Raw genomic sequence first — 61,264 nt, forward strand, 5'->3', positions numbered from 1 at the left:
GCGCTGCTTTAGGACTTGTTTCCTAGGCTAAGCCACGAATTGTGCCATTGCCTTCGTGCGTCCTTCATTTCGCCTACATTCCAGACCCCTGAAAGTAACGGGGGCTTGTCAACGTTCAAGCTCCCTCCTGGGGACAACGCATACTCGTGGAGCGAGGAAGCCTCAGGCAGGCTGCTGGCAGCGAGTTCGCTTTCCTTTGGCGTCTGAACCGAAGGCTTCCGGAAGGTCTCCTGAGAACCACCACCCCCCCCCAATATTTGGCAGGGCGTCTACAAGTTTGCCAGGCACAGCGATTCATGGTGTTAGGTCCGATGCACTGAGCGGGCCGTCCTTGAAAACTGCTGTCGTTCTTTTGCAGCTCAATAGGTTCCTTTTCTTTTTGGAGAGATGCCCTTTCTCTTTCCTCCTCTTACACACAGGGAAACGGTTTCCTGGCCATTCGGCCGCTACCCACTCGAGAGAGGGCAGCTTCTCATTAACTTTGGAGAGTGCCCTCCTGCAGCGCTCTCGAGCATGACTGTTCCTTGAACACACTAACCTGCACTCTCCATTCGAGGAGGGAGCGCACTGCCTGGGAACCGTTTGTTCTCTGAGCGGAGTAGGTGGCACTACTGGGCCTGTGTACTTTGTGGTTCACTGTCTTCTGAAACGCTTTCGCCTCGCCATTGTGGGGCATACATTGTGCGGCTCGGCTCCCTTAGGAGTTACAAGTGGTAGAATTACCTTCCGGGGGAACACATCGGTGCCCGGATCACCCTCAAGGTATCACTTTCTTGGCGTGGAGGTACCTTCCTCGAAAGCTGTGCATTGGTAGCCTGTTTGAAGGGGCTCCTCTCTTGACGTGAACGCTCTAGGTCACGCTGATCGACACGGCCGCCGGCTTCTCTGCTCTTTGAGAAGCTGCCTTGAGGATACACTCAGCGTAGCCTGTGCAAAGTTCAGCCTTCTGTTTCTCTCAACTCACGGCTTTACCTGCCCTCGTCCCCGGGGCAAAGCGCCTCACCACGATTGCGCGCTCTGAGCCCGACGTCCACACGTCAATATTCCAAAGCCTTCACAGGCGTACTGCTTCCACTTCCCCTCTGGACGCAGCCTGCCACCTGGCTGGGGCTGCGTCTCTGCAAACGGTTTGTGGACAGAGCTCCTACCACTCTCCTAAGCGAGAGAGTCCAACGCAGCGTTTCCTGTCACGTTTGCAGGGAGCACTTTCCGGTGCTCCCCTCTTTTTCTCGTCCCTCACCCTTGTCTGTGCTTTCTAAGCTGGGGGAACAGTCTGCTGCTGCGGTGGGCGGGGTCTGCTTCCTGCTTGTCATACGCCACAGAGAAATGCGTGCAGCTGTAGAGGACTAGTCAAAAGAGCTCAACGACGTCTCAGTCCAACATGTGGCTAGCTGCAGAGGTCATAGTATCTTCCAGCGCAGGAAAGAATTCGCCGCGAAGGAGATGTTTCCGAGGATAAGAAATGATTTCTGGCCTTGCAGTTGTCAAGCTCGTGCTGACCGTTGCCATCTCAAAGCCTTTCCCCAACAGTCTCCTTGGTTCTGTTTTGTGGAGGCCAGCTCACCTTAACATTACCCTGGCTCACCCAAGGAGCTCATGAAGGGATTATATTCGGTATGCCCGTCACGTCTGGCGTGCAAACTGGGGCCAAAACATGGCCTTGGTTGCCAGATACAACAGTCTTGACTGCACAGGGAGCCTCCAGAGCCTAGGGCCTGTTGGAGGAGGCGTTAGTGACAGGCCAAGTCACTACCGTGATCTCCAGAGAGTCTCACCGCCACCAGGGAGAATTTTAGTCTGAGAGGGCAGTCTGTTGAAAACGCCTCTGCGGTTCCTTCATTTCTCTTACACCCCAGACCCCTAAAAGTAACGGGGGCCATTCATTCAACGTTCAAAGTCCCTTCCTGCGGACCACACACCCTTGTGGAGCGAGGCAGCCTAAGCCGGGCTGCTTGCGTCAAGTTCATGTTCCTTTGGCTTCTGAAACGAAGGCATCCGGTAGCTCTCCTGGAAACCGCACAAATCTTCGGCAGGACCTCTACAGGTACGCCAGGTGCAGCGAGTCACGGTGTTAAGTCCCATACTGTGAAAGGGCCGTACTTGCAAAATACTGTCGTTGTTTTGGAGCACCGTAGGTCCCTTTTCTTTTCGAAAAGATGGCCTTTTTGTTTTCTCCTTTGGCACGCAGGAGAAAGGACTCCACGGCGTTCGGCCTAGAGCCACTCGTGGGAGGGCATCTTCCCATTAACTTTGGAGAGTGTACCCCTGCAGCGCTCTCGATCATGACTGTTCTTTGAACACACTACACTGCACTTTTTCATTTCGCGGAGGGAACGCACGGCATGGGAACTGTTTGTTCTCTGAGAGGAAGCACTGCCGCCTGTTCACTGCCTTTGAAATGCTTCTGCCTCGCCATTGTGGGGCATACGTCGTGCCGCTAAGCTCACTTAGCACCTATATGTGCTAGAATCACTCTCCGGCGGGGGGTGGGGGGGGGAACACATCGCTGCCCAGATCACGCTCAAGGTATCACTCTCTTGGCGAGGAGGTACCTTCCGCGAAAGCTGCGCGTTGGTAGCCTGTTTGCAAGTGGCACATTTCGCGACAGGACGCTCTTGGTGATGCTGGTCGAGATGCCCTCTGCCTCCCTGCTCTTTGAGAAGCTGCTTTGAGGATACACTCAGCGTAGCCTGTGCAAATAGTACGGCCTTCTGCTTCTCTCAACTAACGACTTTACCTGCCCTCGTCCCCGGTGCAAGGTGCCTAACCACAAGTGCACGCTCTGACCCCGGTGTCCACACGTCAGTATTCCAAAGCCTTCACAGGCGTCACAGACGTACTGCTGCCACATCCCCTCTGAACGCAGCCTGCTACCCGGCTGGGGCTGCATCGCTGCAAACGGTTTGTGGACAGAGCTCCTGCCACTCTCCTAACCGAGGGAGCCCAACGCAGGGTTTCCTGTAACGTTTGCAGACAGCACTGTCTTGTAGCACATCTCTTTCGTTTTCCCTCACCGTTAGCTATACTTTCTAAAGCCGGGGCAACAGGCTCCTGCTGTGACGGACGAGGCTGGCTTACTGCTTGGCATACGCCACAGAGAAATGAGCGCAGCTGTAGAGGCCTAGTCCAAAGAGCTCAGGGACGTCTCGGTCCAAAAGTGGCCTTGCCACAGAGTTCACAGATGTCTTCCAGCCCAGGAAGGAACGCGCTGCTTTAGGACTTGTTTCCTAGGCTAAGCCACGAATTGTGCCATTGCCTTCGTGCGTCCTTCATTTCGCCTACATTCCAGACCCCTGAAAGTAACGGGGGCTTGTCAACGTTCAAGCTCCCTCCTGGGGACAACGCATACTCGTGGAACGAGGAAGCCTCAGGCAGGCTGCTGGCAGCGAGTTCGCTTTCCTTTGGCGTCTGAACCGAAGGCTTCCGGAAGGTCTCCTGAGAACCACCACCCCCCCCCAATATTTGGCAGGGCGTCTACAAGTTTGCCAGGCACAGCGATTCATGGTGTTAGGTCCGATGCACTGAGCGGGCCGTCCTTGAAAACTGCTGTCGTTCTTTTGCAGCTCAATAGGTTCCTTTTCTTTTTGGAGAGATGCCCTTTCTCTTTCCTCCTCTTACACACAGGGAAACGGTTTCCTGGCCATTCGGCCGCTACCCACTCGAGAGAGGGCAGCTTCTCATTAACTTTGGAGAGTGCCCTCCTGCAGCGCTCTCGAGCATGACTGTTCCTTGAACACACTAACCTGCACTCTCCATTCGAGGAGGGAGCGCACTGCCTGGGAACCGTTTGTTCTCTGAGCGGAGTAGGTGGCACTACTGGGCCTGTGTACTTTGTGGTTCACTGTCTTCTGAAACGCTTTCGCCTCGCCATTGTGGGGCATACATTGTGCGGCTCGGCTCCCTTAGGAGTTACAAGTGGTAGAATTACCTTCCGGGGGAACACATCGGTGCCCGGATCACCCTCAAGGTATCACTTTCTTGGCGTGGAGGTACCTTCCTCGAAAGCTGTGCATTGGTAGCCTGTTTGAAGGGGCTCCTCTCTTGACGTGAACGCTCTAGGTCACGCTGATCGACACGGCCGCCGGCTTCTCTGCTCTTTGAGAAGCTGCCTTGAGGATACACTCAGCGTAGCCTGTGCAAAGTTCAGCCTTCTGTTTCTCTCAACTCACGGCTTTACCTGCCCTCGTCCCCGGGGCAAAGCGCCTCACCACGATTGCGCGCTCTGAGCCCGACGTCCACACGTCAATATTCCAAAGCCTTCACAGGCGTACTGCTTCCACTTCCCCTCTGGACGCAGCCTGCCACCTGGCTGGGGCTGCGTCTCTGCAAACGGTTTGTGGACAGAGCTCCTACCACTCTCCTAAGCGAGAGAGTCCAACGCAGCGTTTCCTGTCACGTTTGCAGGGAGCACTTTCCGGTGCTCCCCTCTTTTTCTCGTCCCTCACCCTTGTCTGTGCTTTCTAAGCTGGGGGAACAGTCTGCTGCTGCGGTGGGCGGGGTCTGCTTCCTGCTTGTCATACGCCACAGAGAAATGCGTGCAGCTGTAGAGGACTAGTCAAAAGAGCTCAACGACGTCTCAGTCCAACATGTGGCTAGCTGCAGAGGTCATAGTATCTTCCAGCGCAGGAAAGAATTCGCCGCGAAGGAGATGTTTCCGAGGATAAGAAATGATTTCTGGCCTTGCAGTTGTCAAGCTCGTGCTGACCGTTGCCATCTCAAAGCCTTTCCCCAACAGTCTCCTTGGTTCTGTTTTGTGGAGGCCAGCTCACCTTAACATTACCCTGGCTCACCCAAGGAGCTCATGAAGGGATTATATTCGGTATGCCCGTCACGTCTGGCGTGCAAACTGGGGCCAAAACATGGCCTTGGTTGCCAGATACAACAGTCTTGACTGCACAGGGAGCCTCCAGAGCCTAGGGCCTGTTGGAGGAGGCGTTAGTGACAGGCCAAGTCACTACCGTGATCTCCAGAGAGTCTCACCGCCACCAGGGAGAATTTTAGTCTGAGAGGGCAGTCTGTTGAAAACGCCTCTGCGGTTCCTTCATTTCTCTTACACCCCAGACCCCTAAAAGTAACGGGGGCCATTCATTCAACGTTCAAAGTCCCTTCCTGCGGACCACACACCCTTGTGGAGCGAGGCAGCCTAAGCCGGGCTGCTTGCGTCAAGTTCATGTTCCTTTGGCTTCTGAAACGAAGGCATCCGGTAGCTCTCCTGGAAACCGCACAAATCTTCGGCAGGACCTCTACAGGTACGCCAGGTGCAGCGAGTCACGGTGTTAAGTCCCATACTGTGAAAGGGCCGTACTTGCAAAATACTGTCGTTGTTTTGGAGCACCGTAGGTCCCTTTTCTTTTCGAAAAGATGGCCTTTTTGTTTTCTCCTTTGGCACGCAGGAGAAAGGACTCCACGGCGTTCGGCCTAGAGCCACTCGTGGGAGGGCATCTTCCCATTAACTTTGGAGAGTGTACCCCTGCAGCGCTCTCGATCATGACTGTTCTTTGAACACACTACACTGCATTTTTTCATTTCGCGGAGGGAACGCACGGCATGGGAACTGTTTGTTCTCTGAGAGGAAGCACTGCCGCCTGTTCACTGCCTTTGAAATGCTTCTGCCTCGCCATTGTGGGGCATACGTCGTGCCGCTAAGCTCACTTAGCACCTATATGTGCTAGAATCACTCTCCGGCGGGGGGTGGGGGGGAACACATCGCTGCCCAGATCACGCTCAAGGTATCACTCTCTTGGCGAGGAGGTACCTTCCGCGAAAGCTGCGCGTTGGTAGCCTGCTTGCAAGTGGCACATTTCGCGACAGGACGCTCTTGGTGATGCTGGTCGAGATGCCCTCTGCCTCCCTGCTCTTTGAGAAGCTGCTTTGAGGATACACTCAGCGTAGCCTGTGCAAATAGTACGGCCTTCTGCTTCTCTCAACTAACGACTTTACCTGCCCTCGTCCCCGGTGCAAGGTGCCTAACCACAAGTGCACGCTCTGACCCCGGTGTCCACACGTCAGTATTCCAAAGCCTTCACAGGCGTCACAGACGTACTGCTGCCACATCCCCTCTGAACGCAGCCTGCTACCCGGCTGGGGCTGCATCGCTGCAAACGGTTTGTGGACAGAGCTCCTGCCACTCTCCTAACCGAGGGAGCCCAACGCAGGGTTTCCTGTAACGTTTGCAGACAGCACTGTCTTGTAGCACATCTCTTTCGTTTTCCCTCACCGTTAGCTATACTTTCTAAAGCCGGGGCAACAGGCTCCTGCTGTGACGGACGAGGCTGGCTTACTGCTTGGCATACGCCACAGAGAAATGAGCGCAGCTGTAGAGGCCTAGTCCAAAGAGCTCAGGGACGTCTCGGTCCAAAAGTGGCCTTGCCACAGAGTTCACAGATGTCTTCCAGCCCAGGAAGGAACGCGCTGCTTTAGGACTTGTTTCCTAGGCTAAGCCACGAATTGTGCCATTGCCTTCGTGCGTCCTTCATTTCGCCTACATTCCAGACCCCTGAAAGTAACGGGGGCTTGTCAACGTTCAAGCTCCCTCCTGGGGACAACGCATACTCGTGGAGCGAGGAAGCCTCAGGCAGGCTGCTGGCAGCGAGTTCGCTTTCCTTTGGCGTCTGAACCGAAGGCTTCCGGAAGGTCTCCTGAGAACCACCACCCCCCCCCAATATTTGGCAGGGCGTCTACAAGTTTGCCAGGCACAGCGATTCATGGTGTTAGGTCCGATGCACTGAGCGGGCCGTCCTTGAAAACTGCTGTCGTTCTTTTGCAGCTCAATAGGTTCCTTTTCTTTTTGGAGAGATGCCCTTTCTCTTTCCTCCTCTTACACACAGGGAAACGGTTTCCTGGCCATTCGGCCGCTACCCACTCGAGAGAGGGCAGCTTCTCATTAACTTTGGAGAGTGCCCTCCTGCAGCGCTCTCGAGCATGACTGTTCCTTGAACACACTAACCTGCACTCTCCATTCGAGGAGGGAGCGCACTGCCTGGGAACCGTTTGTTCTCTGAGCGGAGTAGGTGGCACTACTGGGCCTGTGTACTTTGTGGTTCACTGTCTTCTGAAACGCTTTCGCCTCGCCATTGTGGGGCATACATTGTGCGGCTCGGCTCCCTTAGGAGTTACAAGTGGTAGAATTACCTTCCGGGGGAACACATCGGTGCCCGGATCACCCTCAAGGTATCACTTTCTTGGCGTGGAGGTACCTTCCTCGAAAGCTGTGCATTGGTAGCCTGTTTGAAGGGGCTCCTCTCTTGACGTGAACGCTCTAGGTCACGCTGATCGACACGGCCGCCGGCTTCTCTGCTCTTTGAGAAGCTGCCTTGAGGATACACTCAGCGTAGCCTGTGCAAAGTTCAGCCTTCTGTTTCTCTCAACTCACGGCTTTACCTGCCCTCGTCCCCGGGGCAAAGCGCCTCACCACGATTGCGCGCTCTGAGCCCGACGTCCACACGTCAATATTCCAAAGCCTTCACAGGCGTACTGCTTCCACTTCCCCTCTGGACGCAGCCTGCCACCTGGCTGGGGCTGCGTCTCTGCAAACGGTTTGTGGACAGAGCTCCTACCACTCTCCTAAGCGAGAGAGTCCAACGCAGCGTTTCCTGTCACGTTTGCAGGGAGCACTTTCCGGTGCTCCCCTCTTTTTCTCGTCCCTCACCCTTGTCTGTGCTTTCTAAGCTGGGGGAACAGTCTGCTGCTGCGGTGGGCGGGGTCTGCTTCCTGCTTGTCATACGCCACAGAGAAATGCGTGCAGCTGTAGAGGACTAGTCAAAAGAGCTCAACGACGTCTCAGTCCAACATGTGGCTAGCTGCAGAGGTCATAGTATCTTCCAGCGCAGGAAAGAATTCGCCGCGAAGGAGATGTTTCCGAGGATAAGAAATGATTTCTGGCCTTGCAGTTGTCAAGCTCGTGCTGACCGTTGCCATCTCAAAGCCTTTCCCCAACAGTCTCCTTGGTTCTGTTTTGTGGAGGCCAGCTCACCTTAACATTACCCTGGCTCACCCAAGGAGCTCATGAAGGGATTATATTCGGTATGCCCGTCACGTCTGGCGTGCAAACTGGGGCCAAAACATGGCCTTGGTTGCCAGATACAACAGTCTTGACTGCACAGGGAGCCTCCAGAGCCTAGGGCCTGTTGGAGGAGGCGTTAGTGACAGGCCAAGTCACTACCGTGATCTCCAGAGAGTCTCACCGCCACCAGGGAGAATTTTAGTCTGAGAGGGCAGTCTGTTGAAAACGCCTCTGCGGTTCCTTCATTTCTCTTACACCCCAGACCCCTAAAAGTAACGGGGGCCATTCATTCAACGTTCAAAGTCCCTTCCTGCGGACCACACACCCTTGTGGAGCGAGGCAGCCTAAGCCGGGCTGCTTGCGTCAAGTTCATGTTCCTTTGGCTTCTGAAACGAAGGCATCCGGTAGCTCTCCTGGAAACCGCACAAATCTTCGGCAGGACCTCTACAGGTACGCCAGGTGCAGCGAGTCACGGTGTTAAGTCCCATACTGTGAAAGGGCCGTACTTGCAAAATACTGTCGTTGTTTTGGAGCACCGTAGGTCCCTTTTCTTTTCGAAAAGATGGCCTTTTTGTTTTCTCCTTTGGCACGCAGGAGAAAGGACTCCACGGCGTTCGGCCTAGAGCCACTCGTGGGAGGGCATCTTCCCATTAACTTTGGAGAGTGTACCCCTGCAGCGCTCTCGATCATGACTGTTCTTTGAACACACTACACTGCACTTTTTCATTTCGCGGAGGGAACGCACGGCATGGGAACTGTTTGTTCTCTGAGAGGAAGCACTGCCGCCTGTTCACTGCCTTTGAAATGCTTCTGCCTCGCCATTGTGGGGCATACGTCGTGCCGCTAAGCTCACTTAGCACCTATATGTGCTAGAATCACTCTCCGGCGGGGGGTGGGGGGGGGAACACATCGCTGCCCAGATCACGCTCAAGGTATCACTCTCTTGGCGAGGAGGTACCTTCCGCGAAAGCTGCGCGTTGGTAGCCTGCTTGCAAGTGGCACATTTCGCGACAGGACGCTCTTGGTGATGCTGGTCGAGATGCCCTCTGCCTCCCTGCTCTTTGAGAAGCTGCTTTGAGGATACACTCAGCGTAGCCTGTGCAAATAGTACGGCCTTCTGCTTCTCTCAACTAACGACTTTACCTGCCCTCGTCCCCGGTGCAAGGTGCCTAACCACAAGTGCACGCTCTGACCCCGGTGTCCACACGTCAGTATTCCAAAGCCTTCACAGGCGTCACAGACGTACTGCTGCCACATCCCCTCTGAACGCAGCCTGCTACCCGGCTGGGGCTGCATCGCTGCAAACGGTTTGTGGACAGAGCTCCTGCCACTCTCCTAACCGAGGGAGCCCAACGCAGGGTTTCCTGTAACGTTTGCAGACAGCACTGTCTTGTAGCACATCTCTTTCGTTTTCCCTCACCGTTAGCTATACTTTCTAAAGCCGGGGCAACAGGCTCCTGCTGTGACGGACGAGGCTGGCTTACTGCTTGGCATACGCCACAGAGAAATGAGCGCAGCTGTAGAGGCCTAGTCCAAAGAGCTCAGGGACGTCTCGGTCCAAAAGTGGCCTTGCCACAGAGTTAGTTCACAGATGTCTTCCAGCCCAGGAAGGAACGCGCTGCTTTAGGACTTGTTTCCTAGGCTAAGCCACGAATTGTGCCATTGCCTTCGTGCGTCCTTCATTTCGCCTACATTCCAGACCCCTGAAAGTAACGGGGGCTTGTCAACGTTCAAGCTCCCTCCTGGGGACAACGCATACTCGTGGAGCGAGGAAGCCTCAGGCAGGCTGCTGGCAGCGAGTTCGCTTTCCTTTGGCGTCTGAACCGAAGGCTTCCGGAAGGTCTCCTGAGAACCACCACCCCCCCCCCCCAATATTTGGCAGGGCGTCTACAAGTTTGCCAGGCACAGCGATTCATGGTGTTAGGTCCGATGCACTGAGCGGGCCGTCCTTGAAAACTGCTGTCGTTCTTTTGCAGCTCAATAGGTTCCTTTTCTTTTTGGAGAGATGCCCTTTCTCTTTCCTCCTCTTACACACAGGGAAACGGTTTCCTGGCCATTCGGCCGCTACCCACTCGAGAGAGGGCAGCTTCTCATTAACTTTGGAGAGTGCCCTCCTGCAGCGCTCTCGAGCATGACTGTTCCTTGAACACACTAACCTGCACTCTCCATTCGAGGAGGGAGCGCACTGCCTGGGAACCGTTTGTTCTCTGAGCGGAGTAGGTGGCACTACTGGGCCTGTGTACTTTGTGGTTCACTGTCTTCTGAAACGCTTTTGCCTCGCCATTGTGGGGCATACATTGTGCGGCTCGGCTCCCTTAGGAGTTACAAGTGGTAGAATTACCTTCCGGGGGAACACATCGGTGCCCGGATCACCCTCAAGGTATCACTTTCTTGGCGTGGAGGTACCTTCCTCGAAAGCTGTGCATTGGTAGCCTGTTTGAAGGGGCTCCTCTCTTGACGTGAACGCTCTAGGTCACGCTGATCGACACGGCCGCCGGCTTCTCTGCTCTTTGAGAAGCTGCCTTGAGGATACACTCAGCGTAGCCTGTGCAAAGTTCAGCCTTCTGTTTCTCTCAACTCACGGCTTTACCTGCCCTCGTCCCCGGGGCAAAGCGCCTCACCACGATTGCGCGCTCTGAGCCCGACGTCCACACGTCAATATTCCAAAGCCTTCACAGGCGTACTGCTTCCACTTCCCCTCTGGACGCAGCCTGCCACCTGGCTGGGGCTGCGTCTCTGCAAACGGTTTGTGGACAGAGCTCCTACCACTCTCCTAAGCGAGAGAGTCCAACGCAGCGTTTCCTGTCACGTTTGCAGGGAGCACTTTCCGGTGCTCCCCTCTTTTTCTCGTCCCTCACCCTTGTCTGTGCTTTCTAAGCTGGGGGAACAGTCTGCTGCTGCGGTGGGCGGGGTCTGCTTCCTGCTTGTCATACGCCACAGAGAAATGCGTGCAGCTGTAGAGGACTAGTCAAAAGAGCTCAACGACGTCTCAGTCCAACATGTGGCTAGCTGCAGAGGTCATAGTATCTTCCAGCGCAGGAAAGAATTCGCCGCGAAGGAGATGTTTCCGAGGATAAGAAATGATTTCTGGCCTTGCAGTTGTCAAGCTCGTGCTGACCGTTGCCATCTCAAAGCCTTTCCCCAACAGTCTCCTTGGTTCTGTTTTGTGGAGGCCAGCTCACCTTAACATTACCCTGGCTCACCCAAGGAGCTCATGAAGGGATTATATTCGGTATGCCCGTCACGTCTGGCGTGCAAACTGGGGCCAAAACATGGCCTTGGTTGCCAGATACAACAGTCTTGACTGCACAGGGAGCCTCCAGAGCCTAGGGCCTGTTGGAGGAGGCGTTAGTGACAGGCCAAGTCACTACCGTGATCTCCAGAGAGTCTCACCGCCACCAGGGAGAATTTTAGTCTGAGAGGGCAGTCTGTTGAAAACGCCTCTGCGGTTCCTTCATTTCTCTTACACCCCAGACCCCTAAAAGTAACGGGGGCCATTCATTCAACGTTCAAAGTCCCTTCCTGCGGACCACACACCCTTGTGGAGCGAGGCAGCCTAAGCCGGGCTGCTTGCGTCAAGTTCATGTTCCTTTGGCTTCTGAAACGAAGGCATCCGGTAGCTCTCCTGGAAACCGCACAAATCTTCGGCAGGACCTCTACAGGTACGCCAGGTGCAGCGAGTCACGGTGTTAAGTCCCATACTGTGAAAGGGCCGTACTTGCAAAATACTGTCGTTGTTTTGGAGCACCGTAGGTCCCTTTTCTTTTCGAAAAGATGGCCTTTTTGTTTTCTCCTTTGGCACGCAGGAGAAAGGACTCCACGGCGTTCGGCCTAGAGCCACTCGTGGGAGGGCATCTTCCCATTAACTTTGGAGAGTGTACCCCTGCAGCGCTCTCGATCATGACTGTTCTTTGAACACACTACACTGCACTTTTTCATTTCGCGGAGGGAACGCACGGCATGGGAACTGTTTGTTCTCTGAGAGGAAGCACTGCCGCCTGTTCACTGCCTTTGAAATGCTTCTGCCTCGCCATTGTGGGGCATACGTCGTGCCGCTAAGCTCACTTAGCACCTATATGTGCTAGAATCACTCTCCGGCGGGGGGTGGGGGGGGGAACACATCGCTGCCCAGATCACGCTCAAGGTATCACTCTCTTGGCGAGGAGGTACCTTCCGCGAAAGCTGCGCGTTGGTAGCCTGCTTGCAAGTGGCACATTTCGCGACAGGACGCTCTTGGTGATGCTGGTCGAGATGCCCTCTGCCTCCCTGCTCTTTGAGAAGCTGCTTTGAGGATACACTCAGCGTAGCCTGTGCAAATAGTACGGCCTTCTGCTTCTCTCAACTAACGACTTTACCTGCCCTCGTCCCCGGTGCAAGGTGCCTAACCACAAGTGCACGCTCTGACCCCGGTGTCCACACGTCAGTATTCCAAAGCCTTCACAGGCGTCACAGACGTACTGCTGCCACATCCCCTCTGAACGCAGCCTGCTACCCGGCTGGGGCTGCATCGCTGCAAACGGTTTGTGGACAGAGCTCCTGCCACTCTCCTAACCGAGGGAGCCCAACGCAGGGTTTCCTGTAACGTTTGCAGACAGCACTGTCTTGTAGCACATCTCTTTCGTTTTCCCTCACCGTTAGCTATACTTTCTAAAGCCGGGGCAACAGGCTCCTGCTGTGACGGACGAGGCTGGCTTACTGCTTGGCATACGCCACAGAGAAATGAGCGCAGCTGTAGAGGCCTAGTCCAAAGAGCTCAGGGACGTCTCGGTCCAAAAGTGGCCTTGCCACAGAGTTCACAGATGTCTTCCAGCCCAGGAAGGAACGCGCTGCTTTAGGACTTGTTTCCTAGGCTAAGCCACGAATTGTGCCATTGCCTTCGTGCGTCCTTCATTTCGCCTACATTCCAGACCCCTGAAAGTAACGGGGGCTTGTCAACGTTCAAGCTCCCTCCTGGGGACAACGCATACTCGTGGAGCGAGGAAGCCTCAGGCAGGCTGCTGGCAGCGAGTTCGCTTTCCTTTGGCGTCTGAACCGAAGGCTTCCGGAAGGTCTCCTGAGAACCACCACCCCCCCCCCCAATATTTGGCAGGGCGTCTACAAGTTTGCCAGGCACAGCGATTCATGGTGTTAGGTCCGATGCACTGAGCGGGCCGTCCTTGAAAACTGCTGTCGTTCTTTTGCAGCTCAATAGGTTCCTTTTCTTTTTGGAGAGATGCCCTTTCTCTTTCCTCCTCTTACACACAGGGAAACGGTTTCCTGGCCATTCGGCCGCTACCCACTCGAGAGAGGGCAGCTTCTCATTAACTTTGGAGAGTGCCCTCCTGCAGCGCTCTCGAGCATGACTGTTCCTTGAACACACTAACCTGCACTCTCCATTCGAGGAGGGAGCGCACTGCCTGGGAACCGTTTGTTCTCTGAGCGGAGTAGGTGGCACTACTGGGCCTGTGTACTTTGTGGTTCACTGTCTTCTGAAACGCTTTCGCCTCGCCATTGTGGGGCATACATTGTGCGGCTCGGCTCCCTTAGGAGTTACAAGTGGTAGAATTACCTTCCGGGGGAACACATCGGTGCCCGGATCACCCTCAAGGTATCACTTTCTTGGCGTGGAGGTACCTTCCTCGAAAGCTGTGCATTGGTAGCCTGTTTGAAGGGGCTCCTCTCTTGACGTGAACGCTCTAGGTCACGCTGATCGACACGGCCGCCGGCTTCTCTGCTCTTTGAGAAGCTGCCTTGAGGATACACTCAGCGTAGCCTGTGCAAAGTTCAGCCTTCTGTTTCTCTCAACTCACGGCTTTACCTGCCCTCGTCCCCGGGGCAAAGCGCCTCACCATGATTGCACGCTCTGAGCCCGACGTCCACACGTCAATATTCCAAAGCCTTCACAGGCGTACTGCTTCCACTTCCCCTCTGGACGCAGCCTGCCACCTGGCTGGGGCTGCGTCTCTGCAAACGGTTTGTGGACAGAGCTCCTACCACTCTCCTAAGCGAGAGAGTCCAACGCAGCGTTTCCTGTCACGTTTGCAGGGAGCACTTTCCGGTGCTCCCCTCTTTTTCTCGTCCCTCACCCTTGTCTGTGCTTTCTAAGCTGGGGGAACAGTCTGCTGCTGCGGTGGGCGGGGTCTGCTTCCTGCTTGTCATACGCCACAGAGAAATGCGTGCAGCTGTAGAGGACTAGTCAAAAGAGCTCAACGACGTCTCAGTCCAACATGTGGCTAGCTGCAGAGGTCATAGTATCTTCCAGCGCAGGAAAGAATTCGCCGCGAAGGAGATGTTTCCGAGGATAAGAAATGATTTCTGGCCTTGCAGTTGTCAAGCTCGTGCTGACCGTTGCCATCTCAAAGCCTTTCCCCAACAGTCTCCTTGGTTCTGTTTTGTGGAGGCCAGCTCACCTTAACATTACCCTGGCTCACCCAAGGAGCTCATGAAGGGATTATATTCGGTATGCCCGTCACGTCTGGCGTGCAAACTGGGGCCAAAACATGGCCTTGGTTGCCAGATACAACAGTCTTGACTGCACAGGGAGCCTCCAGAGCCTAGGGCCTGTTGGAGGAGGCGTTAGTGACAGGCCAAGTCACTACCGTGATCTCCAGAGAGTCTCACCGCCACCAGGGAGAATTTTAGTCTGAGAGGGCAGTCTGTTGAAAACGCCTCTGCGGTTCCTTCATTTCTCTTACACCCCAGACCCCTAAAAGTAACGGGGGCCATTCATTCAACGTTCAAAGTCCCTTCCTGCGGACCACACACCCTTGTGGAGCGAGGCAGCCTAAGCCGGGCTGCTTGCGTCAAGTTCATGTTCCTTTGGCTTCTGAAACGAAGGCATCCGGTAGCTCTCCTGGAAACCGCACAAATCTTCGGCAGGACCTCTACAGGTACGCCAGGTGCAGCGAGTCACGGTGTTAAGTCCCATACTGTGAAAGGGCCGTACTTGCAAAATACTGTCGTTGTTTTGGAGCACCGTAGGTCCCTTTTCTTTTCGAAAAGATGGCCTTTTTGTTTTCTCCTTTGGCACGCAGGAGAAAGGACTCCACGGCGTTCGGCCTAGAGCCACTCGTGGGAGGGCATCTTCCCATTAACTTTGGAGAGTGTACCCCTGCAGCGCTCTCGATCATGACTGTTCTTTGAACACACTACACTGCACTTTTTCATTTCGCGGAGGGAACGCACGGCATGGGAACTGTTTGTTCTCTGAGAGGAAGCACTGCCGCCTGTTCACTGCCTTTGAAATGCTTCTGCCTCGCCATTGTGGGGCATACGTCGTGCCGCTAAGCTCACTTAGCACCTATATGTGCTAGAATCACTCTCCGGCGGGGGGTGGGGGGGGGAACACATCGCTGCCCAGATCACGCTCAAGGTATCACTCTCTTGGCGAGGAGGTACCTTCCGCGAAAGCTGCGCGTTGGTAGCCTGCTTGCAAGTGGCACATTTCGCGACAGGACGCTCTTGGTGATGCTGGTCGAGATGCCCTCTGCCTCCCTGCTCTTTGAGAAGCTGCTTTGAGGATACACTCAGCGTAGCCTGTGCAAATAGTACGGCCTTCTGCTTCTCTCAACTAACGACTTTACCTGCCCTCGTCCCCGGTGCAAGGTGCCTAACCACAAGTGCACGCTCTGACCCCGGTGTCCACACGTCAGTATTCCAAAGCCTTCACAGGCGTCACAGACGTACTGCTGCCACATCCCCTCTGAACGCAGCCTGCTACCCGGCTGGGGCTGCATCGCTGCAAACGGTTTGTGGACAGAGCTCCTGCCACTCTCCTAACCGAGGGAGCCCAACGCAGGGTTTCCTGTAACGTTTGCAGACAGCACTGTCTTGTAGCACATCTCTTTCGTTTTCCCTCACCGTTAGCTATACTTTCTAAAGCCGGGGCAACAGGCTCCTGCTGTGACGGACGAGGCTGGCTTACTGCTTGGCATACGCCACAGAGAAATGAGCGCAGCTGTAGAGGCCTAGTCCAAAGAGCTCAGGGACGTCTCGGTCCAAAAGTGGCCTTGCCACAGAGTTCACAGATGTCTTCCAGCCCAGGAAGGAACGCGCTGCTTTAGGACTTGTTTCCTAGGCTAAGCCACGAATTGTGCCATTGCCTTCGTGCGTCCTTCATTTCGCCTACATTCCAGACCCCTGAAAGTAACGGGGGCTTGTCAACGTTCAAGCTCCCTCCTGGGGACAACGCATACTCGTGGAGCGAGGAAGCCTCAGGCAGGCTGCTGGCAGCGAGTTCGCTTTCCTTTGGCGTCTGAACCGAAGGCTTCCGGAAGGTCTCCTGAGAACCACCACCCCCCCCCCCCAATATTTGGCAGGGCGTCTACAAGTTTGCCAGGCACAGCGATTCATGGTGTTAGGTCCGATGCACTGAGCGGGCCGTCCTTGAAAACTGCTGTCGTTCTTTTGCAGCTCAATAGGTTCCTTTTCTTTTTGGAGAGATGCCCTTTCTCTTTCCTCCTCTTACACACAGGGAAACGGTTTCCTGGCCATTCGGCCGCTACCCACTCGAGAGAGGGCAGCTTCTCATTAACTTTGGAGAGTGCCCTCCTGCAGCGCTCTCGAGCATGACTGTTCCTTGAACACACTAACCTGCACTCTCCATTCGAGGAGGGAGCGCACTGCCTGGGAACCGTTTGTTCTCTGAGCGGAGTAGGTGGCACTACTGGGCCTGTGTACTTTGTGGTTCACTGTCTTCTGAAACGCTTTCGCCTCGCCATTGTGGGGCATACATTGTGCGGCTCGGCTCCCTTAGGAGTTACAAGTGGTAGAATTACCTTCCGGGGGAACACATCGGTGCCCGGATCACCCTCAAGGTATCACTTTCTTGGCGTGGAGGTACCTTCCTCGAAAGCTGTGCATTGGTAGCCTGTTTGAAGGGGCTCCTCTCTTGACGTGAACGCTCTAGGTCACGCTGATCGACACGGCCGCCGGCTTCTCTGCTCTTTGAGAAGCTGCCTTGAGGATACACTCAGCGTAGCCTGTGCAAAGTTCAGCCTTCTGTTTCTCTCAACTCACGGCTTTACCTGCCCTCGTCCCCGGGGCAAAGCGCCTCACCACGATTGCGCGCTCTGAGCCCGACGTCCACACGTCAATATTCCAAAGCCTTCACAGGCGTACTGCTTCCACTTCCCCTCTGGACGCAGCCTGCCACCTGGCTGGGGCTGCGTCTCTGCAAACGGTTTGTGGACAGAGCTCCTACCACTCTCCTAAGCGAGAGAGTCCAACGCAGCGTTTCCTGTCACGTTTGCAGGGAGCACTTTCCGGTGCTCCCCTCTTTTTCTCGTCCCTCACCCTTGTCTGTGCTTTCTAAGCTGGGGGAACAGTCTGCTGCTGCGGTGGGCGGGGTCTGCTTCCTGCTTGTCATACGCCACAGAGAAATGCGTGCAGCTGTAGAGGACTAGTCAAAAGAGCTCAACGACGTCTCAGTCCAACATGTGGCTAGCTGCAGAGGTCATAGTATCTTCCAGCGCAGGAAAGAATTCGCCGCGAAGGAGATGTTTCCGAGGATAAGAAATGATTTCTGGCCTTGCAGTTGTCAAGCTCGTGCTGACCGTTGCCATCTCAAAGCCTTTCCCCAACAGTCTCCTTGGTTCTGTTTTGTGGAGGCCAGCTCACCTTAACATTACCCTGGCTCACCCAAGGAGCTCATGAAGGGATTATATTCGGTATGCCCGTCACGTCTGGCGTGCAAACTGGGGCCAAAACATGGCCTTGGTTGCCAGATACAACAGTCTTGACTGCACAGGGAGCCTCCAGAGCCTAGGGCCTGTTGGAGGAGGCGTTAGTGACAGGCCAAGTCACTACCGTGATCTCCAGAGAGTCTCACCGCCACCAGGGAGAATTTTAGCCTGAGAGGGCAGTCTGTTGAAAACGCCTCTGCGGTTCCTTCATTTCTCTTACACCCCAGACCCCTAAAAGTAACGGGGGCCATTCATTCAACGTTCAAAGTCCCTTCCTGCGGACCACACACCCTTGTGGAGCGAGGCAGCCTAAGCCGGGCTGCTTGCGTCAAGTTCATGTTCCTTTGGCTTCTGAAACGAAGGCATCCGGTAGCTCTCCTGGAAACCGCACAAATCTTCGGCAGGACCTCTACAGGTACGCCAGGTGCAGCGAGTCACGGTGTTAAGTCCCATACTGTGAAAGGGCCGTACTTGCAAAATACTGTCGTTGTTTTGGAGCACCGTAGGTCCCTTTTCTTTTCGAAAAGATGGCCTTTTTGTTTTCTCCTTTGGCACGCAGGAGAAAGGACTCCACGGCGTTCGGCCTAGAGCCACTCGTGGGAGGGCATCTTCCCATTAACTTTGGAGAGTGTACCCCTGCAGCGCTCTCGATCATGACTGTTCTTTGAACACACTACACTGCATTTTTTCATTTCGCGGAGGGAACGCACGGCATGGGAACTGTTTGTTCTCTGAGAGGAAGCACTGCCGCCTGTTCACTGCCTTTGAAATGCTTCTGCCTCGCCATTGTGGGGCATACGTCGTGCCGCTAAGCTCACTTAGCACCTATATGTGCTAGAATCACTCTCCGGCGGGGGGTGGGGGGGGGAACACATCGCTGCCCAGATCACGCTCAAGGTATCACTCTCTTGGCGAGGAGGTACCTTCCGCGAAAGCTGCGCGTTGGTAGCCTGCTTGCAAGTGGCACATTTCGCGACAGGACGCTCTTGGTGATGCTGGTCGAGATGCCCTCTGCCTCCCTGCTCTTTGAGAAGCTGCTTTGAGGATACACTCAGCGTAGCCTGTGCAAATAGTACGGCCTTCTGCTTCTCTCAACTAACGACTTTACCTGCCCTCGTCCCCGGTGCAAGGTGCCTAACCACAAGTGCACGCTCTGACCCCGGTGTCCACACGTCAGTATTCCAAAGCCTTCACAGGCGTCACAGACGTACTGCTGCCACATCCCCTCTGAACGCAGCCTGCTACCCGGCTGGGGCTGCATCGCTGCAAACGGTTTGTGGACAGAGCTCCTGCCACTCTCCTAACCGAGGGAGCCCAACGCAGGGTTTCCTGTAACGTTTGCAGACAGCACTGTCTTGTAGCACATCTCTTTCGTTTTCCCTCACCGTTAGCTATACTTTCTAAAGCCGGGGCAACAGGCTCCTGCTGTGACGGACGAGGCTGGCTTACTGCTTGGCATACGCCACAGAGAAATGAGCGCAGCTGTAGAGGCCTAGTCCAAAGAGCTCAGGGACGTCTCGGTCCAAAAGTGGCCTTGCCACAGAGTTCACAGATGTCTTCCAGCCCAGGAAGGAACGCGCTGCTTTAGGACTTGTTTCCTAGGCTAAGCCACGAATTGTGCCATTGCCTTCGTGCGTCCTTCATTTCGCCTACATTCCAGACCCCTGAAAGTAACGGGGGCTTGTCAACGTTCAAGCTCCCTCCTGGGGACAACGCATACTCGTGGAGCGAGGAAGCCTCAGGCAGGCTGCTGGCAGCGAGTTCGCTTTCCTTTGGCGTCTGAACCGAAGGCTTCCGGAAGGTCTCCTGAGAACCACCACCCCCCCCCAATATTTGGCAGGGCGTCTACAAGTTTGCCAGGCACAGCGATTCATGGTGTTAGGTCCGATGCACTGAGCGGGCCGTCCTTGAAAACTGCTGTCGTTCTTTTGCAGCTCAATAGGTTCCTTTTCTTTTTGGAGAGATGCCCTTTCTCTTTCCTCCTCTTACACACAGGGAAACGGTTTCCTGGCCATTCGGCCGCTACCCACTCGAGAGAGGGCAGCTTCTCATTAACTTTGGAGAGTGCCCTCCTGCAGCGCTCTCGAGCATGACTGTTCCTTGAACACACTAACCTGCACTCTCCATTCGAGGAGGGAGCGCACTGCCTGGGAACCGTTTGTTCTCTGAGCGGAGTAGGTGGCACTACTGGGCCTGTGTACTTTGTGGTTCACTGTCTTCTGAAACGCTTTCGCCTCGCCATTGTGGGGCATACATTGTGCGGCTCGGCTCCCTTAGGAGTTACAAGTGGTAGAATTACCTTCCGGGGGAACACATCGGTGCCCGGATCACCCTCAAGGTATCACTTTCTTGGCGTGGAGGTACCTTCCTCGAAAGCTGTGCATTGGTAGCCTGTTTGAAGGGGCTCCTCTCTTGACGTGAACGCTCTAGGTCACGCTGATCGACACGGCCGCCGGCTTCTCTGCTCTTTGAGAAGCTGCCTTGAGGATACACTCAGCGTAGCCTGTGCAAAGTTCAGCCTTCTGTTTCTCTCAACTCACGGCTTTACCTGCCCTCGTCCCCGGGGCAAAGCGCCTCACCACGATTGCGCGCTCTGAGCCCGACGTCCACACGTCAATATTCCAAAGCCTTCACAGGCGTACTGCTTCCACTTCCCCTCTGGACGCAGCCTGCCACCTGGCTGGGGCTGCGTCTCTGCAAACGGTTTGTGGACAGAGCTCCTACCACTCTCCTAAGCGAGAGAGTCCAACGCAGCGTTTCCTGTCACGTTTGCAGGGAGCACTTTCCGGTGCTCCCCTCTTTTTCTCGTCCCTCACCCTTGTCTGTGCTTTCTAAGCTGGGGGAACAGTCTGCTGCTGCGGTGGGCGGGGTCTGCTTCCTGCTTGTCATACGCCACAGAGAAATGCGTGCAGCTGTAGAGGACTAGTCAAAAGAGCTCAACGACGTCTCAGTCCAACATGTGGCTAGCTGCAGAGGTCATAGTATCTTCCAGCGCAGGAAAGAATTCGCCGCGAAGGAGATGTTTCCGAGGATAAGAAATGATTTCTGGCCTTGCAGTTGTCAAGCTCGTGCTGACCGTTGCCATCTCAAAGCCTTTCCCCAACAGTCTCCTTGGTTCTGTTTTGTGGAGGCCAGCTCACCTTAACATTACCCTGGCTCACCCAAGGAGCTCATGAAGGGATTATATTCGGTATGCCCGTCACGTCTGGCGTGCAAACTGGGGCCAAAACATGGCCTTGGTTGCCAGATACAACAGTCTTGACTGCACAGGGAGCCTCCAGAGCCTAGGGCCTGTTGGAGGAGGCGTTAGTGACAGGCCAAGTCACTACCGTGATCTCCAGAGAGTCTCACCGCCACCAGGGAGAATTTTAGCCTGAGAGGGCAGTCTGTTGAAAACGCCTCTGCGGTTCCTTCATTTCTCTTACACCCCAGACCCCTAAAAGTAACGGGGGCCATTCATTCAACGTTCAAAGTCCCTTCCTGCGGACCACACACCCTTGTGGAGCGAGGCAGCCTAAGCCGGGCTGCTTGCGTCAAGTTCATGTTCCTTTGGCTTCTGAAACGAAGGCATCCGGTAGCTCTCCTGGAAACCGCACAAATCTTCGGCAGGACCTCTACAGGTACGCCAGGTGCAGCGAGTCACGGTGTTAAGTCCCATACTGTGAAAGGGCCGTACTTGCAAAATACTGTCGTTGTTTTGGAGCACCGTAGGTCCCTTTTCTTTTCGAAAAGATGGCCTTTTTGTTTTCTCCTTTGGCACGCAGGAGAAAGGACTCCACGGCGTTCGGCCTAGAGCCACTCGTGGGAGGGCATCTTCCCATTAACTTTGGAGAGTGTACCCCTGCAGCGCTCTCGATCATGACTGTTCTTTGAACACACTACACTGCATTTTTTCATTTCGCGGAGGGAACGCACGGCATGGGAACTGTTTGTTCTCTGAGAGGAAGCACTGCCGCCTGTTCACTGCCTTTGAAATGCTTCTGCCTCGCCATTGTGGGGCATACGTCGTGCCGCTAAGCTCACTTAGCACCTATATGTGCTAGAATCACTCTCCGGCGGGGGGTGGGGGGGGGAACACATCGCTGCCCAGATCACGCTCAAGGTATCACTCTCTTGGCGAGGAGGTACCTTCCGCGAAAGCTGCGCGTTGGTAGCCTGCTTGCAAGTGGCACATTTCGCGACAGGACGCTCTTGGTGATGCTGGTCGAGATGCCCTCTGCCTCCCTGCTCTTTGAGAAGCTGCTTTGAGGATACACTCAGCGTAGCCTGTGCAAATAGTACGGCCTTCTGCTTCTCTCAACTAACGACTTTACCTGCCCTCGTCCCCGGTGCAAGGTGCCTAACCACAAGTGCACGCTCTGACCCCGGTGTCCACACGTCAGTATTCCAAAGCCTTCACAGGCGTCACAGACGTACTGCTGCCACATCCCCTCTGAACGCAGCCTGCTACCCGGCTGGGGCTGCATCGCTGCAAACGGTTTGTGGACAGAGCTCCTGCCACTCTCCTAACCGAGGGAGCCCAACGCAGGGTTTCCTGTAACGTTTGCAGACAGCACTGTCTTGTAGCACATCTCTTTCGTTTTCCCTCACCGTTAGCTATACTTTCTAAAGCCGGGGCAACAGGCTCCTGCTGTGACGGACGAGGCTGGCTTACTGCTTGGCATACGCCACAGAGAAATGAGCGCAGCTGTAGAGGCCTAGTCCAAAGAGCTCAGGGACGTCTCGGTCCAAAAGTGGCCTTGCCACAGAGTTCACAGATGTCTTCCAGCCCAGGAAGGAACGCGCTGCTTTAGGACTTGTTTCCTAGGCTAAGCCACGAATTGTGCCATTGCCTTCGTGCGTCCTTCATTTCGCCTACATTCCAGACCCCTGAAAGTAACGGGGGCTTGTCAACGTTCAAGCTCCCTCCTGGGGACAACGCATACTCGTGGAGCGAGGAAGCCTCAGGCAGGCTGCTGGCAGCGAGTTCGCTTTCCTTTGGCGTCTGAACCGAAGGCTTCCGGAAGGTCTCCTGAGAACCACCACCCCCCCCCAATATTTGGCAGGGCGTCTACAAGTTTGCCAGGCACAGCGATTCATGGTGTTAGGTCCGATGCACTGAGCGGGCCGTCCTTGAAAACTGCTGTCGTTCTTTTGCAGCTCAATAGGTTCCTTTTCTTTTTGGAGAGATGCCCTTTCTCTTTCCTCCTCTTACACACAGGGAAACGGTTTCCTGGCCATTCGGCCGCTACCCACTCGAGAGAGGGCAGCTTCTCATTAACTTTGGAGAGTGCCCTCCTGCAGCGCTCTCGAGCATGACTGTTCCTTGAACACACTAACCTGCACTCTCCATTCGAGGAGGGAGCGCACTGCCTGGGAACCGTTTGTTCTCTGAGCGGAGTAGGTGGCACTACTGGGCCTGTGTACTTTGTGGTTCACTGTCTTCTGAAACGCTTTCGCCTCGCCATTGTGGGGCATACATTGTGCGGCTCGGCTCCCTTAGGAGTTACAAGTGGTAGAATTACCTTCCGGGGGAACACATCGGTGCCCGGATCACCCTCAAGGTATCACTTTCTTGGCGTGGAGGTACCTTCCTCGAAAGCTGTGCATTGGTAGCCTGTTTGAAGGGGCTCCTCTCTTGACGTGAACGCTCTAGGTCACGCTGATCGACACGGCCGCCGGCTTCTCTGCTCTTTGAGAAGCTGCCTTGAGGATACACTCAGCGTAGCCTGTGCAAAGTTCAGCCTTCTGTTTCTCTCAACTCACGGCTTTACCTGCCCTCGTCCCCGGGGCAAAGCGCCTCACCACGATTGCGCGCTCTGAGCCCGACGTCCACACGTCAATATTCCAAAGCCTTCACAGGCGTACTGCTTCCACTTCCCCTCTGGACGCAGCCTGCCACCTGGCTGGGGCTGCGTCTCTGCAAACGGTTTGTGGACAGAGCTCCTACCACTCTCCTAAGCGAGAGAGTCCAACGCAGCGTTTCCTGTCACGTTTGCAGGGAGCACTTTCCGGTGCTCCCCTCTTTTTCTCGTCCCTCACCCTTGTCTGTGCTTTCTAAGCTGGGGGAACAGTCTGCTGCTGCGGTGGGCGGGGTCTGCTTCCTGCTTGTCATACGCCACAGAGAAATGCGTGCAGCTGTAGAGGACTAGTCAAAAGAGCTCAAGCACGTCTGAGTCCAAAAGTTACCGTCCACGTCACTATGTTGATTTGCAGAATGTGTCACTGCCGCCAGCCGAACTTTAGTTTGAGAGCGCACTCCGTTTAGGAAGCCTTTGTGTGTCTTTCATTTCTCCTGGTTTCCTGAACCCTGAAAGTAATGGGGACTATTCAAAGTCTCTGGGAGACTCTCCAAAATCAGCAGGTGGGTCTAAGACAGGCTGGTTTCAAATTAGTGCTTTTGCCCATCTTCACAGAGTGTGTGGTTTTATTTTGTGCCCTTTAGATTAGAGTCTCTATTTCCCACATCCCCCTGGGTGTCCGTAAATTAAGCCCTGCTGCCCTTCAAAGCAAATTTCTGGAATTTCATCTTCCCAGTGCAGGGTCTCCAGACTGGGGATCCTGTTGCAGGTCTCAGATCCATTGCTCCTTGGCGAAATCTCTGCTGTTGTAATTATCCTCACATTTGTGCTTCCCCTACCTGGAGGTATGGATGTTGACTATTCCACAACTCCATTCCTCCTACCTCTCTCAAGTTTGGTTCCTTCTTTAGATCTTTTCTGCTAAATTAAGGTCTTTGTCATCAATAGTTGCTCTGTAAACTGTTGTAACTTTGGTGTGAAGGAAGTGAGCTCAGGATCTTCCTGCTCCTTCCTCTTGACCAAGCTCCACTTTTTCATTAATACCTTTTTTCAATTTTTTAATGTTTGTTTTATTTCTCAGAACATGGTTATCCTGATCAATGTTCCATGTCCATCAAAAGGTCTATAGATTCTGCTATTTTGGGCCTAGAATGTTCTGTGAATGCTAATTAGGTCAAGTTGGTTGATAGTTCTGTTCAAGGCATCCATATTTTTACTGAATTTCTGCCTACTTGTTCTTTCAGCTAATGCGAGAAGAGTATTGAAGTTCCAACTATTATTGTGGATTTATCAATATCTCTCTTCAAATCTATTAACTTTTGTTGCATATATTTTGTAGTTTGTGTATGTGTGAAGGTTCATACACATTTAGGATTGTTATGTCTTCTTGGAGAATGGTCCTCTTTTCCATTTGTAATGCTCCACTTTATCCCAGTATTGTTCTGAAGTCTAATTTATTTGAATAAATATGATGACCTCAACTTTCTTTTGGTTACTGTTTTCATGACATCTCTCATATTTTTAAATTTTAACCCAAGGTTTCTCAACCTCGGTACTAATTAAATTTAGGGACAGATAATTCTTTGTTGTGGGGGCTTGTCTTGTCCATTTTAGGATATTTAGCAGTGTCCCTGGCCTCTACCCACTAGATGTGTGTAGCACCTCCTCGTTTTGAAAACCAAAAAAGTCTTCAAACATTGCCAACTGTACCCTCGTGAGCAAAATTCCCCCACTCTCCTTTATAACTATTGTTTTAATCTATGTCTTTTTATTTAAAATATGTTTCTTATAGACCTTATAGATGTTACTTCGATCTTGCTTTTTCCCCAAATCTATTAACAGAGATTATTTAGGCCATTCACATGTACGTGATTATTCATATCATTGGGTTAAAATCTAGCTTCTTGCTGGAGGTTTTCTATTTATTCAATTTGTCTTATTTTTCCCCCCTCTTCTCGTGCCTTTATGGATTTAACTTTATGATTTCTCCTTTACGTCCTCTATTGACTTCTTATTATTTAAACCTTTTACTTTATAATTCCCCTGTAATGTAACAATCTTATACGTGTATATTCCCAATTCTTCCCTTCCATCTTTTTGCCATTGTTGTCATGCATGTCACTTTTAAATATGCTATAAATTCACAATACATACAACCTTTGTTTAAACAGTTAGCTTTTAGAGTGATAAAAATAAGGAATAAAAAATTTCACTTTGCCTTTATTTATTCTATTTCCAACGTTTTTCATTTCTTTGTGTAGATTCAGTTTTCTGACATATATTGTTGTCTTTCAGCCTGAATCACTTACTTTTTTTCTTGGAGTGATGATGAATACTGCAGATGCCAAGCAGTGACCAACCCTCATAGCTTCCAGGAAGGGTAGCCAGTTGGGAGTAGAGGGGGGAAAAGGTGAGGTGGGTGCCTGGGTTCTGTTCATATGACCCACCCCACCGAGGCAAGTTATGGAGTAGACATACCTCAGATGGCCTGCAGTCCTCCCTCTTCCCCTCCCCAGATCCAGAAGCAAGGAAGGGTTTCTGAGATCTGAGCACAGGAAGTAAACTCTTCAACCAAAGCAGCTGCCTCCAGGAATAGGAGGAGGTGACCTGACGGGCCAAGTCCGCATTACCAATCCCAGTGGGGACATTCCCAGAACTGTACAGACAGGAAATATGGGCACTGCCCTCCTCTCCCTGCTGGACCAGATGCCCTAAACCTGATCTCTCCCAAATGATTATTTTTCTCTTTTCATGTCACCACTGCCTACTTCCCAACACATCCTGTACTCAAGGAAGGTCGGGGTAAGAAGTTGTCTCTGTCCCCCACACTAGGGACAGACAGGTAATGGGAGGGAGGAAGCAAGGGAGGCAAAGACCATTTGCAGCCATCCTACACTCCTGCCTGGTCCAAGTGCTATGGTTATTAAAGCATTTAATTAAAACTTTGTAAAACCATGTTCACCCAATGTTAAAGGATAAATGTAGGGGAGAAAAAGAAGAGAGCAGAGTGAGCCTGGGGGAAAGGAGGGAAAAGGGCAATTATAGAAAAGAATGAGGATGCAGGAAGGGAGAGAGAACCGTCTCTACAAGGTCTGAGGGCCAAGGGCCCAGATGAATGAATGTGCCTGGAAAACCTCTGACTTCCACTCTAAGGACAGGCAGGAGTTCAAGATTCAAGTTTCCTGGGCCTGGGACTAGACCCTGCTGTGTCTGATATTTGTGGGAATGGGGCAGGTTCTGCGGTCTGGAAAATGCAGGAGACGGTGTGCCCAGGACAACGTGCCCTGAAGGAGTGTACAAGCTCCAGAGGAAAATGGGATTTGAAGAGTCTAAAACAAAACAAAACAAAACAAAACAGCAAGGGGGAACTCGTGGTTTGCTTTTAGCCCTAAGGAAGAAAATCCATCCTTCACAGGTCCCTTCAAAAACAAGAGACTCAAAGGCCCTGCTCCTGCTCCTGCACTCCTCCCACTTCCCTTGCTTCTGTGTTTTGCCTCTGTGGTGAAAGGGGGACACCAGTACTTCCACCCCACTTCTCTTCAGAGTAACTGCTGCACCTGAGTGTATCTACCACCTCCTTTTTTTAAAAAAAAAAGTTAAACATGGTCCACAGGACTATGATACAACCAAACCTCTACTCTGGCTGACCCCACTGGGATCCTGCCCTGTCAATCTGAAGCCCAAGCACCAATTTTCATTCATTACCTCAGGCAAGTTGAATGTCTCAAGTTTAAGGGTGATAAAAATTAATTCCCGGGCTTCCCTGGTGGCGCAGTGGTTGGGAGTCCGCCTGCCGATGCAGGGGACATGGGTTCGTGCCCCGGTCCGGGAAGATCCCACATGTCGCGGAGCGGCTGGGCCCGTGAGCCATGGCCGCTGAGCCTGCGCGTCCGGAGCCTGTGCTCCGCAACGGGAGAGGCCACAACAGTGAGAGGCCCACGTACCGCAAAAAAATAAAAAAATTAAAAAAAAATAATTCCCACAACTGTAATTAGTGGGAGTTTGTGCAGGCAGCACCAAGCATTTCTGGGCACAGAGAGTGGGGATGGCTGCACCTTTAAGCCCATCCTCCACAGCCCCCCTGCAGTTCGTGAGCTCACATGCAGGCCCCCATGCAGTGTCTCAGTCTTAACTCTGGCCACTTCTCTCCTGTGAAAAAATCCCAGATCCTGGAAGCCAGCCTTGCCCCCACACCTGACCATGGTGCTGGGCCTGGGTCTCTGCCAGGATCTTGCAGTCAATACTACTGCTTTATCTATTCTGCAAGTAAGAAAAACAGCAGGTTTGAACCACTGAGGCTGTTATTATATTATGACTGTTTTTAACTTTAAATATACACCCTGCCAACTTCCAGAAGCAGCAGCCACCTCTTCAGTATGCTCTTGGGGATCAATTCCTGTCTGTTGGTATTTGGTCTTTAGGAATGATGTTCAGGCACCTGCAGCATCTGGTTAGGGGAGTGTCCCTTGGGCTTACAGTGGCATCAGAGGGAAATTTTCATTTTTCATACACTGAATTCCTGTAGGGAGGAAGAATTGCTGAAGTAGCCTTTTTGTTTTCTTTTGGTTTGGTTTGGTTAAAGAAGTGAGGAGTGTTCAACAAGGGATGGGTATATATAGATCACGTTAGTTACTTTCTCTTTTCCTGATTGGGCCAATGTTGGGTTGAATCCCTCTCAGACCCTCCTGGACCGGCCCAGAGGCATTCTCTCCTGACAGAGAACCATTGCCCCCATCTGGCACAGGACCTCCCTCTCAGACTTCTCACTTCCAATGTGGTCTTAGGAGGGCCGAAAAGAGTGTCTGGACGCCCTGCACAGCCTCCAAGGAAGAAGCAGCCTGGGAGGCTCCTTGAATTGAAGGCTTTGCAAAGGCGTGACTTCTGAATGTGCCCAGATCCCTACCCTGGACCAGGGAGAAGGTTCTGCTGCCAGGAGTGTTCTCTGGCTGGTGCGCTGCTGGAGACACCTAGCTTACCCAGGAAGATGTCAGGAAGTGCACTGCGATTAGATCTGCAGAGTCTACCGCGGGAGATCAGCAAACCAATGAAATACCTCTCCTGGGCGGCCAGCATATACTCAGAGATTCTGTGTCCAGAGTAGCTAGGTTTCAAGGCCAAGGGCTTCTGTGGGTGCCTGTCTTGTGCAGCGGCTGCCATGACCCTCACATTCCTCCTTTTCTGCAAGACTCTCTGCTCCCCACACAAAGGGGACAACGCCTGTAAGTGAGCTCAGAGAGGAGCTCAGCAGAGTGAGGACAAGTCTTTTGAAGTGGGGTGTTGGGGAATCTTCTTTCAGACACTTCTTTTCTTCCTCTGTCAGAGTCTGGGTTAACATGTCCTCTTCTATCTTGGTATGTCTCAATGTCTGACAGGAATTTCTTGGATTCGAGATGAATCTCCAGCTTTTGACTCTCACTTGGCACTAGGAAGATACCCAATAAATGTTTGCATGGAATTCTATAAGGATATTAGAATTCTAGCTTTGATAACTGAGAAGTCTAAGAAAAAAAGTAGAAATGTTTATAACAGCAAAGGGGGAGGTGGTAGTGGAAGTCTTGGGGACTAAGCAGTTTGCCCTACCACATTGCTGTTAGTAGCTTGGTCAGGAGTCAATTCTATCCTCTGCAGATGGGCAAGAGGACCTACTTCTTTGACCTTGGGGTTCATGTCCCTGAGATGGCAGAGTTTATATGGACAAGAAGTTGTCTCTACCCATGTTCCCCTTCACCTCCCTCACCTGACCAGGCTTAGGCTCCAAGCCTGAGTTTCTGAGGTGCCCATGGCTTCCTTACCCTGAGTGCATATGAGCCCATCTCACTCTAGAAAATGCCAGAATTTCCCAGAGGTGTTCTAGCTTCTAGTTGAGATACCCTATACCAGCTCCTCAGGTTTTATTTGCTGGTACAGAGATGCCAGGGCTCAGATGGACCCAGAAGTCAGCAAACAAATTGATAAGGGCACATTTTGAGCACCCTGAATTTCAAAGCCTTAGGCCATGTGGCTTCCTAGGCTTATCCAGACACTGAAGCCCCCAAAGACCCACACTCACATGCTAACACAGACACAAACACACACACACACCTTCAATGAGTCACCCTGTGGGGCTGACGCCTACCTTATTCCATCTTGGGCTTCTTAGCTGTGTTAGCAGAGTTGTAAAGGACCTCCTAGGCTTTCAGATGCCTAGTATTAAGAGAGTTGAATCTGAGGAGCATGTCATAGGGAGTGGAGGAAGGACCTCCTGGAGCAGGAAACTGGAAAACTCTGAAGCTTAATTGACCAAATTCAAAGAACACTGAGTCTCCGAGCTGCTCTTGTTACTGGGACTTTGGGTTCAGCTTTTGTTTCTATCGTGGAAAAGAGTGAGCATTTTAATTCCAGGAGAATTTGGAAAAACCTGGAAAATAGCAGGAGGATTCGTTTGGAGGAACCCCTGGGGGGGAAAACCCACCCAGTACTGTCTTAGAGCCTGACACTGGGTCCCCTACTCTGGACCCAGCACTTTGAAGGCCCTCTCTGGTCCTCATCTAGCCGCTCCTGTCTCTACCAGGTGAGAATCTTTCAGGGTCCAGGGCGCTTGCCACCTGGATCTGCAGCTCCTTCCCCCGCTTAAGTCTAATACCTAGGTCCCCTGTACCGCTATTCCCTGCCCTAATGGCACTGATCTCGCTTCCTGTGTCTGCAAGACATTCCCAGGTTTCATCCTCCGAAAGGCAGCTGAGTCAAAGAGGAAATTATTGAGCTGAAGGGGGCACTGTTTGCGCAGGTGGACAGTTCAGACAGCGCCTAGATGTGCAGTCTGGGAACGAGTGAACAGAAGTCTCTGGTATAGTAGGGAGCGGACGCCAGTCAGGCAGTGGGCCGGGGTCTTCACGTGTTCTCCCGCCAATCTCGGGAGCCAGGAGCCCCCGGTATGGATGCCCGGAGACCCTTAAGGCCGAGAGCTCAGAACCTAGAGAACTTGTCCTGCGACCGTGAAGGGACCAGGTGTCGTTTGCATTGGGCAGACATCCCGAGGGCTGGAGAAGAGCCAGACCCCGGGACCGAGAAGTGTCTGAAGCACTTAGAAACGCGTTGCTCGAGCTCCCGGGAAGGTAAGGCTGGTAGAGCTAGAAGCGGCCCAGACCTCGAGTCCCCAGGTGTCTGGGAGGGGTTTCTCACAGGAGCTGAATGTTTTAACTCCTCCGCTTTCTTAGGTCTGGTTGTTTTCATTGCGACGAGCATGCCCCGCCCATTCCCAGCCCAGACCAGTAAGGTCTCCGGGACCGCACCTCCCAGCCTTCTAGGAGCGCCCGAAAACTCCGTGGTTCAGCCCCGCGGTCTTCAGTAGCTTGCAGGAGCGCCCTAATTGTTTCCAAAGTCGCCTGGAGCAGTGCGCCCCGCTACGCCACCCCAGAGCTCCTGCCCCTTACGCCCTGCGCACTCATTTCGGACTCCAAGTCATTTCGTTTTCTGAACTCGGATTTGGACCCTGCTGGGAATGGATCTCCCTGAAAAACCAGGGATTTAGATTTCCCAACGCAAAGAATTCGTGACTTCTTTACCCTCACTTGGCTGCATTTCCCCTTTGGTTGGCGGGTATGAGTGAAGGGATATTGCTGCCTCAAAGGCAGTTATTTTTCTTTTTCAACCCCATTCGGGGCAAAGATTCCAATCTTCTGCCAGTTTGAACTGTAAGGGTATCTCTAATCCCTAGAAGGAAGGACAGGGGAACCCAAAGAGTCGAGGTACGCCTTGCCCTGCCTCTTGGGCTTTCTAAGACCCGCAGGGACGCTGAGATGCCTTGTTAACCTCAGCGGTCTCAACCCCTCAGTTCAGTCGTTGGCACTATAGGCACCAGGACCCGTGCAGGCTGACAGCGAGAGGGGGGCCAGTAGTGCGGAAACACCCTCTGCCTTCCTTCCTTCACTCGCACCCCTTCCTCCTCCGTAGTGGGTCCGCAGGCCGAGCAGCAGGACAGGAGGCTGAGAAGGGCTAAGAAGACTGGAGTGAAGGGCACAGAGAACTTGACCTCACATGTGCCAGCTCACCACCAGGTGTGATGAGGCCAAGGGGTACCCCAGGTGTGTGCCGCTGCCTGCGTGATCCTAAAAAGCTAGTGGGAGAACCAACCCTCAAATAGAGAACCAAGAATAGATTTTTAAACCTCACACAAATTACTTTGATATATGATAAACGTAGCAATTTGATTCAATGAATAAGGTAGTTTATTTAATGAATAGAGCTGGTATATTTTACTATTGGTTTAGAAGAGACTCAGTCCCTTGATTCTCAATTTTATTTTTAAAAAGGAAAAAATAGTGTATGTGTTACTGAGTCCAAACTTTCTCTGCTTGCCACATAACAGGCAAATAAATCAGGAGACGAGGTGTTGAGCCAAGGAATGGTAACTTTATTTGGAAAGCAGGTTTCTGAGAAGATGGCAGACTAATGTCCTAGAGTAACATCTTATCAGGGTCTGGATGCTAGCTTTTTTTATAGAACAGAGAGAGGGTAGAGGTGAGGAAGTAAAGTAAAAGGCCATAAGTCTTGCAAAATATCTCCTGGTTTTTGGCCATCCACAGGGAGGGGCTGTGTTAATTTCTTCTTTTCTGCAGCCATTCACAGTTGGGCAGGGTCAGGGTGTTTCCCTGTGAGCTGAACAAAGGCACTTTAGTTTAATATTCAGGCAGAGGGGCAGGGTTCCCCGAGGGAGGCCATTACATATGCCGATAGCTATAGACAACAGCCTTTTAGTGATTATAGTAACAAAAAGTAATGGAGAGCAAAGGTTAAAGTAAAAGAAACAGATCCAACATGGGGTCAGATTTTGTTCTTCCCTGTTCTATGTGTATGCCTGTATTTTTCTATGAGCATAATAAGTTGTGGACAGATACACACTACTAATGTTGTTTATCTCATGTTGAGGTGAATTTGCTTAACATGGGGTTTTGTGATTAATCCAGGTTAATATGTATAAATATATATTCATGTATAATATATATTCATCTATATATGTCTTATATGTATACGAATCTTTTGGGTTGACTGTTACAAAGACACTATATAACTTTTGTAATTTATAAAACTCTTATTAAGATTTGTTTCATAAAAAAATACCAAGATGTTTCCTGAGGAACATAAGAGAAATCTGGAAAAAAATAACAAGCTACACTGATATCAGACTAGAGAAGCTAATTGGTGGGAAAGAATTAGGAATCTACAACTGTCCCATATGAGATCTTAGTGTGGAAAAATGTTGTTACAAATCAATGCTAGACTGTTAAATAAATTATATTAGAAAAACCAGCTAGCTGATTGAGGGGAAATTGGATGACTAATTTACTGCACAAACTAAAATAAATTTAAGATGATTCATGGCATAATATTTTGATCCAAATAATGAGGAAAACATGGGTGAAGCCAGTAAAATTAAGGGGAGATTTCTCACTTGGGGTTCCTCAAGCACTAATAAGAGATGACTAGATCAATACACAACTCAGAAAAGCAATGCAGAGGAGAAAAAAATGTAATAAACATGTAATAAACATGTAATAAACATGAAACTTTTAAACTTTCACTAGCAATCGAGTAAATGAAAACTGAAAAAATAACCAACTAGGAGACATCACTCAGTTAAAAAATTGTCCAAAATGATCAATGTCGATAAGGATGTGCTGAAACTGACACTGACATTTTGGGAGGCATGCAAACCAGTATTATCTTTCAGGAAGGCAGTCTGGCACAAGGGGATAATTATATGGAAATATAATTGTGCATCACAGAGGTTTCAATTCCAGACTTTTAAAATATAATACATACAAAAAACTGCAAATAAAATCCCTAGAGGCTTGTTTACTCAGAATTCTATGTATCTGCTCATAAGTGAGGTAGACCTACATATAAATAAGTAAATAATGAGTAAAATAAGTACATTATAAGAAATATGGTATATAAATGGCAAACCAACTAGGCCACAGCATGTTTCTGTTAGGAGAGCTCAGACTAAGGCACTTCACAGCAGGTTCTTTCCTGGGAATGACCTCTTATGAACCTCAAGACTCACGGATTGCTCTTGGAAATGTTTGCATTTAATCAAAATATTTCTTCTCTATCACAAACTGAAACTGAGCCCCTCTAAAATTTAGTTCCCTTTGTGAGTTTATGATTAAGCTCTCTACTCAAAACTTTATTCCCTTGTTTGCCTCTTCTGACCTCAATCATGTGTTAACTGAACACTAATCAAACAGAATCAGATGACTAAAATTGCTATTGTCTATAACATCATTAATGTACTAAAATTGCTGTTGTAGATATCATCATTAACACACAAACTCAGGATGTTTCTCCAGAGCAGGATGAGCTCACAGATCCCCCAGGTGGCTAGAGAATTGTAAACTGGAAACATCCTGACTTCTACAACTGTGCTTAAGAGATGTCACAAGAGGATGATTAATTCCAACTTCTTTAAAAACACTCCCAACTCAAAGGCCAGGTTGGAGCAGATCTGAGGCTTGTCTCCCACTCCCTTGCTTGGCGCCCTGCAATAAACCCTTACTTTACTGCAAACATCGGCTGTCAGAGTTTGGCTTTCTGTGCTGCAGTCACAGGAGCCCTTGCTCAATAACAAAACCACATGCAAGTGACTTAAAAGTTATATTGAAGGTAACATTGAAGACTCTTACAGGCTTAGCAAATCAGGTATTATTTATTTATTGCTTATAAGACACTGGAGAGCTAATATTTGATGATCAGATTTACAAAGCCTGTTGGAAATGGGAAAGGCTGGAGCTAAGGGAACCAAGGAGGAGAATTAATCAGAAAACGTGAGGCCAGAAAAAGCAAAGTGTCTGCTGGAACAGAAAGGAGAGGAATAAATTCAAGAGCTATTTCCAAGATAGAGTAAACAAAACTTAATGATGGATTCAGATGGTGGTGATGGCGAAGGGTTGTATAGGTAGACTTTAAATAAAAAGCCTTATTGAAATCAGCTAGAAACAATGGGGTGAAGGTCCTCAACTGTGATCTCAATGAGTGAAGTCCCAAAAGTTCTATCCCCTTCAACCATTTCCATCCACCAGCAGCAACCACTGCTTCCCTCAATGCCACTTTTCCACCAGTCACCTCCACTGGGGCTTTTTACCTATATCTTCCAGTAGTTTCACCTCCTTAAATTCACTCAGTTAATCAGCACAGTGAGCCTTCATCATGAGCTCCCATTTTAACATTCCCAGTCTCTGAGCTGTCCCTCACCATATTTCTACTTCACCCTTAGAAGGAAAGGAAACCACCCAGTTTTCTCTGTTTTGTGAGGGCCACAGGCTGGGAAATTACCTTATCAGTACTTGTTTAACTTTAGTTCCAGGACTTTGGTGGCTCAAGGCTGAGGGGAAGCATGGGTGGGGGTGGAGGGCAGGGCAGATGACCAGCAGGAGTTGGGTGCAGGGTGGGGTACCAGTCTTCAGACTGGTGGGGTCGAGCAAAGGAACCACCACTAGAGGGCTGAGAGGGAAGGGCATGGTTGTAGGGGTGAGGGAAGCAGGTCATTGAGGGAGGTGGTGTTGGGTAGGAGTAGGGGCAAGCAGGGCGCTCAGGCAAGAAACCGGAGAAGGTGGCAGGAGACAGATGGGCCAGTGGTTGGAGCAGTGACCTCTCTTGTTTCCTCTGTTTAGCTCTGCGGTTCTGGAACCAGACCTGAGGAGGGAGAATAGCCACATCAGAGCCTCTCTCTCAAATAGGTGGCATTGTCATATGCGGCTACAGACGTATAGGGCATAAGACTCCCCCACATCCCCAGAGGAAGTAAAGCTCTTGCAGAAGGCATAGTTGAACCAAGACTAGTGACAAAGCAAGACCCACACCATTCCCCCATTCCATGTCTAAATTTGCCCTGCTACAACTTTGGGTGAGTAAGAAATGTCAACTTGTAAAAAGAAAGAGATAAGCATGACACAGTGGCATTTCACCTCCACAGAGAATGGGAAATTTCCGCTAGGGTTATTAGAGACTAAGACTATGGATGAGTTTAATTGTTACAGACCAGGTTAGATTTAGGGTACAGTTTATTCTTAAGATTAACTAACTCTATGGTTAGAATTGAGCATCAGGTTGAGTTTCAAGGCCATGGTTAGGGACAAGGTTGCATACGTGTGTGAATGGTTAGGATTGAATTTCTGTTGGAGTTCACATCACCGTTAAGGTTGGGGTTTGATATTGAAATTCAAGTTAGATTAGGTTAGCTCCAAGGTTAAACTCAAGTGACATTCCTGATGTAGATGAGGTTATGCTGACTCTTGGGTAAGACTCTGTTCTGGTGAACATTTGGGTTAGGGTTATAGTGCCCTGAGAATTTATGCCCCAGTAGTTGCCAATCACCGAATCTGCATTTCTTCAGGGGATGGTAGGGGGAGGATCCTGGGCCATCACCTGGATTCTGGCCTCGCTGAGGCCTGTGTCCCGGGCGAGGCCTTCTCGGGCCCAAATGTCAGGGTACTGGTCCCTCCCAAAAGCTGACTCCAGCTGTTCCAAGTGCGCTGGACTGAAGGTGGTGCGGTGGCGGCGCCGGGAGTGTGGGCGACCCCTCTGTTCTCCTTGCGAGCAAAGACTTGGTCTCCCCACTCTTACACCAGAGAGGTTCCTGTAGGGCTGAGTGCTCATGTCTGAGAAGGAGGGGGGAGGGAGAGTTTGCTGCCGCATGGACCACCCATCCATCCCAGACCACATATGCTGGAACCCCCAGATTCTACTAGGACCCAGTGTGTTGCTCATACACTCTGCCCTGACCAGAAATTCTTCAGATTTCAGAATTAGCTGAATCCAGCTCAGCCTTGGCCCTGCTTCACTTCTGAGTCCCCTAACCCATGCTGCCCTCTCGACATGAAGTCCGCCCCTCAGACTCACTTGTCCTGAGCACTCACGCTCCCCCTGCCTCACTTCTGCACCTTGTGCCCACTACCTATTACACACCCCCGGATGCATCCCCATGTAAGGCATGCCCCTCCATAGCCTTTCACCTCTCTCAGCACACATACCACCTTCTTGGGTCTCACCCTGTGGATCTCCTATTCACTCTGACAACCTAACAAACTGCCCAGGTCTCTGTCTAAGACCCCTATTAGTTGCTCCCTGCTCTCATGGTTCACATGCAACTTAAACCTTTATATTGTTCCCATTGTCCTATTCCCTCCACCTGGGAAGATGAAACATTCCTCACTCTTCTATTCAGACACACCCTCCTCACACATACATTTCATCTTCTCCCCTATCCCAGTCCTGGCCTGGCCACCAGGCTGCAGGAACCTGAGCTCGTGGGAAAGGCTTGCCTCTTCTCCCTACAGGCTCACTAAGCCCCCACACTAATTAGTCTGAGAGCCAGCTAGGGAATAGAGAACAGGAGCAAAAGGAAACACCTGGGAGGCACACACAGAGAAAAGATATCTGGAGGATCCCATCCCCATGGGGACCCAGTGAGTAGTCCCTACCCAGTGCTCACTGCCCACCTTAGCCCCCTGCTCTCCTCGGATCCAAAGCCCTGGACCCTCCAAATCTCTTCCTTGGAGAAAACAGTGCAGTGGGCAAACTGAGGTCAGGAGTGAGGAGACAGATTTCAGCTCTGCCTCTGCCCCTTCCTCATCAGTCAGGGCCTCAGTGTGCCACTCTGTAAAGCAAAGGAGTTGTATCACCCCATGTATTCTAAGACTCCCTTGTTTTAAACATTCTAGGATTCTGTTTTTTTATTTCTCCTCTTCACTCTCCTCGTGGCGAACCATTGGCCCATGGAGCCTGGGCATGGAGAATGCACACCTGCTGCTTCCTCAGGACCACCCCAGAGATTCACTCACCCACCGTGGAGGTCGAAGTCCCAACGGCTGCGTAGCCCTCGGGCCAGAGACTGCTGCAAACTCGCCCCTTCTTTTGTTTACCCTGCTCACTCTTCCCTTCTGCATCCATGGCTCACAACAAAGACCAAATACAGCCCAGTCTCGTGTCCCTGAGTCTCTGATTTTGGATCAGTCTTTCTCTGGTTCTGTTCCCCTCTATGCCTTGTATATCACTGTTTTCCCCCTGTCTATACCTCTCTCTGAATCTCTCTCCCTGTGTAGCTATAGATAGAACTTTTTCCCCCCTCTCTCCTTTTTTCTAACTTTTATTTCTATTTCTAATTCCCCATTCCTTTGCTTATCATCTCATTCTGCCTTGTCCTCACCCTGTTTCTCTTAGTCTCCACTTTTCTCCCCCTGCCCCTTCTCTCTGGGATGCTGTTCTCTCCGTTTGCTCTCAGCTGCCTACTTTCCCAGCTTGCAATCCCACACTAACTCTTTCTCCCTGAGCCTTGGAGGAGTGACCTGTTCCTCACCACTGTGGGCCCATCCAATCATTGCCTGGTCACCAGAGCCCTCATCATCAGGGGAGGATCACAAGCCGGATGAAGGAAGGTGCTCTGTTGGAGGGTCCAGGGACTGGGGCCAAGAGCTCATATTCCCAGAGGACCAAATTCTTTTGTCCTGTTAAATCGCCTCCTGGGAGCAGGCAGGGGAAGGAAGAGAAAATACATTCCTCTTGAGACCCCTCCTCAGAACCTCATCATGAGAGGAGAAGGAGAGGGTGTGCAAATGGAGACCAGGAGTAGGGCCTGCCTCGTGTCTCGGTATGTGGGTGATTCCCAAAAACTTCTTTCCAGGAAACTAAAAAACTAAAAAACACAAGTACATTCTGGCCCCTCATAGATATCCTGATTCTCAGAATACACTGGACACCCCGTCAGGACAACCTGAACCATAGGATGAGTCTCCTGGACACCACAGTTCTCAAGTACTTTCTGCTTTCCTCTCCGAAATGTCACCTTCTCATTCACCCAGAATCCCCCAGGACTCCATGACCTTCCAAGGTCACCCAGCTATTCAGAGAGCACTTACCTCAAGAGCATCTGTATTCCAGGTGCATCCTGATCTCCCTGGACCTCAGGACTCTGCAGAAGACTGAGATTCCCATGACATCCTGACCACCTGATTCTTCAAGGAAACCCTGACATACCCAGCATCCTTGAGCAGTCAGGACACTTGATACATGCAGTACTCTGCTTCTTGAGATTACTTAGATCTAAGAAGTACATTCTGACATCCTTGGGACATCCTGACTCTTTAAAGACAGCACAATACCCTAGCACTCTAGGGTCCTTTAGGACACACTGAAACCTAGAGCATTCAACCTCAACTAGGAGATTATCCCTGTCCCCCGCCATGAAGTTCTGAAATGTCAGAATAGACTGAATCAATGAGGGCACCCTAATCCCCTTGGAACACATTGTACTCATAAGACTGTCTGATCCCCAAGGTTATGATAATCCTTCACACACATCCTTTAAAAGAACAATTTAAGACAGAAAAACATGGTAATCTTCCAGGATCCTGAGGAAAGCCATGGATCAGAAGTATAAGTAACACATGAGAGCTTGTTAGAAATGCAAAATTTGAGGCCCCACTTCAGTCCTACTGAATCAGCATATTCACTGTAACAAGATCCCAAAGAAAACTGACTGTACACTTGTCTTCATCAGCTCTGGCTGCCATAACAAAATACCAAAGGCAAGGTGGCTAAAACAACAGATATCTATTTCTCACAGTTCAGCAGGCTGAGAAGTCCATGATTAAGATGTCAGTTGATTCAGTTTCTGAGAGCCTTTTCCTGGGTTAGACAGCCACCTTCTGTGTCTTCACAAGACAGAAAGAGAACTCAGTCCTGGTCTCTTTTCTATTCTTATAAAGACACTACTCTCATCTTGGGGCCTCACCCTCATGATCTCACTTAACCCTAATCACCTCCCAAAGGCCCCACCTCCAAATATCATTGCATCACATTGAGGTTAGGACTCAACATATGAAGTGGTAGGGAGACACAAACATTCAGGTCATAACAACATAAAAGTCGAGAAGCACTGATTCAAATGCCAACCCCTCTCCCCCTACCCCAGGGTATACTATGACCTCCTAGAGAAACCCGAGCTGCATGACAGCTCTGCCTCCCAAGATTCAAGTAGTCAACTTGGATCCACAAGCACACACTTAATTCCAATACTCTTGCTGCCTGAAAATAGCCTAATCCTATAAGGGAACTCTGACCAGCCATCCAAAACAGCCTGATGATCCCAGGACACTCTGATATTACAAAGAAACTCTGACCTACAACCCTGCTCCCCAAGACATTGAGACACTACAGGTTTGACTTGACATCCCAAGATACCATTATTTCCTAGGAGGCTGGGGAGGAGTTTGTTTTCCAGGGCATCCTGATTCCCACTCCCAACCCTGACCTCCAAGGAAGGCTGATACCCAGGGTTCTCTCACCCTACAAGAGTCAGGATGGTGTGGTGGGGAAGAATACAGGTTCTGAAGCCAGGCTGCCCTGGGTTCAAATATCAGCTATACCACTTACTAACTATATGAAACCGGGCTCATTACTTTTTATCTGCTCCTCAGCTTTATCATCAAGGGATAATAATAGTCAATTCTCTTTATATAAGTAGTTTTGTTCCATAAAGTCACGATAAACACTGAATTAGTGAATACTGAACCGCATGCTGCAGAGAGGTTGGGCCCATGAGCCATGGCCGCTGAGTCTGTGCGTCCTGAGCCTGTGCTCCGCAACGGGAGAGGCCACAACAGTGAGAGGTCCGCATACCGCAAAAAAAAAAAAAAAAAAAAAAATCTTTGGGAACTTGGATTACATAAATATGTCTTAGCTATGACACCAAAAGACCTTATATAAATGAACAAACAGGTAAATTGAACATCAAAGTTAAGAACTTCTGCTCTTCAAAATACACTGATAATGAATTAAAAGACAAGTTACATACTGTAAGAAAATATTTGCAAATCATATATCTAATAAGAACATTTATCTGCTAATTCATATACCTGATAAATGATAACTATGCCCAATATACAAATTCAAGAATGTAAAGACAAACAATGTAATTTTTTAAAATGCAAAAAATTTGAACAGACAATTCACCAAGAAATATATGCAATACAGCCACCTTGGAAAAGAGTTTGGCAGTTTCTTAAAAATGTTAATTTCTTAAAATGATCCAGACTTTCCTCTTCTAGCTAATTAATCCAAGAGAAGAAAAAGCATTGATCCATACCAAGTCTTGTAGTTGAATGTTGCTAGCAGCTTTATTTCTAAGAGACGACACAAGTCTTCATAGACAGGAGCTTGTATGAGCAGTTGTGGTATAGCCGTGAAATGGAATATTACCAGCAATAAAAAGGAATAAACTACAGCTACAGCATGGATGAATCTCAAAACAATTATGCTAAATTAAAGAAGCCAGACAAAAGTGTACATGTTATTTCATTTCTGCAAAACCCAAGAACAAAAGTTGGCAAAGCACAGCCTATAAGCAAAATCCAGCCCTCTGCCTTGTTTTTTCTTTTTTTTAACAAGTTCTTTGGAACATAGCCATCATCATTCTTTTCATATCTATGGCTGCTCTCCTTCTACAATGGGAGAGGTGACATTGCAACATCTTAGAGTACTCAGTAACTGGCATTTTACAGTAAAAATTTGCTGACTCTTGCTTTAGTGTACGTGTTTAAGTACATAGAAAATACAATGGAATCTACAGAAACATTCCTAGAATTAATAAGCTAATTTCAGAGTACAAGGTAAATACGCAAAATCAACTCTGTTTCTATATGTTAGCAATAAAAGATTAGAATTTAATCCTCCCCAAATTAATCAACAGATTCAATACAACCCAATCAAAATCTTAACAATTTTAAAGAAATCAACAAGCTGATTTAAAGGTTTATAATGAAAAGCAAAGGACCTAAAATAACATAAAACCTTGAAAATGAAGATCAAGTTCAGATCACTTACATTATTGATTTCAACATTTAACAGAAAGATTCAATAATCATGACAGTATGGTATTGGCGTTAGAAAAACATAGAAATGAATGGAACACACAGAAACTCCAGAAATAGAATTGAATTTCAACAAAGGTGCAAGTATAATTCAATATGGAAACAGAAATCTTTTTAGCAGGTGATGCTGGAACAGCTGGTTATCAGTATAATAAAAACTAACTCTATTTTTTACCTCACATCATATTCACTCACGGAAATGAATCAGAGTTAAAGACAAAATTCTATTAAACTACTGGAAGAAAACATGGTACAAAATATTTGTTACACTGACTTAGGCAAAGATTTCATGAATAGGACATAAAAAGCATAACTTTAAGGGGAAAGAGTGATAAGATGAACATTAAAATTAATTTTTTTCCCTTCATAAGGCATAAGAAAATTAAAAGCAAACCAGAAACTGGGAGAAAATATTTGCAAAATTTACAATTGAGTCCAGAAAGAAAACAAACTTACAACTGAAAAATGAGAAGAAAAACAACTCAATAAAAATCCGCAAACAACCCATTAAAAATGGGGAAAATATATCAACATAACTTCACAAAAGAAGATATATGAATAGGTGGTAAGTATAATATGCTCAACATCACTAGTTAACAGGAAAATGCAAATTAAAGCCACAATGACATATTATTATACATTCAGTAGAATAGTTTATGTTAAAAAGACTAACAATACCCAGTGTTGATAAGGATGTGTAACAATTAAAACTCTCAAATATTGCTGATAGGAATGCAAACTGTACAGCTTTTTTTTGCAAAAACAGTATTGCAGTATCTTATAAAGTTAAAACATTTACCATAAAACCCAGTAATCACATTCCAAGAAAAATGAAAACATATGGCCACACACAAACTTCTACAGAAATGTACATGGTGGTATTATATACACATTGTATACCTATATAGAGCTATGCATACATATTTATACATAATAGTTCTAAACTGGAAACAAACCAATTTCCTCAACTGTTGAATGGTTATAAAAATTGTGGATCTCCTTGCTATGGAATATACTTCACAGGAATGAAAAGGAACACAATGTTAATAAATGCAACAAATTTGTGATACATTGACAACATGGATTAATCTCAAAAGCATTATGCTAAGTGAAAGAATTCAAACACAAAAGACCACATACTGTATGATTCCATTTATATTAAATTCTAGGAAACACAAAAGTGTAGTGGAAGAAAGCAGATCAGTGATTACCTGATCATGGGAGGGTGCTAACTACAAAGGGAAACAAGAAAACTTTTTAGGGTGATATAACTGTTGTGTTTCTTATTGTGGTAGTGGTTACATGACAACATGATTTTAAAATTCATTGAAGTGTAACTTAAATGGGTAATGTTTATTATCTATCAATTATAACTCAACCCCCCCCAAAATTAATTTCACAATATGGGAAGAAAAGAGACATAAAAATTAAGCAAATGAAAAAAAATGCAATTATTTTTTAAAAATAGGCAATTATTAACTTCAGGAACATTCAAAAGTTGTGCAAGGAAAAACAAAAAAGATTAGTACACTGACAGTGTATAACAGAGTCAGAAAGTCAATAATAGATATTGACATACCTCCAAATTGTGATGTACCTATAATTGGAGCATTTGAGGAAGAGGAAAAGGGATGGTGAAGTGGTATTAACTCATCATCTGTCAAAATGGGAAGACAGTGTATTGTAAATCAATGAACAAAAATAGCATTATAAGCATATTATTTAGAAACATATAAAAGTATATTGGGAAGTTGGATCATGGAGTGGAAAGATAGGAACTACCTTTCTCATTTAAAGACGTTTAACTTTTAAAGCTATGCTAATATATTTATTTGACTAAAATAATTTTAAAATAAAAATTATTGATTAAATACTTGACTTATTCAGTTTTTATATTCCTTTATTATTAATAAGAGCATTTAAGGCTATTTTCGCGTAGATTTTTATATTTTTTCCTCTAATTTATGATGATTTGGTTTTTGTTTTGTTTTGTTTTGTTTTTGGCGTAATGTAGGACTATTTGCCATGCCCCAAGGCAATACTTTCCATTGAAATCTCCTCATGGGTTCCTTAAAATTTAAGGAAGGCAAGCTAAAAGCAAAATGTTTTCTATTTTCAGGAAACAAAGGAATAGTGAAAAAACAATCTTTTAAATCTATAACTAAAAGATGATAATTGTGTGGTATGACTGTTGGAGAGGGTAGGCCTGGTTGAAGAGTTCCCATTATTAGCATAGTTTTATTGACAGCTCTTAGATCCTGTAATAACCTATGTTTTTCAGATTTTCTTTGTCTTTTTTTAATGGTGATTTTTTTTTTACATCTTTGTTGGAGTATAATTGCTTTACAACGGTGTGTTAGTTTCTGCTTTATAACAAAGTGAATCAGTAATACATATACATATGCTCCCGTATCTCTTCCCTCTTGTGTCTCCCTCCCTCCCACCCTCCCTATCCCACCCCTCCAGGCTGGTAAATGTTTTAACTTTCTGTAAGAGTTGCTCCACGTGTAGATGTATTTCTGGTGTATCTGTGGGGAGGAAGGTGATCTCCGCGTCTTACTCTTCTGCCATCTTCCCGTCCCTCTCTGCCATATTTTTAAATTAACTACTTGATCTACCAATTCTGGGAATTGTATATTAAAATCCATCATTAAGACAATCAACTTCTTTAAAAAATTTTTATAAACCTTGCCTAACCTATCTCTATTATGCATTGCTTACATTGCTATAGCAAACAGTTGCTACATTGTTTTGTTTGATTTCATAACTGTGATTAAGTTTTATGAATTTGTCCTTTGTTATAAAATATTCCTCTTTTGTGATTTATCCCTGTAGTTGACTTAATTATTGCTTTGTCTGTAATTAATCACGCCACCAATGTTCTCTAATTTTTGCACTTGCCTAAAACATCTTTGCCCAATTTCATATTTGTGTTCTTTCTTTTTTAAAAATTGGTTTTAAAACTCACTTTGTAAAAATTTTGCTATGTATATGCATACAAATAGAAACTTAAAAATACACACCCAAGTTCAATAGCCAACAGATATTATTTAGATGACCACATATATAGCCCACACCCAGTATTCCCTACCCCCGTCCACAGGCCAGCATTTCTAAGTGGTACCTCTGGTTTCCTATGTCAGGTACACAGCAACTATTACAGAGATTAATTGAGACAGAATTTAGGTTCTGTTCTTAGACATTACTTTCTTACTATAAATTGACAAACATTTTATTTGAAAGAAGAAAGAGTACAGAGTCCTAAAGACTTAAGGATTATACAAAAGGGAGTCCCTGTAGAATAAAGAATGGAGCTACCATGAATATCTGTGGTCCAATTTCACTGGCTTCACAATTTTTCTTCAGGTTAATTCTGAGCACAGAGCAACGGACCAAGTATATTTTGTCTGTGACATTGGCATGAGATGTACTTGATGCAATGGGAAGCAACAACTCTGAGCACTAAACTGATTTCCCCTCAGGCTGAGATATCTGTATCCAGAGAGGATAGAAACAAAGAACAGTTAGTAAGTGTGCCTTTAATGAGGAGCTGTGGGGAATCCACCTTAGAGGCACTTGTCTGGATCTAAGTGTTCTCCAGTGAGAAAAGCTTTCTTACTCCCCCACTAGCTGTGACTTTCTCGTGATTCAGGGTCAAGCAAGGAGCCAGTGGAGACAGGGATCCCATGATAGCGTCAAGCAAGGAGCCAGTGGAGACAGGGGTCCCATGATAGCGTCAAGCAAGGAGCCAATGGAGACAGGGGTCCCATGATAGCCTCTCACAGCAGCAGAGCAGCCAGGTAAGAAAATCTTGGAAAGCAGGTGAGGAAACAGATCTCCAACAAAGACAGATTCACACAGACAAAAACACATACATTTACATTTGGAGAAACACACACTAAATTCTTCAGCATCTCACCAAGTTCAAACGGGAAACATCACCTGGTTTAACATGTACAAGCCTTTCCTCTTTCAGGATGGACTGCCCATTACAGAATAGAGCAAGCATGTTTCCAAGGTGGAAATAGAAAATTAAGCAGTGGGAAAGGAAAGAGTTAACTAAGGGCAGCAGTGCTAAGATCAGTGATGGCAGGCTCTTCGAAATTCTGGCCAAAGCTCCAAGCCAAGAGCCACCCTCTTTCCTCACAAAAGAGACTCTTCTGTCAGACATTCAAGACCCTCCTATTCTGCCCTTAATCTCCACCGTTTTATTAGTTGCTTCCCTGTGTACCTTCATTCTGGTCTATGACCACATTACAGAAGTGTCTCAGAAGGAGGTTGCTTGGATGCTACATGGAACCCCACAGAGGGGGTCAGCTTGACCTGGGGTCCAGGCACTAAGCATCCTCAGTTTTAAGGTCCAGGAACACAAACACTCAATGCTGCAAAACATCAGATGTCTCAGAGACAGTCACAAACTAAAGAGACTTGCAAGGGAGTATGAAACCAGGCCCTCTTACCATATTGACTTGGGGGTTGGGGGCAACGTTGATTGTACTCCTGATAGGACTATCCCAGCAAACATTGACAAGAAGTGGCTAACCTTAATGCTGGCAGATCTCTCGACATAGAGTCTGGGTTATTTAGAGCCTGTAGACCTGTTTTTGCCTTTGCCAGTTCCCAGACAATAGGAAAACCCTACCACCATCCTGCTATACGACTTTCACCTTCTACTACCATCTCCATTACGGGAAATAGCTTATAATTAAGACCCGAATATCAATATCTACTCTTTGGAGCACAATGATAAAGTTGGCACAAATATTGTTTTGGTTTTTCCTTGATGCAACCTCTGTACCCCCCACTTCTACATTCTACATTCTTTCCCTGAAGTACCTTCTTTCAATAGCTCTGGGTACTGCCAACTACTGCCTTTCTACCTTTTAATTCTGTGATATAATTTATAGGAAAAATGGCTTCAGATCTCAGAATTTTCCATTGGTTTTACTAATTTAACTCTCAAAATGCTAGGATAATTTATAGTCACCATACTATATACATCCTGCAACCACTCTCCTAAAAGTATAGCCTGTGACATCCTTTATCTCAGTCAGTCAAGACATTTAACCTGTAAATCTCCTCCCCTGAAATGCCATCTCCTCTCCTCTTTACTATTTGAATACTGTGAATTCTTACAGATTCAAAATACTCTGACTCTTCCTGACTGCATTAATTCCTTAAGGCTGGGATTATCACTTGGATATGCCCCATGACTTTACTTTCTTTATGAATCTCATTTTCCTCTTTAAAAATAATACCGAATACCAGTGATCCTGTTTTGGCAAGCACAGGGAGAAAAGAAGTCTCTTCATAGAATCCAGTACATTGCAAACTCACTAGCATGCTTAGCTCATCCAAGCCAATATTTGTGAGCTACTGCAATGACATTTTGATGCTATCCAGTTACAAGGTTGAGGGAAAACTGCCAGGCAGATCCTTCAATGCCTAGAAGTAGTATAATCCTGAGAAAATAAGAGAGATCCAGAATGAATTTGAGTGAGTTGTATAAAGTTATTCTGGTAAAAGAACTTATGACTTTAAACAAATAGCTAAATCTCATTGCTTCATTCTTCCCTTCTGCTTAATGAAGCTTGTTATTTTTTAAATTTACATATTTTAAATCTGTAAGAAAGGTATGTAAAGCAGGAAGACACTGCCTGGCACTTGGTTATAGTCTCAATAAATGGTTGATAATTGAAACTTGGAAGTAAAACTAGGGAGGAATATAAAGAAAAGGGCATTTCAGCTGTTTCAAGACTATAAATGGTATACGTTCTTTCAATCTAATCTGTCATCACCTAATTTCTCTGAATTCCAGATTCTTCATCTCTGATTCTTCTTCTCAGGGTCCTCATTTATGAATGATGGATTACTGAAGTTCCCTGGTGGCCTAGTCGTTAGGATTCCAGGTTTTTACTGCTGTGACCCAGGTTCAATACCTGGCCGGGGAACTGAGATCTCACAAGCCATGTGAGGCGGCCAAAAAAAAAAAAATATATATATATATATATATATATATAAATGATATGGATTAAAAGAAATTGTGTATGTGAAAATAACTTGTATATACCAGATATTCATTAACTGTTAGTTAAGTATGAATTAAGCTGCATGAAATCAAAGATAATTAAACACAAAATAAAATTATAGAAATTAACCAGCTATTTATTTCATTAAAACTTGTTTCATAGAATTATTTAATGTGAATTAATTCTCAATGACAAAACAGTATCATTAAAAATTTGCTCAAATTATGACATTATCAATCTCATCTACTTTTATATTTGAAATGTTATTAATTAAGAAATAAATTTTGGATCTGGTACCATTAACAAATTGTAGGGCTTCCCTGGTGGTGCAGTGGTTGAGAGTCTGCCTGCCGATGCAGGGGACATGGGTTCATGCCCCGGTCCGGGAAGATCCCACATGTCGCAGAGTGGCTAGGCCTGTGAGCCATGGCCGCTGAGCCTGTGCGTCCGGAGCCTGTGCTCCGCAACGGAAGAGGCCACAACAGTGAGAGGTCCTCGTACTGCAAAAAAAAAAAAAATTGTAATCTCTAAACAATATATTGAGCCCAATTAAATAAATATTTCCTTTAACTTTTGACCACATTTTCTCCCCTGCAGAAATAGGCAGAAACAATCAGACTGGAGTCACAGAATTCATTCTCCTGGGACTCTCTGGGCAGTCAGAGCAGGAGGAGGTTCTCTTTGGGCTGTTCTTGTGGATGTACCTGGTCACCCTCATTGGGAACTTTCTCATTGTTTTGGCTATCAGCTGTGACATCTCCAAACACCTATGTACTTCTTCTTGGCCAGCCTCTCCTGTGTTAACATCTGCTTTTCATCAGTCACAATCCCCACGATGCTGGTGAATCACATACTGGGAAACAAGTCTATCTCCTACATGGAATGTATGACCCAGATCTACTTCTTCATCATTTTCATCAACATGGATGGGTTCCTCCTGAGTGTGATGGCCTATGATGATTATACTGTCATCTGTTGCCCACTCCACTACACCATGATCATGAAGCCCAAACTCTGTGTCCTTCTGGTGGCTGCATCTCAGGTCAGTACAAATCTGCATGCTCTCCTACACACTCTTTTCATGGTTCAACTCACATTTTGTTCCAACAATGCTGTGTATCACTTTTTCTGTGACCCTTATCTTATTCTAAAACTCTCTTGTTTGAATACCTTTATCAGTGACCTGATGGTATTCACTGTGGGTGAATTGGTATTTATGACACAATTTACATGTATCATCATTTCATATGATTACATCTTCTCTAATATACTGAAGTTGCCATCTGCCCATGGAATAAGGAAAAACTTGTCCCCGTGTGGATCCCATGTCACTGTGGTCTCTCACTTCTATGGGGCAATCCTGGGGGTCTATAAGCACCCTTCATCCTCCTACTCAGTACAAGATGTGTTGACTACTGTCATCTTCACAGTGGTGACTCCCCTCATCAATCCCTTCATCTGCAGCCTGAGAAATCATGACACAAAGGGAGCTTTAAGGAAACTAATTTCATATTCTATACTTTAAAAATTTTAGAATTGAGAGGACTCTTGGATAGCATACATTTTTTCATTTTACAAACCAAGAAACTGAGTCCCTATAGGTGTAAATTTACCTATGACTATTCCTCTAATTAATGATATGTTATCATGGTCATGCTTTTAAATATGAGGCTGATAGGTGCTCATAAGTCATAAAACCATTAGTTAGCTATAAAAAGGTGTGATTTTAAAACATTCATTTTAAAGACAACAAAAATTCAGGAAAAGACAGGATTGGGTCCAGCAACCCTATAAGACCGTGGCTACCATATGGTCTGAGAATTTCAGAAAACTTTAGAGCTGGCTCTCCTCAGTGTCACCTGTCCTCTATGGCCTTACATTAGGAGATGTTAAATTATCCCCAATTTACTGAGTCACAGAAAAGTTACCTTCTCCAGGACTGTACAACTGGCAATTATTGGTTACAAATGGTCCTGTTACTTTCAGGGTCTTTTGTCATTACTGAATTAGTTAATTTTTCCTCTCTCCTAGGCTCAATTCCTACCCTCACCTCTCACAGCTCAGAACCTACCCCTGCACTATTCTTCTTCCCCCACCACCAATCTAACTTTTTGGTGCTTTATTGCCTGGCATGGGTGTCAGGGATGGGTATCAGAGGGTGAGCCTCAGACAGTAGCTAGACTTCCTCATATAAATCTCGGTATCCCTTCAAATTTAGATGTGCTAAGAGAAGCAGAGGTTCCCTTAATGCTAAAGTGTCCAGAGTTACTATAGCACCTTAGGAACATGAAAACATGAATTAATTACAGGATTTGGATTAGAACCCAGAAATTCTGACGCCAAGTCCAGAGTTTGTTCCAATCCATGGGGCAAGTTTCCAGGAGCCCTTGCCTCTTTTCCTACTGTACATCTGAGGGTTCCCACCTCGTCTTCCTTTGTGTCCAGAGAACACTCACCTAAATCTCCAGTGGTCATTCTTCAATAGCCTTCAATTCCTCATTGGCCTTCTCTCCTTTCTCAATCTTCTCTTATCTCGTGAAAAATCAGTACTCATTGTGTTCACTATCACCTCCTTTCCCTCGTGGTCCCAACACTGACCAGCTCTTACCATGAGCACAGCAACAGGCTTATAGTGGTTCTGACTGCCTCCTGCCTCCCCCTACACATACCTGTCCTGCACACAGAATCAGTTTAATCCTCCTAAAACATTGATGGCATCCTGTCAGCCAATCCTTATAGAAATATTGAAGAGGCCAGGATAAATCCAAGTATTACCTTCAAATACAATGCGCAAGATGACTTGGCCCTGAGCCATACTTACAACTTTGTCATCAACTCACATAATTATATGTTCCATGACTTTCTCCTAATTCTCTTCCTCTTTCTTTCATTCATCTGCTGAAAGACTCCCTTGATTTTTTTAAGACTCTAATAATCGTGCATTCCCCTTAACTCCTTTACTAATTACATCTCACAGGCGTGTACAGAGCACACAGCATAGTTCTTCTTGGATGTAGTAAATGAGCTCCCAAATGTATGTTGGTGCCAGTGGGAACATGACTACATGTGATAAAATCAATGTAGTGTTCAGAACTGTTGTTTTATTTTAGAAGTAGTTTAGTGCAAATGTTTGAGATATAATAACATGGACTAATGTTGGTATTTAAGGTCACGTGACTCATTTTGGTCTCATCATATTCTTCCTTGTATTACCCATATCTGCATACATGTCTCCTCTGGTTATTACATTACATATTCACTTTGATAAAATACCATAGATTATACATGGGCACATCCCATACAATGCTCAGTAGAGTTTTTGTTCATCCCAAATAATCATGTATTGAAAAATCACTGATGATGTGGTAGGCAAGTCTAATGGGAAACTGGGAAGTGAACATTCGTAGACACAAAAAAATCAGAAGGGTAAAAATTTAAATCTAGGAACTAAAGTACTGAGAAGGTTACTCCAGAACACAGAAAGATTTCAATGCATTTTGGGACCCAAAGAAGCAGCAGGGTTGAATGAAAAGAGCCATGTTTGGGATATAGTTTTATTGCTCATCCCTCTCTCCCTCAATTCTCAGTCAAAAGTTGGCTGTGAGAAGGAGCATGAGAATAGAGAGAAATCAGTGAACTTACAATAGGGTACAAAGTCAAAGGGAAAATCAGTCTCTATCTACATGGTCCCCACTCGTTCATCTCAGGTGAGAAATCATCATTCACCAGACAGAAGATCCTGTCTGAAGGGGAAAAGAAATCTCAGCAGTGTCGTGTTAGCAGAAAGAGGAAAGGCCTCTGTCTTGCTCAGACTGGCTGTGGTATGAAAGGTTATTATGCTGTTGAATTCTACCAGAGCCTCAAATCTTTAATCCTCCTACTGCTGGGGACCACCTTCAACTCCATCTTCACTGGCTCCTTGCATTACTTCAACCACTTAAGGGGAATGAAGGGGAAATAAGAAAAGGGGTTTACTCTAGGGTCCAGCCTCTGTTGTGGTTTCCTGCATGTGAGAGTCACACATGACATGAAGTGGTCATAAATTAAAGCTCAGCCTCATGCAGGGCTTCTGTGCCCTCTCCCCATAGAAGCAAAGCAGTGCCAGGCTAGCAGAGTACCCCCTGGGAGCAGCCAGGAAACCAGGATTGTGTCTGGGAATTCACCCTCCAGGGCCTGAGTTAGCAGAGGCCAGGCCTGTGCCAGGAGCCTCTTCTCTGCAGCTGGGACTCCCTAAAGGCACCACTCCCACTTCGCCACAGGCAACTTCCATCTAGCACTAGTTAGCCAAAAGGGAACAGCTCTTTGTGAGACAATTAAAACCATTTGGACCCAAACCACTTAGAGGGGTGGGATAGGGAGGGTGGGAGGGAAGTGAACGCAAGAGGGAAGAGATGTGGGAACATATGTATATGTATAACTGATTCACTTTGTTATAAAGCAGAAACTAACACACCATTGTAAAGGAATTATACTCCAATAAAGATGTTAAAAAAAACCAACAAAAACAGGGCTTCCCTGGTGGCGCAGTGGTTGAGAGTCTGCCTGCCGATGCAGGGGACATGGGTTCGTGCCCCGGTCCGGGAAGATCCCACATGCTGTGGATGAGCCATGGCCGCTGAGCCTGCGCGTCCGCAGCTTGTGCTCTGCAATGGGAGAGGCTACAACAGTGAGAGGCCCGCATACTGCAAAAACAAACAAAAAACCATTTGAAGAGAAAAGCTGGGCTTCACCTCAGTGAATGTTGAAATAAAGGCTCATCCTTCTTCCTGGCACATTTCCCCAGATACTGTTTTCCCTGGAGGGAACAAGGATTGCTCCACGTCACGGCCATTGGAGGTATTTTCAAGTTTCATGGAATCATTTTCCTCTAACTTGTCCTTCAAGTGTCTGTTCCAAGGCCACGGTTTCCATCAGAGTCCAGCACCATCTCTCATGAGCTGAAGAAGCCCTTCCTGCTAGTCCCCAGTTATTGTAGCCTAGTAGAGATTCTTAATGTTCTGCCTGTAATATCTTGTCTCCTTGTGCTTGAAGGAAGAAAGCTAGGCTTTATATGAACATTATCTATCACATTGTCAATTGGCCTTCAAGCAGATGACTTTGTTCTTGGCATTGACCTTTTGTCACTTGAATATTGAAAGCTGGCTATGTCTAATTTATGAACTCTGATTCCAACTGAATCTGGTTTTCTAGATTAACGTTTCATTTGTGAACCACACAGAGCTACACAGTGTATTGCCAAGCCCACCGTCAAAACAAGCCACCTTTTATTCATTCTAAACTTCAAGCATATCCTGTTGCTCATCAAAAACTACTGGTTCAGGTTCATCGTGATTTCTAAATGTGAGATACAACTGATATAAAGGCACAAACTTGCCCCTGTATTGTGGGTAGATATATTTGCCAAGAAGGAGGTGAGGTTATTTTTGTTGCATGAAAGTAGCTGCACATGTCCCTTAAGAATTCAGACTTGATGATGCAGATCAAATCCCACAATACAAAGCCATGATTACAACACAAACTCCCTATAGAACCTAAAAAGACCAAAGAATTGCCTAGTGATCCAGTTGTTTCAAGAAATTTCTATCGTAAACAAATTCAGCTTATATCCTTTTTTTTTAAGGCATGTACATTGCTTTTATTTTTAGACACAATGCTATTGTACAGTTTTTAGACTACAGGATAGTGTAAACAATTTTTACATGCACTGTGAAACCAAAAACATTCACATGACTCGCTTTATTGCGGTGGTCTGGAACTGAACACGCAGTATCACAAAAGTCTGCCTCTAACGCTAATGTTTCCTCCTTTATTTGCCCATAGAACTTAATTGCCTGCATTGTGCATTATTATCTTTTTTTTAAGGCACATTATCTTAGCACTTTTTTTTTTAACATCTTTATTGGGGTATAATTGCTTTACAATGGTGTGTTAGTTTCTGCTTTAAAACAAAGTGAATCAGTTATACATATACATATGTTCTCATATCTGTTCCTTCTTGCATCTCCCTCCCTCCCACCCTCCCTATCCCACCCCTCCAGGCGGTCACAAAGCACCCAGTCGATATCCCTGTGCCATGCGGCTGCTTCCCACTAGCTACGTACCTTATGTTTGTTAGTGTGTATATGTCCATGACTCTCTCTCGCCCTGTCACATCAGCTTATATCCTTAAAAATTGTCATAATGAAGCCAAAAGTAGTCTTGAGAAATCATATCTAATATAATATTTTGGTAAAGAAATCATTCAAAGCTAAATAGGTAAATTACTCTGACTTTACTACATGAAGTGTGGAGTAGAGGATCAGGAAGGAGGGAACAGGGACATGGTATAATACTGATGACATTTATATGGTCAGGCCACTCAAGATAGGGACTCTCTTACTCTCTGTACATCCCCTGCTCAACCACTGCCTGCTTCATCTATACCCTACTCACACGACTGACCTTCCTACATGCTTGCCCCAGGCCCAGGCTAGTGATTGTCCTTATCAAAGGGGTAGTATGGGTCCTGGTAACTAATGTGCCACACTGACGTAATTCTCCCTATAACTGGCAATCTACACCCCCTACCCTCCATTAAGCCACTGATGTCTCTGTTGCTGACTCCAGGCTTCTTCTTTGGTCTTAAACTGGGCAAATGTAGGCATTATAGGCCTGCTGGGTGCAGCCCAACAGTTGGCAGAGCCAGCCAGGAGAACAAGGAATCTCCTGTGAGCACTGAGATGGTGGGAAACACAGGATGGGGAATGGAATGTTGCAGGGGCTGTCCACAAGATGGTGGGGCCCGAAAGTTGTGGGCTTTATCCCGGGGTGGCCGGCCATTCACACAAGGGGTCCAAAAGTTGAGGGGGTAATCCTGAAAGTTGCAGGGGTAGTACTGCAGTGGATGTCTACTAGAATGTGGACCCTGTAGTGGCTTGTGCATGATGAATGGGGGCTGCCAAGAGATCTGGAGAAAAATGGCCCCTCATGGCTCTGCTATTGTATCAAAGTGAGCCTTCTGTAATTGGTTAAGCTAGCTCTCTAGAAGGAATTGGTATTTCTCTTCCTGTACCTTTGAGATGTATATGATCTACCTGGGTTCTCAGGAAGTTTAATCTAATCATATGTGATCTCTAAGAGAAACTGAAGAAAAAGGAACAAGGTTTTTTAAAATCTTCATGGGAATAATTATGTTTTGGGAATGTCTATCTAAAATAGTCTCTCAAGATTTTGGTAACTTGAAACTAAACTAAGTTACATGAAGAGAATTCATTGACTAAGTAATTTCAAAAAAGGTAAAATATTGGAACATTAATTGCTGAGCAGGTCTAAGTTTATCTACTTTTGCCTGCTTAGGAGCATAAGACTAAAGCATTAAGCTTTCCAATCAGGAAATGCACAATTGTTTCTTGGTTTTTGCCAGAGATTAAGGTTTTTGAGGGTTAAGATTATAATCAGTCATAATTCTAGTTATAACCAAGTTTATCACTTACATTGTGATAAGATGTTTAACTGTGACTTTATATCTTTTGTCTTTTATAGACAGTTATGTATGCTGATGCTTTTGCAAAAGTGCTTTATCTTCAAGATTCATAGGAATGACTTTTGACAATAACAAGTCTCTGATAAATTTCAGATTACACTGCAGAACTGGGTAAGAACTTAAATAATCCTAAAGGAAAACCTGATGGCTTCGTAAAAAGTTAATGGAAGGATTGGTTACTGAGTGAACTGGTGAATATGGTTATAATATTTATGGGTTTTGTCTGGAATGTTTTGATATGTGTTTTCCAGATAGAGGGATGCCCTTCCCCTCAAGTTAGTTGTGACTTACAGCAATTGGGTAAACTACTCCTAAAGGTAGAATTGAAACATTTTTCTTTTCTCTCTGCCCAGTCCCTCCAAAAACTGGGACTCTTGGTTTCTAAGCAGCCTTATCAGGTGAATGGGAAAGACTGTCTCCTGGCATGTGCACGAATCTTGATATTTGGGGGACCTCTAGAAGAGAGAAATACTCCACTGAGGTGGAGGCTTATGGCAGGCTTTTGTCATGGCTTTCCTGGCCTTGAGAGGCCTTTGGGGAATTCAGTCTGAGACTCCTGAGGACTTCTACCTCAGCCAGTTTGAAGGAGCTGATATGGTCAATTGCAAACAAACTAGTTTTGATTTTGCTGTGTTTGGTGGAGATGAGGGTAACTTCAGAGAGAAAAAAGACAATGTTTTAGTGGATGTTAAATTCTAGTTCTGTTAGTTAAGGTCTGTATTTATGACAGTTATTGTGTTAACCATGCTTTTGCCCTGATGTTCTGGATGGAAAGAAAATTATCTAGTGAAATTTTCAGATTATAACTACTCATGAAATGTGACACTGCTTGCTTTAAGCTAATAGCACATGTGCAATGCTTGTGTGGCAATTGAGTGTAAGTGATAAAATGTATAGCCTATAAAGTGTTTCCCAATTAACATATCTCTGAGCCTGTTCACGAGTTCAGATTAGTTTTCCCCCAACGTGAATGACTAGGTTAAAATAAAGGAGACCTAACAGCGAGCGAAATGATCTGAACCTGGGGTAGGAGCCAGCACCCCAGCATTGAGGGATGGATATTTTGAGTATCATTGCTTTCTATCAAAAGATTTGTAATCAAAAGGGGAAATGATGGAAAATATGCACATATTCAGATACGGGGGAAGTCAGAAGGCTTATGCGTGTTATAACTTAAATTTTACTGACCAGGGAAGCCTGTTTTGCAGACTTTCAGACATGCATTGTGCATCTGCTTTGGCCATTGACGGAGGAAATGCATTTGAAAGTCAAACTGGAGTAACTGTGGTTCAGACATCCAAGGTAAAACTAGGTGGCCATTGTGTAGATCATTTTAGACACGTTCTTGTATTACTGAAAACTTGAGTTTTCTGAATTGTATTGCAGACTAAGACAAAAACCACGGGTGGGTGTGGTATTATCTCAGAATGCGGGTACTGCTGGTATTTTGCTTTATTGTCATGATCTCCCCTGTGTTGTGCTTGTTAGATGTCTTACATTTTGTCCTTAGTCTGAGTGAGGATCTCTATTTGAGTACTGAGAAGCAACATGGGCCTCACTGCAAAATGAGTCTAATGCCTGCGTCTACAGTGAGATGCCATTGTCATCCTCCTCTGGACTTCCATGAAAAATCAAACCGGCTAATGTGACTATGTGAGGATGACTGAAACTGGGGGAGAAAGACTCTCACCACCTTCCTGTCTCACATGCCAACACATCAGAAGGACCCCTGTCGGTAAACTTACTGTACAACTGACTGCGCATGAGCCCCCTGGGCTATGCTGTGTGGAGTGGAATAGGCTGGCCTCAGAACACACAAGTCCAACTAGTGGGATTAACTGTTTTTTTGTTTAGAAAGACTTAATGGATCCACTCCTAATGGCATCCAAAATAATATTGGGTGGCAGACCTGTAACTGTGCTGACTCCTGGCTACGACAACAGAATGTTTCTTTTAAAGCTGGGGCCTTCCCCTCCCCATGGGAGTGGCTCTGGGTTTGTGAAAACCAGGGGTGGCTTTACCTTCCTTATAACTGCACAGGGCACTGCTGCTATTCCCTCTCCATTGACCTGGTAAGTGCTTGTCTCCAAAATTTGCACACATCATGGCAAATGACTGTCCTGAGCATACTAGGTCTCTTACTCTTGATGCTCTCTGGCTGCTTCTGTCTGTATTGTATCTGTGGTATCTGGTGGCAGCGCCCCCTACATACCTGACCACAGGGATATTGTGGAAGAGGGGCAGACCAAGATTTTAATGTGATGCAGGGTATGTAGGGGTGGAGGGTATTGTCAGGCCACTCAAGATGGGGGCTCTCTTACTCTCTGTACATCCCCTGCTCGACCAGTGCCTTCTTCACCTATATCCTACTCACCTGACTGACCTTCCTACATGCTTACCCCAAACCCCAGCTAGTGATTGTCCTTATCAAAGGGGTGGTGTGGGGCATGCCTCTCTGCTACTTTCCCTGGTGACTAATGAGCCAACCTGACCTAATTTCCCCTATAACTGGCAATCTCCTTTCCCCCCTCACCCGGGAATGAAGACTGCCACCATGTCCTGCCCACTGTGTGCCGCACATGGTAGGGTGTCACTCCGGAACCTGGTTTCAGACATGTAGGATCCCCCATTCATTAAACACTAATGTCTCTGTTGCTGACTCCAGGCTCTTTCTTCAGTCTTAAAGCTGGGCAAATGTAGGCCTTGTAGGCCTACTGGGTGCAGCCAAACAATATTATGTTAAATATTTTATTGGATTTTCTGCTTAAAATTATAGACCTGAAAAACTCTGCATCTAAAATCAAAGTAAGATTTCCATAACCTACTGAACTTTGTCCAAATTCTTCATTCCAGATTTCAAAAGTCCTTCACAATTTAAACTGCCTGGGATAAGAAAATTTCCAGAAATGATAGCTTCCAGCAGATACTAGAGAGGATGGAGCATGGAAAGTGAGTAGACTTTTTCCAAGTGATTCCAGAGGCCAGAACAGGAAGTGACCACAGCTATAAAAATCATGCTGATGTGGGGCAGCCTGGAGAGTAGGACCACTACTCTGCTCCTCTGGGAAAGTCATTTAGCTCTGCTGTGCATTCCCTGCCTCATGTAGAATGGTGACATGCATACTGACTGCACAGGAAGGCTTTGAGTGATGCCTGGGCATCTATGTTCAGAACTAAGCACAAGGAGTACTTAGTGAGTATTAGCACCTCTCCTTCTCTAGCTGATTTCTGCTCTCCAAGAACAGGAGTCCAAGGACTCCAGGTCTGCTAGTTTTTCTAGAAAAGGTAGAATTCCAGATTTTATATAAAATCATTGATTTCTAAAAATGTCAGCAAATGTGAAATGTTTCATAAAACATTAAAGCTTCACACCAGGTCTTCTGGCAGGCTGCATCTGTCTCACAGGAGCCAATTTGCATCCCTCTGGTCTATAGTGGTCACAAGTCCTGGGTCACATCAGCCACACAATTCCTTCTCCTTATTCACACATTTGAGGAAATTCCCACTGACATGGAACCTTGGGCTTACCTACATTGACAATGATGACACTACCTCCTTTCCACTCCACTCACTTAGAAAAGCCTGCATTTTATGCTTTAAGCCACAATTTTGTTTCTTAATTGCATTCATTAACTACAACAAAATATTTCCCACTCAACACAGGGTCTTGATTTTGTCCTGGTGACTTTTGTGTGCAATACCTTTGTGAAAGTTCATTCTTTTATTTGACTACATTGTTGAGCACTGACCATGTGCTAGGTATTATTCCAGGCACTGGTCACCTAGCAGTGAATGGGATGGACATGCCCTGTTCTCAGGAGGACACAGCCTCATAGGGAAACCACACTACAAACAAGTTACCTGAAAAACGAGATCACCTCCCACAGAAATACAAAGACAATAAATCAGCCATTTGAAGTTTCAGGCAGAGAAAATGCCAGGCCAAGAACAGCCAGTGCAAAGGCCCTGAGGCAGGAAGGGTATGAAGTCCCATGTGGCTGGTAGGAAATGCAATCAGAGGAATAAATAGGAACAAGGTCAGGAAGGGTCAGTTCAGCAAGGTCAGTTGAAATTAGAAAGCTGGACTTTATGTACATCGACAGATGGATGGGTAAGGAAGATGAGTATATATACAATGAAATATTACTCAGCCATAAAAAAGAATGAAATAATGCCATTTGCAGTACCATGGATGGACCTAGAGATTAGCATACTAAATGAAGTGAGACAGAGAAAAACAAATATCATGATACTACTTATATGTGGAATCTTAAAAAATAATACAAATGAACTTATTTACAAAACAGAAATAGATTCACAGACATGGAAAAGAAATTTATGGTTGACAAAGGGGAAGGGGGAGAGGGATACATTAAGAGTACGGGATTAAGGGAAACACACCACTAGATATAAATAGATAAACAATAAGATCCTGCTGTATAGCACAGGGAATTATATTCAATATCATGTAATAACCTATAATGGAAAGGAATCAGAAAATATGTATATATGTATAACTGAATCACTTTGCCGTACAGGTGACTAACACAATTGCAAGCCATATATCAGTTAATGGGTTAATATATAAAATATATAAAGAATTCATACAACTCAATACCAAATAAACAATCTAATTTTTTAAACAAGCAAAGGAACAAAATAGATATTTTTCCAAGGAAGAAATCCAAATGGCAAACAGGAACATGAAAAGACGGTCAATATCACTAATCATCAGGGAAATGCAAATAAAAAACACCGTGAGATATCACCTCACACCTGTTGGAATGGCTATTGTCAAGAAGATAAGTGATATCAAGTGTTGAAGAGGATGCAGAGATAAGGGAACCTTTGTTCACTGGGAGGGATGCAGATTGGCTCAGTCACTATGGAAAACAGTAGGAAGCTTCCTCAAAAAATTAAAAATAGAACTACTTATGATTTAGCAATTCTTCATCTGGGTATATATTCAAAGTAAATGAAAACAGGATGTCAAAAAGATACACACTGCCATTTTCACTGCAACATTATTCACAATAATGAAAATATGGAAACAGCCTAAGTGTTCATCAGTGAATGAATGGACAAAGAAATTATGATATATAATGGAATATTATTCAGCTATGGGAAAGAATAAAATATTGCCATTTGAGACAACATGGATGGACCATGAAAGCATTATTCTGAGATATGTCAGATGGAAAAAGACAAATACTGTATTATATCACTTATATGTGGAATCTAAAAAAGCCAAACTCATAAAAACAGAGAATAGAGTGGTGGTTACCAGGGGCTGGGGAGGGCGTATTCAGTATACGTTGATTAAGGGTACAAACTTGCAACTAGTAGATAAATAAGTCCTGTAGATCTAATGCACAGCATAGTAATTATATACAACAATACTGCATTATAAACTTCAAAGTTGCTAAGAGACTAGATCATAATTATTCCCACATTAAAAAAATGATAATTATGTGATATAACAGAGGTGTTAACTAACACTATGGTGGTAATCATATTACAATATATAAACGTATCAAATAAACATGTACACATTAAATTTACAAAATTCTATATGTCAATTATAACAAAAATAAATTGAAAAAAATTTTAGATAAAGGTAAACTGATTTTACTCCTACAGAAAGGCAGAAATTGTCAGATTAGATTTAAAAATACAATTCATCTGTATTCTTCCTATAACAAATTCACTTTAGATACAAGGACATGAAGAGGTTGAAAGTAAATGAATGGAAAAAGATAGTTCATGCAAATAGTAATCATAAGAGAGCTATAATGTAATGGCTATATTACTGTCTGAAAAATAGGCTTTAAGTCAAAAAAGATAAGAGGGACAAAGAGGACATTAAATATTGATAAAAGGTTCAATCTAACCAGAAAATGTAAGACATAAATGTATACACATCTAACAACAGAACTGTGAAGTATAATGTATACACATCTAACAACAGAACTGCAAAGTATATGAAGCAAAAACTGACAGAACTGAAAGGAGAAATAGATAATTCTACAATAGTACAGGCATAACTCAATTTATTGTTTTGCTTTATTGTGCTTCATGGATATTGCATTTTTTACAAATTGAAGGTTTGTGGCAAGCCTGCATTGAGCATGTCTATCAGTGTCATTTTTCCAACACCATTTGCTCACTTAAAGTCTGTGTCACATTTTGGCAATTCTTGCAATATTTCAAGCTATTTCATTATGATTATATTTGTTATGGTAACTGGTGATATTTGATGTTACTGTTGAAAAAAGATAATGACTCACTAAAGACTCAGATGATGGTTAGAATTTTTTAGCAATAAAGTATTTTTAATTAATGTATGTACATTGTTTTTTAAAC

At 46.9% G+C, this 61,264-nt stretch overlaps 2 protein-coding genes across 2 annotated transcripts; one reads left to right on the forward strand and one right to left on the reverse strand.

The window, feature by feature from the left end:
* Positions 1–34,778: 34,778 nt before the first annotated feature.
* Positions 34,779–37,373, reverse strand: PROP1 (PROP paired-like homeobox 1). Its single transcript, XM_067730146.1, has 3 exons — positions 37,265–37,373; positions 35,850–36,082; positions 34,779–35,117 (listed from the first exon to the last, which is right to left on the reverse strand). The coding sequence occupies exons 1-3, from the start codon at positions 37,371–37,373 to the stop codon at positions 34,779–34,781; spliced, it is 681 nt and encodes a 226-aa protein (XP_067586247.1).
* Positions 37,374–46,836: 9,463 nt separating this feature from the next.
* On the forward strand, positions 46,837–48,904 carry LOC137221037 (olfactory receptor 1f45-like). The gene is given in 3 exon segments (XM_067730246.1): positions 46,837–46,846; positions 47,977–48,132; positions 48,135–48,904. Coding segments are annotated over 3 exon segments (936 nt in total).
* Positions 48,905–61,264: the final 12,360 nt, after the last annotated feature.

The sequence above is a fragment of the Pseudorca crassidens genome, chromosome 3 (assembly GCF_039906515.1).
Source record: "Pseudorca crassidens isolate mPseCra1 chromosome 3, mPseCra1.hap1, whole genome shotgun sequence".
Taxonomy (NCBI): Eukaryota; Metazoa; Chordata; class Mammalia; order Artiodactyla; family Delphinidae; genus Pseudorca; species Pseudorca crassidens.

Bases quoted from the DNA above. Each gene is read 5' to 3' on its own strand.
- PROP1 (XM_067730146.1), bottom strand. From the start codon at position 37,373: ATGGATGCAGAAGGGAAGAGTGAGCAGGGTAAACAAAAGAAGGGGCGA. The intron at 36,083-37,264 runs GTGAGTGAATCT...CCTCCTTCTCAG, and splicing joins GACTTCGACCTCCACGGTGG to ACATGAGCACTCAGCCCTAC. The intron at 35,118-35,849 runs GTGATGGCCCAG...CTCCCTCCTCAG, and splicing joins TCAGCGAGGCCAGAATCCAG to GTCTGGTTCCAGAACCGCAG.